Genomic DNA, 72,089 nt, shown 5'->3' with positions numbered 1-72,089 from the left:
TCGATCCAATCCATCTACCTAGTTAGAGTGGCTTAATGGTGTTGTTTCTATCTTCTCAAGGCATTATTTGACATAGAGGATCAGATATCATTGTGTCTAGATCTGTACCCAAATTAGACTTTCTCCTTGATTATTCTCTATGGGACTTCAATGCAATGGTTGAGGAGTAATTGTAGGGAGAGGACATCTTAGTTATGCGTAAACTATAAATACAAAAATTTTGTAAAATTTTGTGGGGGGTCGACCTTTCTCTCCTTTTCTTTGTTATTGCTCTATAGATTCTCAATGTAAATTCCCTTGTGCCTCTGAACTACATGATTTTCTATCTTATCTCTTTCAGCCATTGGTATGAAAGTGCAAGAACTCCTTGCCTCTTACTGGTGTTTCATAGAGATCTATGATCTATATGACTGTATCTCCTTGTCCTATGAATGATAATATGAGTGAATCTCTCTTTCCTTGTGTCATTCATCTTGGTCTTCTAATATGCATGTGATTATTAGATTAAAGCAAGTTTGAATGTGTATATCCTTAGTTTCATTCTAGTTCAATAGTGCATATATGAGTAGAGATTGGTCTGAACACTCTATTTTGGTGCAACACCTCTTTAGATTAGATTATGTAGATTTTCTTTCATGCTGTCCTTCTCGCTTTTCCTCTCCAAGAGTAGTTAGGTGCATCCTGATAGTAAGAGGAAGCCGGCCTTCTCCGGAGACTCAACCTCATAGTTCAAGTCCCATAGCTTGGAGGTTGTTTCCATGTTTCACGAGGTCATCCTTAGGTAGAAACTTTGGACAAGGGTGCAAACCTCAACGAAAACAATTTTTGGCATGCCCGGTGGGTCTCTTTTTAGAAAACTTCAAGCCTACTGGTGTCAAAAGGGAATATTTCAAGATCAATATCAAGGAGATAGTGCTAGCTTCGGTGTTTAAGCCTTCAAGAGGCTCATTCTTCAAAGTACTTGGTGACTTTGAGCTTCAAAGACATATCTGATTCCAGATCAAAGTTGTAGTGATTTATGCCCAGAGCTGAAACAAGGGCATCTTCTAGAGGTAATTTTTAGTATCAAGAGCTTTCATTTTCAAACCCTAGAAGAAGGAAGACTAGAATATCTTTATCACTGGTTACGAGTGCAATAGTAACAAATACACCCACAAGATCTATCTCTACTCCTCCTGCTGTTAGATCTTAGCCTAGACTGCCATCAATACATATCAATAGATCACTTGTCTATATGGCATTGCCTAGAGCTCATACTTTTGAACCCTTTAACAATGGGAGCCCACTCTTATTAGCCCAAAGACATGACATATCAATAACTGCACTTAAAAGTATACCAGAGTTTACTAGTGAAACTTCTATCTCTCCCTCAGAACACATTCAAGAGGTTGCAAATGTCTGCAATATCCATGGTATTACAGAGGACGATGTTGCAGTTAGGCTCCTAGCCTCATCCTTGAAAGGAAAAGAACTACAATAGTATAGAGGTTTAGCTCATGGTTCTATAACAGATTGGGATGGATTAGGAGCAGGATTGTGCAAATATTTTGAGGATAAAAGTGACTATTTGTCACTTTTAAAGAAGTTGACTACTATAAAAAGAGCCCCCCATGAATGCATGACTGATTTTAATTATAGATTTCAAAAGACATGGGATAGAATACCTACTTCAATGAAGCCTACCCCTGGTAATTCCTTCTTGCATTACCTTAGAGCTTTTAACAGTGATATTACCACTACAATCCAAACTATGGGAGGAGATACCTTGCCTAATGCTTATGACATAGCAATACAATTAGAGAATATCCTAATAAAAGGAGGTAAGTTAGCTCCAAGGCCTCCTATGCCTTTCTTCCCTGATGTCTCAAACCACCAACCAGCAATGGCCCCTCTTCCCACAACTTCCTCCTCACAGTCCCTTGCCCTAGTCCCTCAAGCTTCCACATCCTCAAATGGGATAGATGAAATCAAGGAGATGATACAATCTCTGATGCAGAACATGGACAAAAGAGAGAAGAACCTTGATAGAAGATTGCAAGATCAAGGTAAGAAGTTAGAAGATCAAGGAAAGAGGCTGGAGGATAATATCTCTATGATGCAAAAAGTGACCAACAAGGTGGTGACTTTAGAAAGATAGCAAGCTCAAGGTAGTAAGCCTCATCAATTGCAATATAAGGCTCCCAATAGTGGTAGGCCTCCAAATCCTAATCATTGGAACAATTCCCTTGATCAGAACAGGCAGAGTAGCCATGCTTCGACCTCAAATGTAAATCAAAGTAGGGCCATACTCCCTCAAAAAAATATGGCTCAAGATCAAAAATTTTGTCCCTCTTGTAACTACTCCTATGCCTATTGTATTTGTCAGAAGGCTAAATCTTTTATGGCTTTGATAGCCCAACAACCTGCAACAAAACAATCATACAAGGAGGACCAATTTAAAGATGCCTCAGATATGCAAAGACAGGGTGATTGCTCTTTTATGAATCATCAGATGGAGGAGCATTGTAATGTAAACTAGGATTCCATTGCTCAGAAAACTAGAAGAAAAAGAAGAGCTATGGAAGATGCTATCCCTCCTCCCAAGAAGGCCTCAACTTCAAATGCAATATCTCATGGGCAAGAAGCAAATAATCAATCAAGTGCCTTTCAACAACAAAGGCAAAATCATGGCAGAAAAGATACAAGTGATCTTCAGGTTACTCCATCTCAACCTCATACAATTGTAGCTCCATACGCTTCTACCAAAGTGCCCACTATGCCATTCAGTGTGGTAGAGAAAATGAAGAAGACAAATGTGAATATCTCTATGTGGGATGCTATTGCTACTATATACATGCAAAAGAGGTTGCTGCAAAAAGAATTGGAAAGTATTGAACCAAAGGATCAGCCACCTAGTATGAAAAGTACCACAAGCCTAGTACAACCATCAAAGGAGGTAGAAACAACTAAAAAGGTTAGAACTCCTCCATTTTGTGTTTCTCTAATTATAGGGGTCAAAATAGTCCATAATTGCATGATTGATTCAGGGGCTAGCAGTTCAGTGATGCCTAGGTGTGTTGCTGATGCTTTGGGAATGAAATATGAGCCCATTGTTAGGGATGTATTACAGTTGGATGGTAGTACTATCAAGATTGTAGGGATCCTTAGGAATGTGGAGATGGCCTTACATGCATGCCTTGGTTGTACTATAACCCAAGATATCTCTGTTGCTAAGGTCAAGCCATATTTTACCATCTGTCTATCAAGAGACTTTACTGCCCAAATAGGTGGTTTCATATCTTCTAATTGGTCATATATGTCTTTTAAGACAAGATATGGAGCCAATGCTTCAATCAGAGTAGAGCCTCAAGCCCTCCATCATACTAAATCTTACACCCCTAATTCCATCAACATGAATTGCCCTATCCTAGAGATGGATGAGAATGACATAGTGAATGAGCCCACCACTTCCCTAGTAGAGATACCTAATTTTTTCTTGGATGAGTGGGCTAACACATATCAATTTGATCTTATGCTAGAAACCCTTGAGAAAGGTCTCAATACATATTGTATATTGGAGAAAGATTCTCTAGTTCCCAATCTTGTGGAGACTAAAGAAGATATGAGTGGGATATGGAGTATGTACTTTGATGGATCAGGGGCTGGTGTGATGTTAATTTCTCCTACACAAGTAAGGTACTATTTCTCCTTTAGGCTCTAGTTTAGTTGTACTAATAATGTGGCCGAGTACGAATCCTTGATTCAAGGTCTCCTACTTGCTCAAAAAAGAGGAATTGAAGCTTTAAGCATTTATGGAGATAGTGAGTTGGTGGTCAATCAAGTGAGAAATCATAATATCGCCAAGAATGGTTTTCTCAAGTTTTATAAACATAGGGTATAGGATTTTTTTGAGAGTTTTAATGCATTTAATATTCAAAGCATCCCTAAAAAAGAAAACAGACATGCAGATAGACTTGCAGTAATAGGTGCATCTTATGATGTACCAAGGAATCTTGAAGAAAAGGAGCAACAAATCAGAGTGGTAGTAAGGCCTGCTATCCCTAATAAAAACATCCATTGGTAGGTGTTTGAATTTGATGAGAAAATTGTTAGCTTCTTGTAGAATGAAGCAGAATTTTCAAGTAAAAACTAGTTAAGACTATAGGATCAGTATGGTGATTAGATCGTTAATCTCAGTTCTAAAAAATTGCCTAAGGGTCTCATTACCTTAGAGAGTGTTTTCAATCCTGATGACCAAGCAAGAGGTAGAGACATGAACCTAGCTTCTCATGAAGATGATCATATTCCAATCATGGTTACTAATGGAAAATCCTTGAACATGGGTAAGGTATGTTCTGAAATTGAGCAAGAGAGTTTTATTCATCTATGTCAAGAATTTAATGATATATTTTCCTAGACATATGATGATTTAAAGGGTTTTGACCCAAGGTTATTTCAACATACTATAGATTTAGTTGATAATGGAAAACTAGTAAGACAAAAGCAGAGGCTAGTGAATCCTAAAATTGAACCCTTAATGAGAAAGGAGCTATCCAAATTGATTGAGGCCAATATAATTTTTCCCATCAAACACTCATCATGGGTAGCAAACCTTGTCCCTGTTAGGAAGAAGAACAGAGAAATTAGATTGTGTGTGGACTTTAGGGACCTTAACCAAGCTTCCCTTAAAGATCACCATCCTCTCCCTTCTATGGAGCAGATTTTGTCCAAGGTTAGTGGTTCAAAGAGATTTTCATTTCTTGATGGATTTTTTGGCTACAATCAAGTGTTGGTTAAAGAGTCTGATAGATACAAGACTACATTTACCACTAAATGGGGTACCTATGCTTATTGTAAGATGCCATTTGGGCTAACCAATGTAGGTGCTACATTTCATAAGGTAATGGAGATGGCCTTCAAAGGATTAATTGACAAGTTTGTCTTAGTTTACCTTGATGATATCACTATGTATTCAAAGGATGTAGAAGATCATTTTGATCATCTAAGATAGGTATTCTTTAGATGCAGAGAGTTTGGGGTTTCCCTTAACCCAAGTAGGTGTGTCTTTGCTACTAACCAAGGAAAATTATTAGGACATATTGTATCTCAGGATGGCTTAACCATTGATCCAGAGAGAACAAAAGCAATACTTGCCCTTCCTCTTCCTAAACACAAGAAAGGGCTGCAAAGTTTCCTAGGTAGGATAAATTTTGTGAGAAGATTTATTCCAAATCTTACTACCATGGTGAAACCTCTTACAACTATGCTCAAGAAAGGTATGGTCTTTGCATGGACCAAGGAAGGGAAGGAAAGATTTGAAGAGATCAAGGTAGCCATAGTCTTGGCCCCTACTCTCATGAATCCAAATTTTGAGAAAGATTTCATCCTTTATACCCTTGGTGGTGAGTCAAGCATTTCTGCTGTCCTAACTCAAAGAAATGATAAAGGTGATGAGTAGCCCATAGCTTTCTTCAGTGAAGGGCTTAAAGAGTATGAAGATAAGTATAGTTATGTTGAGAAACAAGCCCTTGCAGTCATTAGAGCTTTGAATAAATTTAGACACCTCCTGTCTCATAATAAAATTCATTTTTAAGTACCCCATGCCAGTGTGAAGGATTTCTTTTTGAGCAAAGATATTAGTGAGAAAAGAGCTGGCTGGATTACTAAAGTGATGGAATATGATATTGACATTCAGATTACCAAGCTGGTAAGAGGGAGGGGGTTGTGTAAATAGATGTTATCATCTCAAGAACCTAATGAGGAAGCTGCTATGATACTGACAGAGCAACATGAGGTAATAAATAGCAACCCAAGGAGTTATATAGATGATATGATGAATTTCTTATTAGGCAATGGATACCCTCAAGGATTAGATAGAATTAAAAGGAGACAGTATAGATTACAATCAATTCCTTATGTCATAGTTGATGGTGTCCTCTTTAGAGAATATTTTAATGGAGCCCTATTAATATGCCTTGATATAGACCAGGCTGAAAGAATGATCAAAGAACTTCATGATGGTCCTGATGGTGGTCATTTCTTAGCAAGGATAACTGCAACGAAGATCATGAGGGCTGGTTATTATTGGTCATCTCTATTTCATGATTGTTATAGGTATGTGAGGAAGTGTGAGAAATGTGCTTTCTTCTCTGGTAAACAAAAGCTTGCAGCTCTTCCCCTTCATCCCATTCAGCTGGAACAAATTTTTGCCCAATGGGGATTGGATTTCATAGGCCCTATCAATCCTCCTTCTAATTTAGGTCTCAAATGGATTTTAGCTACTACCGATTACTTCACTAGATGGATAGAGGCAGTTGCATTGAAGGATGCCACTAAATCTTTAGTTGTTGAGTTCCTTGATGGAATTGTGACCAGGTTTGGTGCCCCTTCAACCATTATTTCAGATAATGCAAAGTCATTTGTAGGAACTCAGATCTGTGCATGGGCAGTTGAACACAACATTTACTTTAGCACATCATCAAACTACTATCCTCAAGGTAATGGCCTAGTTGAGTCATCCAACAAGAACCTGATCAGAATCATAAAGAGATCAATTGAAGATAACCAGAGGTGTTGGCATAAAAAATTGAAGACTACATTGTGGGCTGATAGAATAATGCCTAAAAGGTCAATAGGGAATTCACCATTTGTGTTATTCTATGGCAGAGAAGTAAGGCTTCCAATTTCATTGGAGTTCCCATCCCTAGAGCTAGCTCATCAGCTGGAGTTGATTGAAGATGATGCCATGACAGTAAGAATGGCAAAGCTAATGGAGCTAGAAGAGAAGAGAAGTAAAGCCATGCAAACCCTAGAGACACACCAGCAGCAGGTAAAAAAGAGTTTTGACAGGAAGGCTAGGGTCAGAATCTTCTAAGAGGAAGATTTGGTTCTGAAATGGGATGCAAATAGGAAAAAACTAGGAAGACACTCAAAGTTTGATGCATTATGGAGTGGTCCCTATCTAATTGTCAGTTGCAAGCAGGCCAATGCTTTCCAATTAAACAAGCTTGATGGCAAGATTCTGCCTATCCTAGTCAATGGGATCTATCTCAAGCCATGTTTCTAAGGGTTTGAGATTCCATGTACATAGTTAGCTTAGTTTTGTTTCTAATTTGTTCCCTGCTTTTACAAGAAGTGCATGAGCACAGGATTGTCTCCATGAGATAGCAAGTTTTGAAATTTTGAAGGTTCCAGAAGGAGGTTTTAGTCTCTAGTTCTAATTGCAGAGAGAAGGGTTTCAGGGTTTTCCTCTTAGAGGTACGATTAGGGTTTCACAATATACACAGTATCCACATTTGTAGCCCAATGGATGTCTTAGGTCACTCATCTTATGCATAGCAGGCTAGCATCCCCTGTGAGTCACCAGAAATGTTACATATTGTGCCCCTTGTCAAATATTTGAATTTTAAATACTTTCCCACCCAATGGTCACTTCTCAGTTTAATGTTATTTTTTAAACATCCCAGGAATATCAAAAAAAATAAATGATTGAACCTTATGATATTTCTTCCCTACGCATTTTAATGTTTTTATGAGCCCGCAAGTCCCCATCATCAGATCAAAAGATATCTATGATTGGTGCTATCTCGCTATGGGAAGTTGCACATTAGTTTTCCATAGCGACATAGTGCCTTTTGGCCATGTGGCTGGTGGGTCCTCCCTTTTCCTTGATTGTTTTTCTGGCGCCAAATTTTGGCAGATCCCCAAAGGGCACTATAGGACTATAGAAAAATCTATGTTCCTCACCGTTAGCGACATAATGCCCAGATGAAAAGTGATTCTGTGGCAAAATCAGAAGGAAGGTGGGTCCCAAGTATGCCCCATCGGATATCGATGATGAAATTTGGCACACATTGATATATGGTCAATTTTTTCATTGGCTAAGGTATGACTGTGTAGAATGTGGGTCCTGCTTCATTTGGCGGGCCACAAATGAGGATTTGTCAGATAGGTTGGCATGTGGCCAGTTTCTTATTGGTTGGTATACTAATAGGTCAGATCCATCTAGCTTGCCACCAGATCTTGAAAAATTAATGGTGGGCACTATCTCGCTATGGAAAGTTGCGAGGATATTACCCATAGTGACATAGCACCATTGTGCCATGTGGATCAATGGGGCCAGGTCATAGTAGGACGAAGATGCTAGGTGTGCTAAGCGGTTTGTGGGCCCAAGTTTTCAATTTTTTTTAAAGGAGATAGCGCAGTAATATGGTGAGTCTTCATGATGGTCAGATCAGTCTGGATCCACGATGGGCACTATCTCACTATGGAAAATTGCTCAGAGGATACACATAACGGCATAGTGTTTTGATGACGCATGGTAGGGTGGGCCAAGTATTATTCAACCGTCGATTGGTGCTAGTTAGGATCACAGGGTCCAGCTAAGGTATAAACATCACTTAAGACATTAACAGTTAGTATAACGTTGCGGTTAGGATTTATTAAAGAAGATGGTGTGGTTAGTAATGAAAGAAGTGGTCAACTCGGGAAGACCTTGCAAGGTGGTAGAAAGGAAAAAAATTATTGGCCCACATGGCTCATCCTGATTGCAATTTTAGTTTGATTCATTCACTTGCTGATTCACAAACCACAATGGTGGAAAACCAAGATTATCTTGCGAATTTGATCTCTATAATCAATCCCAACCAACCCCAAATAAATGGGAGACAAGGAAGAACACTCCACCTCTGATCCAATCCATCTACCTAATGAGAGTGGCTTAATGGCACCATTTCTGTCATCTCAAGGCATTATTTGACATAGAGGATCAAATATCATTGCGTTTGGATCTATACCCAAATCAGACTTTCTCCTTGATTATTCTCTATGGGACTTCAATGCAGTGGTTGTGGAGTAATTGCAAGGAGAGGACATCTCAGTTATGCCTAAACTATAAAGCTAGATTTTGTAAAATTTTGTGGGGGGTTGACCTTTCTCTGTTTTCTTTGTTATTGCTCTACAGATTCTCAATGTAAATTCCCCTGTGCCTCTGAACTACATGATATTTTACCTTATCTCTTTTAGGCATTGGTATGAAAGTTCAAGAACTCCTTGCCTCTTATTGGTGTTTCATAGAGATCTATGATCTATATGACTATATCTCCTTGGCCTATGAATGATAATATAACTGAATCTCTCTTTCCTTGTGTCATTCATCTTGGTCTTCTGATTTGCATGTGATTATTAGATTAAAGCAAGTTTGAATGTGTATATCCTTAGTTTCATTCTAGTTCAATAGTGCATATATGGGTAGAGATTGGTCTAAACACTCTATTTTGGTGCATCACCTCTTTATTTTAGATTGGGTAGATTTGCTTTTATGCTTTCCTTCTCCCTTTTCCTCTCCAAGAGTAGTTAGGTGCATCCTAATAGTAAGAGGAAGCTAGCCTTCTCTAGAGACTCAACCTCATAGTTCAAGTCCCATAGCTTGGAGGTTGTTTCCATGTTTCACGAGGTCATCCTTAGGTAGCAACTTTGGACAAGGTTGCAAACCTCAGTGACAACAGACACCTAATTAGCTAGCAAGAGAAAATAATCATGGACATCACTACAATTGACTACAAAAGCAAGTATAGTTGTCATTACTATCAGGAATATGGACACATTCCTAAAAATTGCATAAGAACACATTTTAGTGGAAACTACAATAGATGGTTGAGTCAAACCACATGTTTTAGTTGTTTGAAGACTGGTCATATCAGCAGGAATTTCCCCACAAGGTCAAAGGCACCCAATTCAAAGTTCAACAAAGGAAAAGAGAAGATAGATTTTGAACACATCACAGGAGAAATGAATAAGATATGGAAGAAGAAATATGGAAATAGCACATCAAATCAAGGGATCACTTCACCTAAAAGGTCAAGTGGTCACACTTCATCCAACTAAGAACAAAAAGGTTTGTGGGACTTATATACAAAGATTTATCATACATCATTTCCAAGACAAGTAAGTAATGAAAAGAAGAGATCAGCATGAATAGAGATGCAACGTTAAAATTTCAAGATTTCATAAGTGTTGTTTAGTTTCCCTTAGATGTTGAGTAAAATTATAATACATGTTAAGTTGATTGCCAAAGTCATTAGAAGCCGAATGACTAGTTACAGCCGAGTTGGTAGTGAAAGTCGAGTGAAGAGAAATTTCAGTTGAAGCTAAGTGAGGGATACTTTTGTGGATGTTGAGTGGTGGAAAGACAATGGAAGCTAAGAATGCAAAAATTCTTAAGAAGCCCAGTAGATAGTTGTAAATGCACTAAGCATTAAATGCTATGAAAATAGGGTATATTATCACATTTTGAATTATTTTTCTTCATCGTGAACAAAGAGCTAAGATGAAAAAGAGTGAAAAATGATTTGAAAGTAGAGAATTCATCATTTGAGAAAGTTTGAATAGTGATTCACTACAATTTCATCAATTCAAGGTATTTATACTAGTGTTGAGCTACGCAGTTTCACATTTTCTTTGTGTTCAAACCCTAGATCACACACATGGCCTCTATTTCTAGGATACCATAGGAGAAAGAACGATTTGAGGTTCAACTTATGTCTAACAAAGTAAAATAACCTGATTTTAGGCCAATCTCTAAAGTGGCTTACAAAAATGACCCAACCAGAGCCCTATCTATTATAACCCGCTAAGGTAGTTATGGTTTCAGATGTTAGGAGATGCTACAACTACAAAATTGGAGCCATAGGAGATATGGAGATGAGGGAAGCCTATGAAAAGTTGTGTGAAAAAAAATTTTTGAAGGAAGAGTACCAAATCATTGAGAAGAAGGGTTTGACTCGTCCCCTAGAATTCCCCACTATTTTTAAAACTGAATGAATTAGAATTGTGCTTAGCAAAATTCATGATGGAAGTTTGTGGCTAGAAGATGGTCCAGTAAAAATAACAAAGAGGATTGTACACAAATTAATAGGGTATCCAACCCTACATTAGCCAAAGACCCTTAGAAGTGGCTCTAAGGAAGCAATTGAGAAGAACATAGGTGCCAAATGGAACAAGAGAGGAATGACTATAGATACTATCCAAGACCCTCTTGTTGACTTTGTTGTTAGGCTTATTTGACACAAATTTTATCAATCCAACAGACTTAACAGTGTACCCTACATTGCAATGGATGTTGCTTACAAACTAGTGAAAAAGGATCATACTTATGATCTTGCAGAACTGCAATTACAACAAATCAATGAGAATTTAGTAGCAATAAGAAGAACCAAGGGAGCACAGTGCAAATTTGGTGTAATTTTGATTTGCATATTTTTCTATGTATAGAATGAATTTCCATCCTTTGGAAAAGTAAGCAAGAAAACCAATAGGTCAATATTAGCTTAAGTAAATGAATATATAGAACAAATGGGAGCTAATTTTGAAACCCTTATGACAAGTTACTTTGGAGATTTCAAGAAGACCATGAAGTAGATATTAAGGATACCAATTTCATTGGTAGAACAACATGTAAATGATGTATTCTTTCTTGTAGATATTGATTATACTTACATACAAGCAACAATACCAAGGGTTAGATGGTTAAGACCTCTTGGATATGAAATAAACATAGATGAGGCATCTGCAGCTATAACTGCACTATTAGTAGAAGAAGTGGACAAAAGTACACCAAATTTTGGGACTTTTAATTTGGTGAGATCAAAGGTGTACATGGAATTGAAGACTGCTTCTACATTAAAGAAAAAGGACAAATTGGTTAAGAAGTTAAAGGAAAAATTTGGTGAGGGCACTACTAAAGAAGAAGAAGATGACGAAGCTGAAGGTGATGAAGATGAACAAGGTCAAGAACCATTAGCATTGACCCAAGGTATGGGTGAGGATGCAGAAGAAGAAGAAGAAGGTGCCAAGCAAGAAGCACCCAAGGCTAAACCTAAGAAGAGAAAAGCACAAAAATAACTTGTTGCACAACCCAAAGGAAAGAAGAAAGTAGCTAAGCCAAGCCCAGCCAAGCCAACTACAAGGGAAAACATTAGGGCAATGACAAAAGTGGCAAAGGAATAGGAAAGAAGCAAAAAGTCATAGAGTAAGGAAGGCCAAAAGAAAAGAAGAAAATATATTACACCCCCAAAGTCAGATGAAGAGAAGACAAAATTTGACAATGATCAATTTAGAGTGGTAAAACATTCCACCAAATCTAATTTGGAAAATGTTTGTGATAATATTAGAGATAATGCAGATTTAACTAGTTTAAAGACCATTGATTTTAATAAGTTGAGAAAAGAAGAACAAAACATAGTGGAAGAATCTATCTACACTATGATGGCCAAGTTCAAGACTACTTCACTTGAACTTGACAATTCTATGCCTAAGGAGCTAAGCTCCATTGTAGAAAATAAATGGCATTATTGCCTAAATATGGAGAAGGAAATAAGGGAGTCAACATTGGCTCATGTGATGATAGACATTATAAAAGGTCAAATAAGTAAGGCTAGTAAGAAACATGGGAGCTAATTTGCACCCAAATACAAAGCCTTTAGTATTTTGCAAAATAAGATAGAAGATGTTGTAAAGAAATCCACACAAATGTGGAAATTGATATATGGATTGACTACTATCAAAGAAGGGAAAGAAGATCCCTTTGAGGGAATAAATGATGATGAGGAAGGAGAAGAAAATGAAAAAGAGGAAGAAAAGGTAACAGTGGAGGAGAAGACACATAAAGGTGATGAGGCAATAGCAGAGGAGCAGTGGCAAGAACAGAGTGTCCAAGACACCCAATTGCCACCACCCAGTTCTCCACATATAGTACTTACATCTACAAAAATTGTAATTGTGAATGATGTTCCTAACACCTCAGGTCAAAACATCAATCCATTAACTACAGATCTTAAAAGGATCCTTCACCAAACAACATTGCAATCATAATTGTGCACAAATCCTATTTTGGTGAATGTAGAGGAGTTACAAAAAGTCGTAGAAAAAATAACCAAGGAGAAGGTGAACATACAAGAACCACCTTCACAACCTCCCACAGCTACAGATGATCAACCAAAAGAGTAAGTAGCACAAGACACAACTACTAAGGTTGATCCCATAGTGATAGTAACAACAACTATTGAGGAGTCAGCAAAAGAATAGATAGCACAAAATGTTCCTACATTACAAAGCCAAGGTGCACCTCCTCAAATTATTGTCATTGATCAAGGTAGAAGAGGAGAAGATAAGGAAGAGGAGAAAACCCCTAAGGAGAGAGAGCAAGAGGCAATATAGACATTGGTTAATTTTCCTACTATAGGAACTCCTACCAGGCAATCGAGCACTGATGTAGTACCATTATAAATCTCAGCACCAGGCTCGAGCTCCACCAAGGTAGCAAGGGTACTTCACTATGAAGGCCCTGCACTTGATGAGGAAATAGTCATACCAAGTTATGACTATAAGAAAATGAACCTAGAATAGATAAATGAAGTGCAAGAGGCACTGGAGAGAAAGAAGAAGCAAGAGATACTTAGAAATGAGTATAGACAAAAGCAAGCATTAGTAGAAATCAAATACATATTCCTTGATGCATTTAGCTTGCTAGTACCTAATGAAACAAAGCCCATCATGGAGTAATTGTCCAACATAGTGGACTGGGTACAAAATGAAGACCTTGATACTAATGTTAAATTATTAGAATGGTCTGAAAAAAAAAATTCAAATGAAGGTCAATGAGAAGATATCTAGTGAGATAGCACTATCACAAGTTGAACTGGCTAAGAAGGTAGAAAAGGTGAAAATATTACTTGAGAACATATTCTCATTGTACTCCAAACTATGTGACTCTTCATATTTCACACAAGAGACTAGCCAGAGAATACTAAGCTTTGAGAGGAACCTTAAGATATCTAGCACACAGCTACCTAAGGATCTAGCTCAAAGTGAGAAGCATTTTGCAATAACACTTCACACCTAGAAGGAGTTACTTGTATTAATAGTAGAAGAGGCTAATGTTAAGGCCAAATTAATATAGATACAGTTTGCTATTACCCCACATCTAGAAGTATTGCATAAAGAAATGGCCTATGTAGAGAATGTTTTCAAGAAAGATCCAAATATTTCTACCTTACAAGGCCTAATACATCTTGCAACAGAGACAACCATCTAGCTCAAAGCACTAGAAATGGCATTAGAAAATTGGGATGCTTCTCTGAAGATAATAATGGAGGTAAATAATTTTTTTTTGGCTAAATATTCCATTCATTCTTAGGACCCTTTGACATAAGTGTCAAAAAGGGGGAGATATTCATGTAAGGGGAAGATATTAAAGGGAGATAATACATTTTTTAATGGAGATAATAAAGAATATCCAAAGGGGGAGATATTGTATAGTCAAATTTTGAATCTTAAAAGGATAAAGCCAAATGGATGCAAAAATAGCAAGAAGATTTGTGAAAGGGGGAGTAGATATAGAGTACAAACAAAGCAGATACATATAAGGCAAAGAGTATCAGACACATCAACATGAGACAAATTCAGCTTAAGGAATTGCGGATATAGAAAATGGCACATTAGCTCAGGGGGAGTTACAAATTTTTAAGGTATATAGTCTTCTACAAAATTTTGAACAAGTTTTTGAATTTTTATACATATGCTGAATAGAATGTGTAGTATACTCATAGAGACTAGATTCATAATGCTTAGTTAAGTGTTTTTGCCACTCATGTCAAAGGAGGATATTGTTGGTCTCAGATTGGTTTTGACAAGTGAGTGTCAACACACTTAACCAGTTCTCAAGTTGATGCCGAGTATAATATAGATGCCAAGCTATATTATGTGTCAAGCCAGAGATTCAATAGGTGCTGAGCAAGTATCAAGTGTCAAGTGATGAGTGATGCCAATTCACTATAGGTGTTGAGCAAAGTATAGATGTGAAGCAAAATAGAATTACTATAGGAGCTGAGTGAGTCAAAATTCTTGTATGTGCCAAGCATCAACAACTAGTAAGTGTCAAGTAACAAAGAATCAATATATGAGTTTGTGTCTTCACAAACTCAGATGTAAACTATTTTTGAGCCAACTCGGGATGAATCTCAAAGGATCTTGAAGATAAGATCAAATCTTTTACATTCCCTATGTAATCAGCATGCAACCAATAAGAAAAATGGAGAAAGCATGCAACCAATAGGAAAAGTGAAAGAATTGAACATGAAAAGAAGAATGAATATTGATTGTAGATTCATACCTAACCCTAAGTCTTTGAAACCTTTAAAAGGAGGATGAAACCCCATTATTTGAATATGTGTGAGAGTTTATGGGAGAATGCTAGTGAAGTGAAGAGGGATATAAAGACTTAGAAAAAGAAGAACAACATTGTAAAATTCAGTTGATCAAAACAAAGTATTAGAAACTCAAGGAGAGACATATCAGATCAAAGAAGGATCAGAATAGACAAGAGCAGAACAAGGATTTGGAATTAGTAATTGAAGATTGCAAGTCATGAGGTCAAGACTTTCTAATACTCTTTAGCCATTCTATTAGGAATGAAAATCCTATGATGATAGGTTGGTCTAACAGCCATGTTGTAAGCCTTTTAACAAGGTGCAAAATCCTTTAATAGGGTGACATTCTAAGAGAGTTTTTGTAAATCCTCTAACTAGGTCACTTTTAACAAGGTGTAAAGTATTTAAAAGGACAGGCCTTTCATAGGACAGACCATTGGAAGTGGTCAAACTTTGTAACCTTGAATAGTTACATATTGTTGTAGTGATAATTTGTGGGTGTCATCCGCACCCTAGTTTTACCTTCTTATTTTTGGAGGGTTTTTGGGTTACCAAAATCTTTTGTTATCTATTTTCATGCATGTCTTTATTATTAATGTTGAATAGATATGTTAGATGCATGTGAATGATCTCAGCTAAAAGTTTGAAAAGGTTAAAGTTAGGTACTTCTGATTCACCCCCCCCCCCCCCCTCGACCTTCTCAAAAATAAACCTTCCAACTTGTAAATTCCAACATCATCACCTCAATCTCACGATTATAAGCATGAAGTTTGTTAATCAATTCTTACTTTTCCTCATCAAATTCTCCTACTTCTTCTTCAGTACCAGCTCACTTTGTTTGATCTTGTAGAGGAAGCTCTTGAACTTAGTAGACTTGATCAATTCATCATCTTCAAAAAATGTTGATCTTAGATGATCCTATCATCCAATGTTATTGCTGACAGCTCTAAATCAGTCAGAGTGTTCTCTACTACATTTATTTTATCATGTATATAACTTTTCCTTAAATCAGCAAAATATTGATTCTTACTAGGCAGGATCTGCAAAGTTCTTTGTTTCACGTTTTCTGATATGTGAACTACCTTTTTCCTTTTGTTATCCTTGGTAACCCATGATGCCTTTAAATGTTCATCTTCTTCAATTTCTAGGTCACATATGGTTCTGCGCTATTAGGGTTTACCCTTTCTTCTTCTTTGATTGGCCCCTCTAGCATTTGTGCCATGATCTCAACATGATTAACAACCATCTACCTTATCCTTCGTGGGTAAGGGACATCCATGTAAAACCCCTTGAAATTTGGAGTTTCTCTCTTCAATTCCCTCTCCACCCTCAGAACATCATCAAAAATTTTAAGTTTATCACTAGCCTCCCCCTCAACTACTATGTTAGGAATGAGGTCATCATGAGGTAACTCTTTTGTCTTCGGCAACACATAATTTCTAATTTCTTTGAGGGTATTCCTCATCCAATTATCTAGATCATACATCCTATATGGGTTAGTTGATAAATTAAAATAGTGGAGGAAAGAATATATATGATTCAAGGATTCTTTTCCAATTGAAAAGTCCCCTATTCTAAAGCACCTAGACAAAAATGTGCCTCTATGCACTTTAGGCCCTAAGTATTCTTTGATTACCATCATCAACTACCACATGAATTTAATGATGGCTAGTCTAAGAGGGATAAATTTTGGCAATATATGACGAGGCTAAGGGAAACCACATACTCTCATGAGGGAAAATGTTGGGAATAAGAATATGCCCCCCCCAATTGTGATCTAATCCTTTATTTTTAGGTAGAAGGTCCAGCTTTAATAGGTTTTTCAAAATCTTAGGTGCCCTAAAGTAATTAGGGTTTAACATTTCATGATAATATTACTAAAATTATTGAAAAAGGAAACAAAGTTAGAGTAGTGATAGGAACTATCCCATACCCATATCCATAGCTAAACTGGTAGCTCTCCATCAGAGGTGTGATCAATAAAATCTGAGCTAATATACCCCATGTTCTTGTACAAGATCAAATGCATCAGTAGTGAGTAATGATGGAATTTGAAATTTGTCATTTCCCCACTTTGTTCTAGCCCAATGCTATCCTTCATCTTCTCTAGAATATACTCCACATAATCATACTCTCTACCACGGTATGAATCTTGTACATCTTTGGCAATAATGAACTCTGCCCCAGATACCATATTAGTTCCATCTATACTAACCACTTTGTGGAGACCTTACATTATCTTTACAAATAGTTTTTGAATTTGTCCAAAGGCATCTCCTTATCCACTTTCTTAGGATAATCACATGCCTGCTTGAGGTCCATGGGGATGTGTTGTAGCATAGAATTCCTTGTGTAAGCCTTGGTATTCCTTTCAAATTTTTTTATTGAAGGCCAATTAAATCCACGGGCTTGCTCATTGCACCCTCCAATCCAAAAGCTTCAATGAAAGAAGCATGATCTAATATACATAGAATGGTCCCATCTCATGTGTGGAATGATTTGGTAGCTAGATTGTATGATTTAATAAGGGCCTTCAACAAATCAACATCCACAAATACTTCTAGAAAGATTAGCTTTGCTAGATTTTTCTTCCATGGGTTGCAAAAAGGAATTTTGTCTGTTTAATTGTGGTAAAAGTACCTGAATAGTTCATAACCCACAGACACTAGGGCAGATAGAATCCTTATCGAAAGCATAAGGGTCACATAAGTCATGGTCATTTATAGAGATGGTATTTGAAGATTTAGTGAATAACTTAATCCATTTATCTGCAAACTAGTTTGGCTTCCTCTACCTCTTTCCTTCTTCTGCAATAGACGTCTTTGAAACTTCCATTTCTATAGCTTGAATCTGCTCAACCTCATTGTCAAAAATCTTGATTGTAGACTGAGAACACTGGGAAACTCTATAGTTAGTACTAAAAACAATAATCCTTCACACTGAAATGTCTACAACTACTAGAAATCTCTTCTCTTTGCAAATGGTAACCTATTACTGGCTTAGAGAATGTTTTTATGCTATGCATACTTTACCAAAGTTCCTTATGCATTGATTTCCTACTTGCTCAAACCTTAAATTTAGTGTTCTCTATCACTTCCATGGAGTGCTAACATAACTCATCCAACTCTATAATCATTGTACTTTACTCAAATCTCATTGGTTAACAACATGCATCATTGTTCTAACTTAGACAAAAAGAAAAAAGTGCTTTCATGTCTTATTTAGGGTTTACAATCTTATGATCATCCTTGAATTGTAAACCCTTCACATCGTTTTAGGCGGGGAACATGGCTTTTATGATCTTATGATCACTTTGAATTCAACCCTTATCACATTCTTATAAGCCTAAAAAATAGCCTTTACAATCTTATGATATGTCATTTATCATATCTTCAAAGAGGCCCCTCAAGTTTCTCATAATCTTACAAGACACAACACACCATAAGATTGGAACACTGGAAAAAAAATCACTTTCAATGGTTTTGAACGTATGCATCTTACCTCACCTTTACTTGCTTTACGATCTTACGATCATTGTTAACTGAACCTTTTTGCAACTTTAGAAGTTATCCCATAAACCCTTACAATCTCATGATCACATCTTAGCATAAAATCAGGCTTCAACTTTTCTTACCCTACGATCTCTTGATTGCAGTCAATTAACTAACTTCAAAAGTTAACTTTAACTGTTGCCTCTGACTCCCAACCATACATTGGTCATCACCTTTCTATATCATAGCCTTAGAAACCTTTACAATCTCACGATCATATCTTGGCATAACATCAAGCTTCAACTTTTCTTACCCTACAATCTCTCGATCTTAGTCAATTAACTAACTTTAGGAGTTACCTTTAATTTTTCCCTCTAACTCCTAACCATATGTTGCTCATCACCTTTCTTCATCGTAGCCTTGAAAGTTTCAACTTCTATCATTACAATTTTGTGATCTAGCATTGCCTAGTAGCTTCGAAAAGCTCATGATTTTCCTTCTCAATCATATAATCTAATGTTCTTCATAGCATTATAAGATACCAATTGCCATGTGTCTCAAAAAAATTTATACTCATACGCCTGGCCCCACCTTGCATCATATCACTTACCACTTCCTTTCTTATGATCTTACAAATGCCTCCTTATCATAACTTCAAAAATCTCTTTAGGAACCTTTATGATCTCATGATCCTCTATTTATTGTAGGATCGAAACTCTTCACAAACCTTTGCACTTTACATCTTTGCAATCTTACGATCCTATTGTTATTGTATGGTCTCAAGTCTCCCTTTTTGCCTTTATAATTACACAATTGTTAGCTTTTCATATCATCTTATAACTTAATTACAAACTCTTCCCATGAGACAATTAAGATGACATGACAAAAGGGTGATCGTAAGATTAGAAACTTCATTTTAAACACTTGCAATGCTATGACTATATGATACATCATGAGATCGGGAGACTCAACACTTTACCCTTACGATCCTCCACTAGCATACATTTCATAACATCAAGAGAGGGAAATCTTAAGCTCACAAAAAAATGCCTAAAACCCTGATCATAAGATCGTATCACATGATAAAAAAAATTTGAAAATGACATATGATCTCCCACTTGAAATAAAATCTAGGATAAAGTTTAAAATTGATTGCCAATTTAAGAAATTTCTCCATGAAAGGGTAAAGACATAAATCTTAGGATATCAAATTATCCCTCTAGGACAAGATTTTCAACACTAGGCTAGGGCAAAATAATTAGGTTAGGGTTATTTTCTAGCAAAATGATAAAAAATAAAGAAAAAATCCTAACAATACAACACATTTCAAAATATTTTCACAATAAACTCCAATGTTTTGGCATAGTGAAAATAGGGGCTATCAGGTTCCAACCATTTCTATGAACCTCTTGTCAGTCTACAAGATTTTTCATTCTAGCTCTAGTAATATAGTTGAGTTCTGACCACATGATGTGGTTATTTGAGACCTCCACAATCCTGATTTGGTTGTTACTACTAGGAATATTGATTTACAATCTCTCTTATATCAGTTTGATGGCTTCGACAGATCTAATTCTATAGATTTTTCTCTTGTTTCTCATGTAGACATAGTGAGAAAAATTTTGCATGAACATTTTGGCCATGTCAACTACATATATCTACAATAGATGAGCACACAAGAGCTAGTGATTGGGCTACCTTAGATCTCTTGTACTAGTAGTGTTTTTTGAGGTTGTGCACTTGGAAAATATCATAGAGATCCTTTTCTAGCAGGTAGATCCACACATACTAAGGCACCATTGGAGTTGATATACAATGATCTTATGTCATTCCCCACTCGATCTTTTTCAAGTGCCCAATATGTGCTTATGCTTATAGATGACTTCTCTAGATGTATATGGGTGTACCTTTTGAAGTACAAGTCTAATGTCTTTGGTTCATTTGGAATCTTTAAAACATTTGTAGAGAAGTGATCTAGTCTTTTTGTTAGTCATATATGCACTCACAAAGGTGGGGAATATGTGAATTAGTCTTTTAGAGATTTTTTCATTGAGCATGATTTATATCATCAGGTCACAGTTCCTCATACCCCTTAGCAGAATGGGGTTGCTGAGAGAAAGAACAAAACATTATGGGAGATGGCTAATTGTATGATACAGTCTTGAGATATGAGTCCTTTTTGGGATGAGGCTATCAATAGTACCAACTATATTTAGAATCAGATGTCTTAGAAGGCATTATGACATTTGACTCTTGAAGAGGCTTGAACTCATGTCAAGTCCAATATTTCTACATACCATATTTTTGGTAGTGAGGCTTAGGCATTTATTCCAAATTGCTTAGAGGAAATCCATACAAAGGAAGAGTTGACCAATCATATTTGTTAGCTACTATGAGGATGTGGCAGAATACAGGTTGTTTGATCCCAATTCTAGAGAGGTCTTATTTTAGTGAGATGTTTAGTTTAATGAGTGTTATCCTTAGATGGAACCTCCATCACCAGCTTCTCCCTCACTTCCCAATACTTCTTCTTCTTCTCTACATGATTATTTATCCTTTGAGGAAGATATTGATGATTATGCACCTTATCCTCTTCCCCCCAATGTTCTACAAGTGCCCACATGGGCTCATGGTACTATTCATGCAAATAGACCTATGGTAAGAGATCCTTCAAATTATTACCATGCTCATGCTCAAACCTCTAGTACTGGACTATTGAGTCATGTCATTTCAAATGATTTCCAAAGTTTTTCACAAGCAACAAGACACTCAAATTGGGATATGGTTATGGATGAGGAGTACTCTTCTTTGACAAAGAACCACACTTGGGATCTTTGTCTTGTTTCAAAAGGAATAAAGTTGGTTTGGTGCAGGTGGGTGTATCATACCAAGTATTCTATAGATAGTTTTATTGATAGGTACAAGGCACATCTTGTTGCAAATGGATTTTCACAAGTGCACCGAGAGATTTGCTCTAATCTCCATGATGAATTCTATTTTCCTTGTCCTCTCTCTTGCAGCTTCTCAAGGATGGAAAGTATTTTAGATGGATATCAAATCTTCGGCTACTTAGGAATAAACTAACCCAACTCAAATGAGATATTATGGCTTCCTTATGCTCCAACATTCTCGCCAATGCATTATCCTTATTTTGTTCTGGATTATAATCTCTAATGAGAAATATAGCTCCATGAGAAAATGTCCCCATCATACTGAATCTGGCATCAATACAGGGGATTGCCATAACATCTTCTCTAGCAAAGCCTTGATTGTCAATATGCAATCCTTGAGACATACCAGATTTGTCTGAGGTGTACTCAGGTGGAGCACCCCATGTCTTGGTCATACCTAGGAAAAGGCTTGATGTGAATCTAGATCCCTAAATGGTCAAAAACAAAAATAAATAAAATTCAATAAAAATAATTTAAAGCAGCCAAAACAAACAAAAAAGAAACCTTTAACTTAATGATAAAACCATGGAATTATCAATATATTATTAGTTTTTTGTGGGTTCTTTTGTTTATTCTATGTACATTATGTTAAACATATATATTGGCAAGCAGTATTATATTTTTAGTATTTAGTCTCTTATAATTTTCGTATTTCACATGTTTTGGTACAGACATACTGTACCAATGTAAACAAATTAGTGCGGAGTCGTACCAGAGAACCATACCACAACTAGCAACTTGCTTGAAAAGGAAGATGATGTCCTAAAAAAAGAATTCAATTTCTTTCATTTTTATTTCACAGCCCCGCCAAGAAATTCATCGGGTTGTAACTTAACAGATAGGTTAATAATTGAGTTAAGCATAAGTCTGTGAGGTGATAATGGCAATGAAATTCTAGTTCCATTAAAAAATCTGAATATGATGAGAATGGTGGTAGACAAAGATTTTGATTATAAGGTGAGTTTTTACTCAAAGCTATGCTTGGGCAGCTGCTATAGAAATCTATAGGGCCGATGTTCTCATTTGAGCACATGTGGGTAATTGTCACAAATGTCCCTTTAGATTTTGAAATGTTCTCCCATAACTCTTCAAAGCCATGAAAGTTTTTGTATTAAAGATAGATTCTACCAACACACCCTTTCCCCATATGAATGCTTGACTTTTACCCTCACCACATCTTGAAGATCATGTGCCAGATTGTGCAAATGAGAATATCTTGTAGTTGCATTTTACTTGGTTTGGGAGAGTTAGCTAGCTATTTTATTTTTTGGTTGAAATTATTGTGCAAGATGGTTAAACATAAGAAATCAAAAATTATATTACGAATAATTAATAACTATTTAATTTCTTTGTTCAATATAAAATAAGAATTGTACCATGGATAATGATAATCTAACCCTTTCGAAACTATCTCTGAGAGGTTCATGAGTTGTGTCCATTATATCAACTCTGCGATCCAATTCATAGAACTGTTAATACACAGGAGTACCTCTATATACAACTTTAAGACCAATTCAATAGGAACTTCAAAACTTTCTAAATTCTTGATGTACGATTAGATGGCATCTCTTGCAAGCATTCATACAGTTCACACACTATCTAAGTTTCCAAATTTTTCATAAATTTACTCCTTTCCTTATACTTCGTCGGTGGTCGAATTTTTTTATAGAATTTCCATTTATAGGCAGACATATAAGGAAATGTTAGTTAAGTGGGGAGCTACCTTTGCATGAAAGTTTCTAAGATCCTTTCAAAAGATCCATTTCATCAAATATCGTACAACCACAATGAATCCAATTTGAGGGACTTCATGTGTAGTATGTACGATGCTGGCATAAACCATGGAGATTATTTGTATCATCTACCAGCTTCATTTGCTTGAAGGTTTAAGCCTATTCAACAAGTTGATTCCACACATAGCCTCCATGTGTTATAGCTACTTCATTGAAATGACACCCTTTGAAGCATTTTATCAAACAGTTCATGCATGTTGTCTACGAGCACAATCAGATTTGGTCAAATTCCTGATCTACTCTAATCTTCTCAAAGGTATTTCTTTTTGTTGCTTTTCAATTGCATCCTGCATTATACAAGTACAAACTATTCTTACTAACTGTCCTTTGAAGAAATAAACTACAAAAGAAACATAAAAAGCCTACTAACAACAAAATAAAGTAGGAAGGGCAGGGATCTTGGGTGGTTAGAGATGATCTCTTTCACATGGAATACTCCCCTCCCCCAAGATCAGTAGCACTTTCCACTTATAAGGGAAGATTGGCATAATGTGACATACTTTATACAGAGCACAATCTGATGCTTTTGGGTTCTATATCTAATCCAATCTTCTCATAGGCATTTCTTTGAGCTTCTTTTTATCTACATACTGAAATGCAAGCACAAACTATTGTTAGAAATGGTCCTTTTGAGGGAAACCAACTAGAAAGTAAAAATAGCAAGACTGAGTATACAAGAAAACATTATAGGAAGGGCAAAGATAATGGGTGGTTAAAGAATATCCTTTTCATCATGGAATGCTTCCCTGAAAGTACAGGAGCACTTCCACTAAAAAGGGAACACATTCATGCCCATTGTCCAGGAAGGTTGATGTGACAATAGCATACTTCCTTATACAGAATACAATCAAATTTTGGTGGGTTGCATACCCAATCTGATCTTCTCACAGGCATTAGCTTTTGCAGCTCTTTATGTTTATCCTGCATTATATAAACACACACTTTTCTTAGAAATGTTCCTTGAAGAAAATCACATTAAAATAGCTAAGACTGGGTACACAGAAAACTACTGTAGGAAGGACAAGGACACTGAGTAATTAAAGAAGATATTATTCATTGTGGAATGCTCCCCGCAAGACCAGTAGCATTTTTCTCTTAAAAGGGGGAATACATGCATCCCCACCGTGCGAAAAGATTAACATGACATACTAATTTAGACAAAACATAATCAGATAGACCACAAAATGCTATCCCTTCTGGAAAGAGGACTACTGTTAAGAAAATCCTTACATAGCAAACCGAAATGATGTTGAACTCTTATCATAATAAAAAATTGAACCACAGAAACAGACTTAGCTCATGTTGAATGTCACACTCTTTATGGATACATTTCCTTAAGAACTCTCATGACTCCTCTTTATCCCCAAAATAATCGATTCCTGCTCTCCTTTCTACTAGGACTAATCCTCTTGTATCACAATTGAACTCGTTCTTTATAAACTAAACTTGCTCTCTAAATGGAACTAACAGCACTGGATGCTAAACAAATGTAAGTAGCATTCTAGACAACAAAACTAACCCTCTGAAAAGAACTGAGCAGATCTAGTTGATCCATAACCTATAGATCAAAGGAAGCTCATTGAAAGGGTGCATATTTGCATGGCACTCGCATCTAGGGATATAAAGATGTGAATCATTGCCCACTGAGCATGGAAAGAAAATAGAACATCAGCAACAGGGTTCTTAATAATTAAAAGTAATGTTTGAGATGAACACAATATGATACTTGACATGGATAACAAAAACAATGGAGATGTATATGACACCTTGAGCATTAGTAAAATAAGTTACATTATACCATATGCAGAATCAATGGAGGAAGAACTCTTATGAGAAAATACTTCAAAATCATTGGAATGTTTCATTACCAAGAGCAATAAAGATAATAATATGAAGATAAAGCAGCTCATTAGATTCTACTGCATTAGAAAGGGAAACAGTATTAAATGTAAAATCACCTTATTTATCATCATTGTGAGACTTCCATAAAATGAGTTTTCCATATATATTTCTCCAGCTGCCATGTTTTCTTTCTTTGTGGTAGAAGAATCGCCCTTCCTCCAAACTTCCTGGTTGGGAATGTAAAATGAACTTCTTCCAATATTTGAATCGTTCTACATGATATCTTTCTTTTTGCCGGAAGAGCTGACGGTCTGTACTAGAGAATACTCATTTAGAAGCTGCACACTAGGCACGCAATTCGCCTGCAATTTCATCTGCTTTAAAGGACCTTGTTGAGCATGAGTGTTCTTTGTCTGAATTTCTTTAACATCTAGGGAAGTCCTAGGACAGGCATATGTTGTCCTTTTCTTGTACCAATTAAGCACTATTGCAGCTGCACAAAAGAACGCACCTGTAACTCCATAAAGCAGGGAACTTCTTACAGATTTAACTGGAATACTAGATGGCACTGCTCCCAAATGTTTGCTATCTTATGTAACAAGAACATTCAATACCCTCAAGTGTTTGGAATCTTCTGAAACAAGGACATCCAACATGTCCAAATGTTTGGAGTTTTCTGCAACAAGAACATCCAATACCCAATCCTTGGCTTTTTTCCCCTCTAATATCATATTTTCTATCTGTTTGGGGCTCTCCAATGCTAGAGTTTTAGACTGGCATGATTCTAGTGTGCCAAACTGCTTAAGCACTGCTAGACCATGGGTTTCATCTTTGTCAATCACCATGCTGAACTTCTCTATATTTTCATTGATTGGCGGGCTATGTTCAACTAAATCCTTGTTAATGAAAAAGCCCAATTCATTGCCATATTTATTCATTGACAGGTCCAAGTCCTCTTCTACTATTTCACTCATTGGCAGACTGAATCCATCTGCATATTCATTGAAAGCTTGCAAATTAAGACCAGCATAATACTTGCTGGAATGCCATGCAGATATACAGAAAATAAACACAAAGAGGACCACCACTAAAATCAGAATCTTATTTTTGAAACAAGAAGATCTATGACTTCTTTCAATTCCTTCGTATGTATCCTCGAGGCCTTCATCATCGTCCATTCTGCTTGGCCGATAGCGCAAGAATTGTGGCCTAGGAAACATATACGTAGATTTATCCAGCGGGTCATAACGTCGGAGGTCTCGGTCTCCTCCCAAACTGCCAAAATCATTAACATCTTTATTATTATCTATGGATAACATGTTTGTTATTTTTTCTAATCTCCTCTGCAACTCCTCCAAAGAAAGAGGTTCCAACGTTGCCAATGTATCCGCATCCTTAGTGATTAGTAATGGATTTGATCGAAAGACCGGCTGTCAACAATCAAGTCAGTGATGATGGAGTTAAGGGCCACCTCATTTCTCAATCGCATGCCATTCATAATCTTGTAAGATCATTTCACCTTAGCTTCTCATATTTGGGGTTTTAGGTTTTTCCTCCCTTTTCTTTCCACTTTATTAATCTCATAATAAATATGCTCATGTAAGATCATGGCCTTAGCCTCTCAGATTTGGTGTTTTTGGGTATTTCAGTTTTAATGTTCTAGAATTTCACAATTTTGGTTGTATGGATTTGGAGTTATTTTCCCTATTTGCGAGATTTTTGAAGATGCAGACAGAACAGAAGAATGAATGTGTCAGTTCTATTTTTGAGAGATCAATTGAGTGAGGATCTTCTAAATTTTTAGATTACATATTCTCTGTCAGAGATGGTTTGTGGGAATCTTGTGGATTCAGATAGAGTACCAACTTTGTTTTTGAGAGATTATTTGAAGGAGGACTTTTTAAATTTTCAAATACATATTTTCTGTCAGGTGGGTTGTGTGGAATTTTTTAGGATTGAGACAGACTCTCAATATTTCAGGACAGGAATGAATGAGTCAACTTTATGAGAATAATGAATTTGTCAACTGTATTGGGTTTTCAAGACAGCGATGAATGAGTCAAAATGAATTTGTCAACTGTATGGGATTTTTGAGGATTGAGATAGATGAAGGATTTATCAACTTCATTTTTTAGAGGGGAATGAATTTGTCAATTTTTTTTATTCAGGGGAATGAATTTGTTCACTTTTACAAAAATGAAATTGTCAACTTTATTTTTGGGAGATCAATTGAATAAGGTTATGTTTGCTCCAGATACATCTAATCTATCAAGAATGCTTGTGAGATTATTGAGAATTGAGACAGACTATCATATTTTAAGATAGTAAAAAAATTTCAACTCTGTTATCCCGAGGACAACTGAATAAGGATTGTTGTTATTTGCAGATGCACATTCTCAATTTTTGCAAACTAATTGTTTATGTTAGGATCAAAAGGACTAGACATTATAAATATGTTTAGACACAATATCAAAATAATCAAGCTTGGTATTTCTACCTATCTTCTCCTTCTCCATTCCACTGGTTGAAAAATCTAGGAGGCCGAGGCATGCAGGAAAGTATATGCCCATAGAAAAACGCGTATTACAGATCTTTCTCACACTTGATTGAGATTTTTTTATATTGATTTTGTCTTTTTATTTTTGTTTTATATAGACAGCCAGAAAGTTCAAAGGACTATTGGCTTATTGCAGATTTCTTGATAACTAATTGAATTTGTCTTTTTATTTCTGTTTTATTTAGAAAACCAGTAAGTACTATGGCTTATTGTATAGACTTGATAGTCCTATTATCTTTTGGGTTAATTGTAGACAGCATTAATAAGTTCTATTCGGCTCAGTAAGTTGGGAAATATTGAATTTATAGTTTTCTATTGATCTCTCTTGCTTTCTCATTGTAGTTGGGTGTTGCTGAATTTCTTTCTTTCTTACAGTCGGATAATGCTAAATTTGCTTTTAATTGTTGTGGAAGATAACTTTTCCCTTTTCAATTTTTTTTATTTTTTCCTTCTCAATATGGTTGGATAATGTTGAATTTCTTGATTTCTGTTGATTGATGTTGAATTTTCTGTTTTCCATTGCAGAAGAGGACTTGGCTGGATAAATACTTGAGCTGCTGCATAAGTGCTGCCTGAGGGCAGTATATTTCTTGATCATTCAAGTATTCATCTATTGGGGATCAAGGTTGAAAATCATCAGCCTGATTATATGACACTGTAAAATTCCAAATCTGGGGCTTGCAGGGTATTCCATATGGGAAATTTTATTTTTGGGTGATGAAGAATGGATTGAACTTATTTGTAAAATTTTGGAGTTCTCCACACACTACGCTGTGCTTTAAAAAGAAAATTTCTGTTTGGGTTTTGTGCTTTGTACCAGATGCATTTTCTAACATTACATAATTCCATAAAAGGAACTCTTCTCTGTTATAAAATCCATTCTTTGTTTTCAAGATCAAGTAAGATAATTTACTTTGCACTCGAAGACAAACCAATTGAAATCTATATATCTAGGAACTTGTATGTGGTATAAACTTCATTCTTTCTTTTCAAGATCAAGCAAGATAATTTACCTTGCACTCGACACAAAACAAATGAGATCTTATTGTTCCAAGAAGACTTTTTTTGAAAGTGTGAGTAGAGGATAAAAAGAATAGGAAAACCATTAAATACTGAATGGATCATAAACCACATTTCAAAGATCTAATATTGTTAAAGCATAACATTCGCTTCTGTATGGAAAACAAGGAAAATGGATTCTTTCAAGAAATATGATAGGAGGAATTTGATAGGGTAAGCTGCAGAAGACTAAACAAAAATTACTCACACGGTGACATAATAAAGAAAAAGACCAACGTAATCAACTTTCAGCCTTAATCATGATCATATAACTAGCTAATATATACTCTATATGTAAAATACGCCGAGATGCATCGAGGCGTTGAATTTTTTTAAAAGGTTGGACGACCATCAAAGAAATCTCAGTCATTCAACTATCATAAAGAAAATGCAAAAATTTATTCACGTCTTGGGCCCGGGTGAGAGATGTCCACGTCATAGCAGCTTCCATCGAAGTGTTTCGTCGGTTCCCCATTCCATGAAGAGCAAGTTTGCTCCTGCTTCTACTCCATTCTTTCTTAGGCATCAGTTTTTTCTCACTCACAGTGCTCTGTAAAACCCTCCATCTTTTGCTGAAGCTGATCTCAATCTGAGGCCCTACCATTGGCAAAGATGGCTATGAAGAATTAACCCTACCAGAGTCAAATGTGGAGAGCATGAAAAGAAAGATCGCGAAGAGAAAGATTGGAGCACAAATTGAGATTGTGGATTTCACACTCTTGGAGAGGCTGCATCTGGATGCTTTCTCATCAAAGAAGAACAAGAGCCTCAAAACATCTCTAGTTCCAATGCTGCTTGATCTCTCTAACATGGCATAAGAAGATCTCTTTCTTGTAGCCCAACTCATTGCACAAGGATGAATTATTTGGGCAAAAAGAAAAAGAATGGAAAGAAAGCCGATTTCGATCACATAATGAGAACTCTATTGCAAAGATGTGATGAGAGGAGTAGAGGAAGAAGAGTAAATGGCCACTAATTAAGTGGGAACATAGCTATAGAGAGTCACAATTAGTCTAACAAATCAATATTTTTTGAGGCTTGAAGCATGAAACTGTAACACGTGATCTAGGATAGAATTTTGTGCTCAACTCAAATTTTTGTGCTCAACTCAAATGTGGTAGGTGAAAAGATGTATGATTGTGTGTAGAAAACTCCATATGAAACTCCACTCTTGATTCTCCTGTTTCCACTCTCATTCAAAACTTCAATCTTCTATTATTCCATGAGACCTTCATAGTTCATGGCCTGCATCGAGATTTTGTTGATTGCTTTGTTCATTCTGCTAGAATGTTCAAAATAAGTTTCTTTTCCAAGGCCTTCCATCCCAACAAAACTTTGTATCGATGAAGTTAGTGAATCCAATTGAGTGAACCTACCAGAGATGCTTTTGCTTGAGTTGAAAAGCCTCATTTACATAAACAGAAACAATCACAACATCAAATAGTGCTTGTAGCATTTTAGATTCAAATCTCCAAGAAAGCCCTGATTCCAATTGCTAGATTAATCTTTTGTTGTTGAGGATCATAGACGTGAATGCAAGTTAAAGATGAAATCCATGTCTCTTCATTATTATTCTCCACAAATATAAATTCTTATTCGATACAAATTTCATAATATAGATGAGCATCCATCAATGTCGTCTTCTCTACCCCGCTCTCCCCCATCAAACATGTCAGCACACCTAGCCTGAATGTCCTCATGCTCACATCACGTAGTGACTAAAGTTAGTTTCATGTGAATCCTTGCTGTTCCAATTCCTACACAATTTCAATTACCATTACTAGGATGTCCTGAAAAAAAGAATCACTCAAGTATTGATAATGGTTAATGGTTATTTTCGCATAAAGAATTGGGTGGGAGTGGGCATGTGAGCATACCTCGGGCATGTTGACGAAGTAATCGACTTTGTGGAAGGCCATGGAGAGAGGTTGGAGGGGAAAAACCATTTCTTTCTTGCTAGCCTCATGGGCACTCCTTTCATTTTCACATTAATGTAAATCCTTTGAATTATTAGGTCCTCCCGAGATTCTCTTGTTCACAACCACCCGCACAAGTATATTGGGTGAGAGATTAGGAAGCCTGGATTTCATGTTTATTAGCTTTGAACAACTCTCAAAAGAGAATTGATGAGAGCATAAAGTTCCTATATTTTAGGCGTTTGATTGAATCGATTCTGCTGGCTGTGAAGATCTCCACTATGCAAATCTTTTGAACATCTCTCAGATCGAAGACTCTGCTGCATTAGTTTGAGGTGAATTTTAATTAGATTTTATAGGTAGTTGTATGAATATTTATATTTAACATAACCGCCCAAATCAGACAATGACTCGGTGTTTTTAGAAATTATAAAACAATCTCACTCTGTGTTTGATTGCATTTATAAACCTGCATGCTTTGAACTTTAAGATTGAGAGACTGAAATATAGAATGGAGAAGCTCAATGTAAGACAACTACCATTAATTTTTGTTTACTTTAAACTTTGAACTCAGCCAAATCTACGCATAAAATTGTCTTGTGAAATGTATATTCTAAAAAATGTTTAAATTCAGCTGGAAGATGAAGAATATTTGAATAAATTTAGCCATGAAATGAGGAATATTTGACTATTTCAGATTTGGAAATCCACTTGTTCTAAAATTTAAGGTAGATAGTGGATCCGAGAGTTTAATAAATATCATCAATTTCTATTACCATATGCTTTTTCAATACTTTGAAAAGAGATAGAGGAAGGGCAGACTTAGAAAATAGTTAGGAATCCTACATGTATATGGTAGAAAATAATTTTGTTTTGTTTTTATTGATCTTAGATTTTTGAACTTTGTGGTAAGAGATAGAAAAGGATAGATACATAAAGGGAGAAACTAAAGGTACTAGGATAGAGATGGAGAGATAGAAATGGAGTGAAGTGGGAAGGGAGAGAGGGAAGATAGGAGAGATACTGAATGCGACTGATACTAATATAGAGATAAAGAGAGAAATAGACGGAGATGAGAAGACCAAGAGATATTTCAAAGAAGAGAGAGAGGTGGAGAGAAAGGGAGAGATATGTCGAGATAGGGAGAGGCGTAGAGGGAAGAAAAAGAGAGAGACGTATATGTAATTGGAGATTGAGAAGCAAATGGATATAAAGAGGAGAAGGAAATATAGAGGGAGAGAATGGAGATGGAAGATATTAACATATAAAGAAGAGAAAATGAGTAAGCAATCTATATAAAGATAAAGATAGAGGCCCAAAAATATATTTAGAGACCGAGGTAGAGATGGGGAAATATATAGGGATAGAGAGTCATGGAAAGATAATAAGGTAAACATATACATATCTAGATAGATATAGAGATAGAGGGAGGATATAGAGAGAGATGGGGGAAGAAATATGGAGATGTGAATATTTAAAGGTATATGAAGGGGGTGATGGAGAGATGAACATAGAGTGAGAGGATGAGAGAAAAATAGATAGAGAGATAAAGATCGATCAAAAGGTACAGATAGAAAGAAATCAGAAGAGATAATGTCAAAGAGCGTATAGAAAGAGATATAAATGGTGAGATAGACTAATAGAGAAATGAATAGATAAAAAGAGGATGAGGGGGAGAGAAAAACAATAAGACAAATACTTAGATAACCTTCCATAATTCTGCGGCGTACCTATTGCACACCAAGGTGCGATTGCTAGTTTACATAACAAAGACTATTAAAATCTTAAGATTCATGTTATTCATGAGTGACTCTTTTTCCTTTGAAAACTAAATCTACTACGGTTCCGAAAGTAAACTTATTAAAACTTTATATTGTTGGGCAGATGGGGGTAGCCAAATTATATAAAGCGGATTGAAAAACAAAACTGCCCCTCGCCCCTGGTAAGCTATGGGTTTTAGTTTGATGTTTATTAGATGGTGATGCACTCATCATCTCCTATCGTATTTTGCACATGTAAAATCATAATTGACTTCAAAGCCTCCACCAAATCAATACATAAGAAAATCCCAATTTTTCTATTTTCTATTTTCTATTCTACCGTCACATGCTAATTACTGAGTCAGATCTGGCCTACTTACAATTCAAATCTATGCGCGTTTACGTGTTCTTTTCCGTGAAAGTTAAGTCGATGTCAAATTAAAGTCATTATCGACGTATAGAAATATGGACTTTATTCTATTGTTTTTATGAGCCACTTCAATTACATCATCAACCCAAGTTATTCCGACATTTGCCAAATACCCGAAGTAAGATAAGCGAAGAGGAGATGCAGTGGAATCTATGACGTGTTCAGTGGATGTGATGTTATTAAAGGCATCCCTTCATTGATGATTTCCGTAACTTTTTGATTTCAGATTGATAACTAGAAGGTGAAGGACACTTCTTTTCTAGTTAGGGTAATGAATTAACTAGATAAATAAATCACTTCTGGAGCTAATATGGATTTGAGCTAATTTTATTTATTCATCAATATGATCTTGTGGATAGTGGGTCATTAGAATTGTCATATCATATAACAAATAGATATATGTATGTAGAAGAGTGATTAAAATTTTATATACACTCTGAAAAATCTTTTAGATTACAAGAGTTGAACATTATATTTCTAAGTTTGAAAGATTTTAACACAATAGGAAGCACACAACATATGTCTACGACGATAGACTCTAGAATTATCCCCTAATTCATATCTTACAATTGTTCTAATAAATGTTAATCTTAGATTTTGATTGTTCATATTTGCAGGGTCAAAAAGTAATATTATACATCTACAATTATGTATTTAAAGACATTATCTTAAAGCATTAATGTACAATCATCACAATTGATTGATAAATAATATTATTCAAGAAATAATCGAAATGCTTTATCGGTATCTCAACTATTCTCTATTTAAATCAAGAAATAAAACTATCAGTTAGAAATCAAATAATGTGTTGTTAAAAGAATACCCTAAGTACGTTCTTTAATAATCAAATATCAAGTTGCTTATGCACAGGCAACTTAGCAACACTTATTCACATATTACATTCACCTAGTTTAACATATTTTCTTTTATTGTCAATTCAATCTTAAGGTAGCTTGATAACATCGCATAATGCATTAAACTTTGAATATTTCATTAAAAAATCTGGAGAATGGTGGTAGACAAAGATTTTGATTATAAGGTAAGATTTTATTCAAAGCTATGCTTGGGCAGCTACTATAGAAATCAATAGGGTCGATGTTCTCATTTGAGCAAATGTGGGTAATTGTCACAAATGTCCCTCTAGATTCTACCAGCACACCTTTTCCCCATTATGAATGCTTGACTATTACCCTCACCACATCTTGAAGATCATGTGCCAGATTGTGCAAATGAGAATATCTTGTAGTTGCATTTTACTTGGTTTGGGAGAGTTATCTAGCTGTTTTATTTTTCGGTTGAAATTATTGTGCAAGATGGTTAAACATAAGAAATGAAAAAATATATTAGGAATTATTAATAACTATTTAATTGCTTTGTTCAATATAAAATAAGAATTGTACCACGGATAATGATAATCTACCCCTTTCAAAAGTATCTCTGAGAGGTTCATGAGTTGTGTCCATTATATCAACTCTGTGATCCAATTCATAGAACTGTTAATACACAGGAGTACCTCTATATACAACTTTAATACCAATTCGATAGGAACTTCAAAACTTTCTAAATTCTTGATGTGTGATTAGATGACATCTCTTGCAAGCATTCATATAGTTCACAAGCTATCTAAGTTTCCAATTTTTTCATAAATTTACACCATTCCTTATACTTTGTCGGTTGTTGAATTTTTTTTATAGAATTTCCATTTATAGGCAGACATATAAGGAAATGTTAGTTAAGTGGGGAACTACCTTCGCATGAAAGTTTGTAAGATCCATTTCATCAAATATCGTACAACCACAATGAATCCAATTTGAGGGACTTCATGTGTAGTACGTACGATGCTGGCATAAACCATGGAGATTATTTGTATTGTCTACCAACTTCATTTGCTTGAAGGTTTAAGCCTATTCAACAAATTAGTTCTGCACATAACCTACAAGTGTTATAGCTACTTTATTGAAATGACACCCTTTGAGGCATTATATCAAACAGTTCATGCATGTTGTCTACGAGCACAATCAGCTTTGGTCAAATTCCTGATCCGCTCTGATCTTCTCAAAGGTTTTTCTTTTTGTTGCTTTTTATCTGCATCCTGCATTATACAAATACAAACTATTCTTACTAAATGTCCTTTGAAGAAATAAACTATCAAAGAAACATAGAAAGCCTAGTAACAACAAAATAGAGCAGGAAGGGCAAGGATCCTAAGTCGTTAGAGATGATCTCGTTCACATGGAATACTCCCCTCCCCCAAGATCAGTAGCACTTTCCACTTATAAGGGAATATGCTTATTGTGTAGGAAGATTGACATACTTTATAGAGAGCACAATCTGACACTTTTGGGTTTTGTATCCGATCCAATCTTCTCACAGGCATTTCTTTGAGCTTCTTTTTATCTACATCCTGAAATGTGCAACCACAATCTATTGTTAGAAATTGTCCTTTTGAGGGAAATCAACTAGAAAGTAAAAATAGCAAGACTGAGTATACAAGAAAACATTGTAGGAAGGGCAAAGATCATGGGTGGTTAGAGAAGATCCTTTTCATCATGGAATGCTTCCCTGAAAGTATAGGAGCACTTCCACTAAAAAGGGAACACATTCATGCCCATTGTGCAAGAAGGATGATGTGACAATGGCATACTTCCTTATACAGAATACAATCAGATTTTGGTGGGTTGCATACCCAATCTGATCTTCTCACAGGTATTAGCTTTTGCTGCTCTTTATGTTTATCCTGCATTATACAAACACACACTTTTCTTAGAAATGTTCCTTGAAGAAAATTACATGAAAATAGATAAGACTGGGTACACAGAAAACTAATGTAGGAAGGACGAGGATACTGAGTAGTTAAAGAAGATATTATTCATTGTGGAATGCTCCCCGCAAGATCAGTAGCATTTTATTCTTAAAAGGGGGAAAATGTTGACATGACATACTAATTTAGACAAAACATAATCAGATAGACAACAAAATGCTATCCCTTCTGGAAAGAGGACTACTGTTAACAAAATCCTTACACAGCAAACCAGAAATGATGTAGAAATCTTATCATAATAAAAATCTGAACCATAGAAATAGACTTAGCTCATGTAGAATGTCAGACTCTTTATGGATCATACATTTCCTTAAGAACTCTCATGACTCCTCTTTATCCCCAAAAAAATCAGTTCCTGCTCTCCTTTCTACTAGGACTAATCCTCTTGTATCGCAATTGAACTCATTCTCTATAAACTGAACTTGCTCTCTAAATGGAACTAACAGCACTGGATGCTAGTTAAATGTAACTATCGTTCTAGATAACAAAACTAACCCTCTGAAAAGAACTGAATCGGTAACAACTGAATCACTTGGTTGTCACTGTATGGCATACTATCATTGCCCATTGAGCATGGAAAGAAAATAGAACATCGGCAACAGGATTCTTAATAATTAAAAGTAATGTTTGAGATGACAACAATATGATACTTGACAAGGATAACAAAAATAATGGAGATGTATATGACACCTTGAGCATTAGTAAAATAAGTTACATTATACCATATGCAGAATCAGTGGAGGAAGAACTCTTATGAGAAAATACTTCAAAATCATTGAAATGTTTCATTGCCAAGAGCAATAAAGATAATAATATGAAGATAAAGCAGCTCATTAGATTCTACTGCATTAGAAAGGGAAACAGTATTAATGTAAAATCACCTTATTTATCATCATTGTGAGACTTCCATAAAACGAATTTTCCAAATAAATTTCTCCAGCTGCCATGTTTTCTTGGTTTGTGGTTGAAGTTGAATCGCCCTTCCTCCGAACTTCCTGGTTGGGAATGTAAAATGAACTTCTTCCAATATTTGAATCGTTCCACATGATATCTTTCTTTTTGCCGGAAGAGCTGACCGTCTGTGGAGAATACTCATTTAGAAGCTGCACATTAGGCACACAAGAATCCTTCGCCTGCAATGACAACATCTGCTTTAAAGGACCTTGTTGAGCACGAGTGTTCTTTGTCTGAATTTCTTTAACAACTTCTAGGGAAGTCCTAGGACAGGCATATGTTGTCTTTTTCTTGTACCAATTAAGCACTATTGCAGCTGCACAAATGAATGCACCTGTAACTCCACAAAGCAGGGGACTTCTTACAGATTTCACTGGAATACTAGATAACACTGCTCCCAAATGTTTGCAATCTTCTGTAACAAGAACATCCAATACCCTCAAGTGTTTGGAATCTTCTGAAACAAGGACATCCAACATGTCCAAATGTTTGTAGTTTTCTGCAACAAAAACATCCAATACCCAATCCTTGGCCTTTTTTCCCTCTAACATCATAGTTTCTATCTGTTTGGGGCTCTCCAACGCTAGAGTTTTAGACTGGCATGATTCTAGTGTGCCAAACTGCTTAAGCACTGCTAGACCATGGGTTTCATCTTCGTCAATCGCCATGCTGAACTTCTCTATATTTTCATTGATTGGCAGACTATGTTCAACTAAATCCTTGTTAATGAAAAAGCCCAATTCATTGCCATATTTATTCATTGACAGGTCCAAGTCCTCTTCTACTATTTCACTCATTGGCAGACCGAATCCATCTGCATATTCATTGAAAGCTTGCAAATTAAGACCAGCATAATACTTGCTGGAATGCCATGCAGATATACAGAAAATAAGCACAAAGAGCACCGCCACTAAAATCAGAATCTTATTTTTGAAACAAGAAGACCTATGACTTCTTTCCATTCCTCCGTATGTATTCTCGAGGCCTTCATCATCGTCCATTCTGCCTGGCCGATAGCGCAAGAATTGTGGCCTAGGAAACGTATACGTAGATTTATCCAGTGGGTCATAACATCGGAGGTCTTGGTCTCCTCCCAAACTCCCAAAATCAGAAACATCTTTATTATTATCTATGGATAACATGTTTATTATTTTTTCTAATCTCCTCTGCAACTCCTCCGAAGACAGGGGTTCCAACGTTGCCAATGTATCCGCGTCCTCCTTTGAATTGGGTGTTGAGAAGCTCTCCTTAGCCATTCTTCCCAGTTGGACAACGATGCAAAGAAGCAGGAACGCACACAGAGAGGGAAAAAAAAGAGCAGCAATGCAAATACAACAACAATGCACAAACAGAGCAACCATGCACGGAGACAAAAACAAAAAACAGAACAACTATATAACAATGCGAAATGACAAGAGGCAGTTGAACGGTCATATTTCGAAATACCTGAAACTGCGCGCGTATGAGATCCGTCAGTCTGTCACACGGCGACATCAACGGCAACCCTCCCAATTATTCTGCCTAAAAACAATTTTAGGTCACCATTGAAAACGATTTTATAGAAGATTTGTAAATCTTCTCCGAACATTCTATAGAAATGATTTTTCCTAAATTTTTCATTTAGTAAATCTGCCTCCAAAATCTTCCGGTTAAGAAGTCGTCTGTAAGTCTTATCTAAATCTTTCATTTAGAAATTGCCTGAAAATCTTCCATTAAAAGTCGCCGAAAATCTTTGATGAATTGTCTGAAAATCTTTCATTTAGTAATTTCCTGAAAATGTTCCATTTGAAAGTCATCTATAAATCTTCTTCTGAGCTGTCCAAAAATCTATCATTCAGAAAATGTCTGAAGATCTTCCAGTTAACAAGGGTCATTTAAGGGTTGTCCAAAATTTCAGTTGGAAATTGATTGAAAATAATCGTCTTTAAATACAAGTAATGTCATTTGTCGTCAATGCTCTTTAGTCAGGGTAGAGCGCATTTATTCTTCATTGGCCTCTGCGCCATTATTGCTAGCTGCACAGTTTCCCATGTTTTAAAAATATTTTCCCCAATTGTCCATGAAAGACCACATTATAAGACCATGCCTGACAACGTTATAAATTTGAGTGATTGTATGTAATCCCACTGTAATTTATTTTTCACTATTTTTGATGATAATAACATCTGTGGCCCAAAAAATGAGAAGGATAATCGAAACAGATTTTGAGAGCCCATGGATATTCCACTGCTAGTCATAGAAGCGTTGGAATGGTAGATGACAATGTGATAGTGACTCATGGGCTGGATATAATAATGGACGGTTTAATATGGATAACAAATCTTTTTTTCCCAAAAGCTATGAAAATTTATACCACAGAGAAATTTATTCTTAAACACGTTTGATGGGCAAGCAAGTGACAAATACAAGTAATGTCATTTTTTATGGTTTCCCGCGATTGTCTATTGTAGCTTTTATTCAACTAACAATCTCTAAATCATTGATTACATTTGTGATCTAAGATATTAGTGTACATATGTGCGTATAAATACAAGATACATAAGGGCTTTGAAGTTTGATTTATATTCTCAAGTTGTTTTTATTTACATGTGTAGGCAGTTGGCAGATGAAGCATCCAAGCCAGTGGCAGGGGAGAGGCAAGTCCATTTTATTTACTTATGTCATCTATTTCTTCCATAGAAGCATGAACAATACAACCATATGACTTTCTTCCCCTTTTGTCAGGTATTCATAGAGGACCTTTCAATGATATGCCGCTATTGTATTTCTACGATGCAAGATTTTTCACTCCTTTCCTATTTGTTTTTGGTTTCCATGAAGTTCTCTCCCAAAACTATCTTTTCTTTTTCCATTGGCTCAAGCGATTTTTCCGGGCAGTCTTTTTAACTTCTGCTCAAAAAAATTGACAAGAAATTGGGCTTAGGATTGTGGCAAGTGGTTTTATATGTCTTCCATGCAACTCTTACAAGGTAGTTGTTATAGGTGTCATCCATTGTTCCTACTACAAGGCAGCTCCTCTAGAAGATAAATGTTCAACAAAATGTTACAAATAGCTCCTTAAAGAACTAAGTGTCGTCCATGTTCCACTTCTTCTAGAGAACATTCTAATCTTTCAACTTTTTCAGCATATTAAAAAGTCCATCTGAATTGGAAAAGAATTTCTCCAGAGAACACTTTTACCATTGTAGAACGAGTAATTGAATCCTTAATTTTTTTCATATAGTTCTTTTCATGCAAAAATAGGTGAGCTCTCTTTTTAAAAGTTTTAAACTCAATCATTATTAGAGTGAAACTTTTGTTCTTTAAAAAAATGTGAACCTCATTTCCTCGTGCAATATTAAAATTTAAAACCTCACTTTCTAAACAAAAATTTAAAACATTCACTAGAGTGAACCTTCTATTTTCAAACAAAATTTTAAATCTCAATATCACATTCAAAATGTTTAAACTCAAACATTATTAGACCTCACTTTCAAAAGGTTTAAACTCAATCATTATTAGAGTGAAACTTTTGTTCTTTAACAAAATGTGAACCTCATTTCCTCATGCAATATTAAAATTTTAAACCTCACTTTCTAAATAAAAATTTAAACCTCACTTTCTAAGGGTTTAAACTCAAACATTATCAGAATGAAACTTCCATTTGCAAATAAAATTCTAAATAGTTTAACCTAAAACATTCACTAGAGTGAAACTTCTATTTTTAGACAAAATTGTAAATCTCAATCTCACATTCAATATGTTTAAAATACAAACCATTAGACCTCACTTTCGAAAGGTTTAAACTCGAACATTATACTTTTGTTTATTAACAAAATGTGAACCTCATTTCCTCATGCAATATTCAAATTTTAAACCTTAGTTTCTAAAGGTTTAAACTCAAAGATTATTTCACACTTTCTAAAAGGTTTTAACTCAAACAAATTATTAGATTCAAACTTTAGTTCATGAACAAAATGTGAACCTCATTTCCTTATGCAATTTTTTCAATGTTGATAGTTGTTCTATGCAAAACTAAGCCGAACCATGTGCTTCCTCCTACTCCCTCATCTACCCAAGGTAGGGACTCTAGTTGCATGCAACTCTTGTTATTTAAATAATAATTATAATAGACATAATTCTAATCTTAATTATGATCATATTATGATATAAAATTAAATATTGTTCTAATTTTAATCTTAGTAAAGATCTTAATTTGGGTCATAAAACTAAAATTTGATATTTATAAATGTAACTTCCATCATAATCTTAATCCTGAGTTTAATCTTAATTTTAATCAAAATTCTAATTTCATGATGTAACCCCTTACTTTAGTCATAATTGTAAACCTAAAGTCTATTCACAACCCTAACCTAAATCCTAATTTTGACCTTATCTTAACCCAAACGTTAAATTCTAATCATGACATAAGGATTAGAGAGGGGGAGATATAAAGGAAAAAACCTAGAGATATATAGGAAGATATAGGTTAAGAGAGAGATGGTATGATAGGGAGATATGGAAAGATAGAAAGATAAATATAGTTGCATTTAAATTTTATATATATATATATATATATATATATATATATATATATATATATATATAGTTTATTCATCTTTAACAATTAAAATATATTTGTGAGAGAGCTAAGTGATATTAAATAAAACTTCTTAATTAATATTAATCATTTAAATTTTATTGTTAACAAGGATTTTTTGAAGAATTTGAAGACTATATACCTTACCCAAGATTTTAAGTAGCTAAAATAATTTATTGAATTTAATTGTTGAGATGCTTCATAGACTTTCTTTTGAAATCATAACAAAATTGGTGAGCAATTGTTAGGGACAAAAGATAGAATTCACTATTTTTTATTAAAAAAGAAAGAATGAAACCCTCTGTAACAACCCTTAGATTTTGTGACTTAAATTGATTAAGAAACCTATTTTATACTAGAAACTAATTACAAAGTCAAAAAAAGAATGTAGAAAGAAAAGCATAAAACAATATAGTACAATAGACATATTTCAAATTATTGAAACTTTAACATTTTTTATATTATGATTTTAAATATGAATCTTTTCCATTAACATTTGGATCATAGTATGATTCGTCAACCATATTACATTAGAGTTTCTTTGAGCTGATCTTAATATCCTATAGATAAAAAAGAAATCTACAAAAAAAAATTAGAAATATTTCAAAATCATTGTCTAAATTCAATTGAAGTTTCCTGATGTAATCTAATCTCGTCAATGAATAAATCAGAGATTGACACAAGACAATTGTTTCAAAATACCATAATTCTTCATTAAAACTTTTTTTACAACTCTACTTTGGCTCTACAATGAAATAGAACACCTATTTATTACATTTTTTAAAATCACCATATTTGGCAGGTTTTTGGGAAAAAAAGTTTTTTCCATTTTAATTTTTTTTTAAAACTCATCCTAAAAATTCTATTTTTTCCCAAGAAAAGAATGACTAGGAGCGGTTGTGGAAATCCATAGCTAGAAGCTTTGTTTGTAGCTTGTATTTTCATCTTAATTCACAAAATAGTTAAATTGTTCTTACTTTTCGGAGTCTTTGTGCTGTAATTGTAAAGCTTTTACCATATAGAAGTATGATCGGACTTAGAGCCAAACCGGTATATTTTCGGCTAGCCTTTGAGTTAGTGAAGGTTTATTGATATCACTGTTTCCAACTCTTGATAGAAGTTTAGTTAGAGATTCATCCTACCCATTAGTCACTCCACGAGTAAGTGGATTCTTTCTTGAAAGTTAAGAATAAAGGATATTGGTAACACCCTTTTTACAAAATCTCTCAACTTCCTTCTTACCTTGAGTTGATCCAAGGAATGGGTAGAAGTGGTAGCCTTCCCTTTAAGGTAGGAGAGACTTTATCCAAGGAATGGGTAGAAGTGGTAGCCTTCCCTTTAAGATAGGAGAGACTTTGTCTCACATGTTGTGGCTGGTCATCCTATTTTGTGACTGGATTTTTCCCCAAAATTGTTTGTTGCAAAATATCCACCCAACAATCATCTATTTTACTAGTAGCACCTTTTATTGCACTAACAACTTCTTTTATTCGAGTAACATATTGAGCAATGTTTTCACCTTCTTCCATTCTCATGTCATCAAACTTACCTCTTAGGCTTTCTGACTTGGCTCTTTGAACATTTTTGTCTCCACCATAGATAGTGGCTAGGACATCCCACATCTACTTTGCACTTTTAAGTTCTTTGATATCATCAAACTTAGCATAGCTTAGGGCAGAGGCAATCTCCAACATCGCCTGATTATATTCTTTCTTTTCTTTAGGTCTTCAACAGTTAGAGCGCCTGTTGGATCAACATGTTATGTTATAATGTATGTTTTTGCATAATCTCCAAGTCCTCCAAGGTGTAGCTTCATCAAACTTTCCATGTAGAAAAGTTATCTCTATTCCGCTTGGGTACCACTCTTTTTGACATCTTGATCTTTATGCTTTTAGTACCTTAAAACTAATCCTCTTAAGAAACTATGCTCTGATACCAATTGTTGGAATTATTTTTAGATTAACTATGAGTAGGGGCGTGAATCAGTTAATCATGGTCCAAATGTCTAAATAATTTTTTTTCTCAATTTAGTGAACCCATATAACATTCTTAACCATCCATGCATTCATTATGTGTTAGCCAAAACTGATATGTCACTATTAAACTAATATGCAAAAATATAAAGCATAAAAGACAACACATCCATCAATAGAATTGACATAATGATTTAACATTGAAACCCAATTTGGGAAAAACTACCAGTAACATGCTACTCCTTTTTCACTCTTCTAAAGTGATGCCTCTATTATAGGCCAACCTTGTTAAAGGTTACAACACACACTATTAAATGTGACTTGGTTAAGGGATTTCAATCGCCCTGTCAAAAGTGAGCCTTGTTAGAGGACTTTAGGTCATTCACTTGGAATGCCACCCTGTTAAATGATTTTCTAATGACTATTAAGTCAACCTTTCTCTAAAGAATTTACCCTAATATGATATAATTGTTAGAGAATAACAATAGAGTTTGATTTGATACAACTTACAACCTTACTTGCAGATTACAAATCTCTATTCAGTCCTCAACTCTTCTTGGCTTCTTATCTTTGTAGTTCTAAAGAAAAATTTAAAACATTCACTAGAGTGAACCTTCTATTTTCAAACAAAATTTTAAATCTTAATATCACATTCAAAATGTTTAAACTCAAACATTATTAGACCTCACTTTCAAAAGGTTTAAACTCAATCATTATTAGAGTGAAATTTTTATTCTTTAACAAAATGTGAACCTCATTTCCTCATGCAATATTATAATTTTAAACCTCACTTTCTAAATAAAAATTAAAACCTCACTTTATAAGGGTTTAAACTCAAACATTATTAGAATGAAACTTCCATTTGCAAATAAAATTCTAAATAGTTTAACCTAAAACATTCACTAGAGTGAAACTTCTATTTTTAGACAAAATTGTAAATCTCAATCTCACTTTCAATATGTTTAAACTCAAAACATCATTAGACCTCACTTTCGAAAGGTTTAAACTCAAACATTATTGGAGCGAAACTTTTGTTTATTAACAAAATGTGAACCTCATTTCCTCGTGCAATATTCAAATTTTAAACCTTAGTTTCTAAAGGTTTAAACTCAAAGATTGTTTCACACTTTCTAAAAGGTTTTAACTCAAACAAATTATTAGATTCAAACTTTAGTTCGTGAACAAAATGTGAACCTCATTTCCTTATGCAATTTTTTCAATGTTGATAGTTGTTCTATGTAAAACTAAGCCAAACCATGTGCTTCCTCCTACTCCCTCATCTACCCAAGGCAGGGACTCTAGTTGCATGCAACTCTTGTTATTTAAATAATAATTATAATAGACATAATTCTAATCTTAAGTATGATCATATTATGATATAAACTTAAATATTGTTCTAATTTTAATCTTAGTAAAGATCTTAATTTGGGTCATAAAGCTAAAATTTGATATTTATAAATGTAACTTCCATCATAATCTTAATCCTAACTTTAATCTTAATTTTAATCAAAATTCTTAATTTTAATCAAAATTCTAATTTCATGATGTAACCCCTTACTTTAATCATAATTGTAAACCTAAAGTCTATTCACAATCCTAACCTAAATCCTAATTTTGACCTTATCCTAACCCAAACATTAAATTCTAATCGTGACATAAGGATTAGAGAGGGGAAGATATAAAGGAAAAAAACCTAGAGATATATAGGAAGATATAGGTTAAGAGAGAGATGGTATGATAGGGAGATATGGAAAGATAGAAAGATAAATATAGTTGCATTTGAACTATATATATATATATATATATATATATATATATATATATATATATATATATATATAGATGGTATGATAGGGAGATATGGAAAGATAAAAAGATAAATATAGTTGCATTTGAACTATATATATATATATATATATATATATATATATATATATAGTTTATTCATCTTTAACAATTAAATTATATTTGTGAGAGAGCTAAGTGATATTAAATAAAACTTCTTAATTAATATTAATCATTTAAATTTTATTGTTAACAAGAATTTTTTGAAGAATTTGAAGACTATATACCTTACCCAAGATTTTAAGTAGCTAAAATAATTTGTTGAATTTAATTGTTGAGATGCTTCATAGACTTTCTTTTGAAATCATAACAAAATTGGTGAGCAATTGTAAGGGACAAAAGACAGAATTCACTATTTTTTATTAAATAAGCAAGGACGAAACCCTCTGTAACAACCCTTAGATTTTGTGACTTAAATTGATTAAGAAACCTATTTTATACTAGAAACTAATTACAAAGCCAAATAAGGAATGTAGACAGAAAAGTGTAAAACAATATAGTACAATAGACATATTTCAAATTATCAAAACTCTAACATTTTTTATAGTATGATTTTAAATATGAATCTTTTCCATTAACATTTGGATCATAGTATGATCCGTCAACCATATAACATTAGAGTTTCTTTGAGCTGATCTTAATATCCTATAGATAAAAAAGAAATCTGCAAAAAAAATTAGAAATATTTCAAAATCATTGTCTAAATTCAATTGAAGTATCCTAATGTAATCTAATCTCGTCAATGAATAAATCATAGATTGACACAAGTTAAATGTTTCAAAATACAATAATTCTTCATTAATTTTTTTTTTACAACTCTACTTTGCCTCTAAAATGAAATAGAACACCTATTTATTACATTTTTTAAAATCACCATATTTGGCAGATTTTTGGGAAAAAGAGTTTTTTCCATTTTTAAAATTTTTTAAAACTCATCCTACGAATCCTAATTTTTCCCAAGAAAAGAATGACTGGGAGCGGTTGTGGAAATCCATAGCTAGAAGCTTTGTCTGTAGCTTGTATTTTCATCTTAATTCACAAAATAGTTAAATTGTTCTTACTTTTAGGACTCTTTGTGCCCTAATTGTAAAGCTTTTACCATATAGAAGTATGATCGGACTTAGAGCCAAACCGGTATATTTTTGGCTAGCCTTTTTGTTAGTGAAGGTTTATTGATATCACTGTTTCCAACTCTTGATAGAAGTTTAGTTAGAGATTCACCCTGCCCATTAGTCGCTCCATGAATAAGTGGATTATTTCTTGAAAGTTAAGAATAAAGGATATTGGTAACACCCTTTTTAAAAAATCTCTCAACTTCCTTCTTACCTTGAGTTGATCCAAGGAATGGGTAGAAGTGGTAGCCTTCCCTTTAAGGTAGGAGAGACTTTATCCAAGGAATGGGTAGAAGTGGCAACCTTCCCTTTTTAAGGTAGGAGAGACTTTGTCTCACATGTTGTGGCTGGTCATCCTATTTTGTGATTGGATTTTTCCCCAAAATTGTTTGTTGCAAAATATCCACCCAACAATCATCTATTTTACCAGTAGCACCTTTTATTGCACTAACAACTTCTTTTATTCGAGTAACATATTGAGCAATGTTTTCACCTTCTTCCATTCTCATGTCATCAAACTTACCTCTTAGGCTTTCTAACTTGGCTCTTTGAACATTTTTGTCTCCACCATAGATAGTGGCTAGGACATCCCACATCTACTTTGCAATTTTAAGCTCTTTGATATCGTCAAACTTAGCATAGCTTAGGGCAGAGGCAATCTCCAACATCGCCTGATTATATTCTTTCTTTTCTTTAGGTCTTCAATAGTTAGGGGGCTTGCTGGATCAACATGTTATGTTGTAATGTATGTTTTTGCATAATCTCCAAGTCCTCCAAGGTATAGCTTCATCAAACTTTTCCATGCATAAAATTTATCTCTATTTAGCTTGGGTACCTCTCTTTTTGACATCTTGATCTTTATGCTTTTAGTACCTTAAAACTAATCCTCTTAAGAAACTATTCTCTGATACCAATTGTTGGAATTATTTTTAGATTAACTAAGAGCAGGGGGTGAATCAATTAATCAAGGTCCAGATGTCTAAATAAAACTTTTTCTCAATTTAGTGAATCCATATAATATTCTTAACCATGCATGCATTCATTATGTGTTAGCCAAAACTGATATGTCACTATTAAACTAATATGCAAAAATGTAAAGCATAAAAGACAAATCATCCATCAATAGAATTGACACAATGATTTAACATTGAAACCCAATTTGGGAAAAACTACCAGAAATGTGCTACTCCTTTTTCACTCTTCTAAAGTGATGCCTCTATTAAAGGCCAACCTTGTTAAAGGTTACAACACACACTGTTAAATGTGACTTGGTTAAGAGATTTCAATCGCACTGTCAAAAGTGAGCCTTGTTAGAGGACTTTAGGTCATTCACTTGGAATGTCACCCTGTTAAATGATTGTGTAATGACTAATAAGTCAACCTTTCTCTAAAGAATTTTCCCTAATCTGATATAATTGTTAGAGAATAACAATAGAGTTTGATTTGATACAACTTATAACCTTACTTGTAGATTACAAATCTCTATTCAGTCCTCAACTCTTCTTGGCTTCTTATCTTTGTAGTTCTGGCACCTTGTTCACCCTTCAAGCATTCATACTTCTCTAGCCTTCTTTCTTAGCTCGCCATTGTAGACTTCTCCTCTTTGGTCACTTGATGAAGCAAACCCTCTTTCTTCACCTTGTTAGATTTTCACATTCGAAAAACTTTATGACCTGTAACTAACTTTGCTTCATGACTAGACATCCCTAGATATAGGGAATTAGAACTCTTTTTCCCACTCATTATCCATCTCAAGAATTAGGGCTTTTGATGGCTTAGGTAGGATACAATGTATCTACCCCATATCTTGTCTTCTCTAGAAACTTCTCCTAGAATCTATTTGAATTTTCCTCTAGAATGGTTTACAAAAGATTCCGTGCCTCTAGCTCATCAATCTTATCTTTCTCCTAATTTACAAGTTCCAAGAAAAAAAACTTGTTAGCTTTTATTTGATGAATCTTCAATCATTTTCATAATGCAAGAGCTCGATATTATCAATTTATCAATGCTCAATACATACTTTGTTACTCAGCATCTACTGTAAAAACACTCAGCATTAACTAGATTTTATTGGTGCTCAACATCTATTGAAAATCACTCGACATCTACTAACTTGCTCGACACCTATTAGTTTGCTCTGCATCCACTAGAAATTGCTTTCACTTAGCTCCAACTAACTTTTTACTCAGCTAGCACCTTCTATCAACTTGGTAAAGCTTAGCAAATGAAGCAAATGAACTTTGTCCAAACCTTTTCTTCTAAACTTTGTAAGTGTAGCCAATCATATTTATAACCACAAGTAGATCATCAATATATTATGTTATCACTATCTTAACTAATTCTTGCACTTCAATACATAATCATAACTCAACCTTTCCTTTAGGTTCTTTTGTTTCATCTTGTTGATCAAATTCTCTTCATCAATCAACTAAGTAATAGTGCTTGAAACATATAAGCAATTATCTTACCAACATATAGCAGGTTTGACATTAGTGACAAAACAATGATTGAAAACACTTCTTCAACAATAACAATCTTTCTACTCAAATGATCTTTTCAATCATATACCAACATTCGTATCCACTCAGTTTTAAATACATTTGGAAAATCTAGGGCTCGTGTTAAACCCTTTTTTTCAACAATTATGTATTCCTATTTCAAAACACCATTTTCACACAATCTATTATACACACCTCTTATCCCCATGTCACCAATACTTCCTATCTTGCAATTGTATCATTTATTCACATCTTGCACCATTCTCTAGTACATTTGAGACCATTTTTTGACCATTATTGGTTGAAATTTTGACCCAAATTTTGACCAAACTTCGACCAAATTCGACCAAACCATTGTCAGAATTTTTCCGATCGAAATTTTGACCAACCTTCTGGTTGGTCAAAATTTTGACCAATACGTTGGTCGAAAAACCTCCATAGCCATGGTGCAAGTTCTGTCAGGAATTGGTCGAAATTTCGACCAATGAAGGTAGAAAATTTCGACCAATAAAGGAAAAAATTTCGACCAATGAAGAAAAAAATTTTGACCAATAAAGGTAGAAATTTCGACCAATGAAAGTCAAAAATTTCGACCAATAAAAGTAGAAATTTTGACTAATGAAGGTCAAAAATTTTGACCAATGAAGGTAGAAATTTCGACCAATGAAGGTAGAAATTTTGACCAATGAAGGTCAAAAATTTTGACCAATGAAGGTAGAAATTTCTACCAACAGGTAGGTGTAAATTTTTTTTCAGGCATTCTATAAAACAGTCACATGCCTTGCATATGATATGACATTTTGCATGCATCTTGCACTCTCATCCGGCTGATGATGGATTACAGAGAGTGATCTAAAACCATGATGCTAAAAAATACACAATCAAATCCAAAATGAACTTGCATTACAAATGGATTGTGGAAATCTGATATTGTTAATTTTGTATGCATGTCTACCAGGACAAATATATGTTTAAGTTGTGATTGCCCTGGTAGACATGCATGCAATTTTACCAATATCAGATTTCTACAATCCATTTGTAGTGCAACTTCATTTTGGATTTGATTGTGTGTTTTTTAGCATCATGGTTTCAGATCACTCTACATAATCCATCATTAGCTAGATGAGAGAGAGTGCAGGATGCATGCAAAATGTCATATCATATGTAAGGCATGTGAACTGTTTTATAGAATGCCTGAAAAACACTAACAGTAACTAATATGAAAAATATATAATTAGTTATATGATTGAGACAAATCATGTACCAGTGAGTTGGTCAAAATTTTGACCAATGGGTTGGTCAAAATTGGTCAAAAATTGGGTCAAAAATTTGATCAATGAAGGTCGAAAAATGAACCCAAATGCACTAGTGCAAGTATGCTCGCCAAGTTGACTCTTTGGGTTCGATTATCCAATCACCCCACCAAAGTGCCTCATCAAGGTCAGTCTTTAGGTCCGCTCATTGAGCTTGCTCACCAAGTCAGCTCGCCATGTCATGTCTCTAAGTGGCCTCGCTAAGTCGGCTCACCAACTTGCCCCACCAAGTTGCCACTTTAAGCCCACTCACCATGTTAGATCGCCAGGCTGACTCCCCAAGTTAGCTCGCCAAGCTGACAATTGAAGTATGCTCACCAAATTGACTCTCTAAGTTCGCTCGCCAAGTTTGCCCCCTAGGCCAACTCTCCAGGTCAGTTCACCAAGTCACCCCCACCTAGTCACCTCAACAAGTTGACTCATTAAGTCAACTCATGAAGTTGACTCACCTAGTGGTTTTACCACCTTGCCCCAACAAGTGGGCTCACTCAGTGTGCTTATGAAGTTGCCCCATAGAGTTGCTTCTCTAAGCTCGCTCACCATGTAAACTCACTTGGTCGGCACGCCAAGTTGACACTTTAAGTTTTCTCATCAAGTCACCCAACCAAAGCGCCTCATCAGGGTTAGTCTTTAAGTACACTTAGTAGGTCAGCTCACCAAGTTGCTTCACGAAGTCGCCTCACCAAGTGGCCTCGATAAGTTAGCTCACCAACTTGCACCACCAAGTTGCCACTTTAAGTCGACTAGCCATATCAGCTTGCCAGGCCGACTCCCATAGCCAGCTCGCCAAGCTGAAAATTCAAGTATGCTCACCAAGTCAACTCTTTAAGTTCACTCACCAAGTCTGCCCCCTAGGTCAACTCTCCAGGTCAGCCCGCCAAGTCACACCCACCAATTCACCTCAACGAGTTGACTCTTTAAATCAACTCACCAAGTCTACTGTTCAAGTACACATGCCAGGTCGGCTCGGCAAGCCCACCAAGTCATGTCACCAAGTCAATTGTTCGAGTACACTCACAAAGTTGACTCTTTAAGGTCGGCTCGCCAAGCCAGCCCACCAATTCATGTCACCAAGTCGCCTCACCAAGTCGGCTCGCCCACATATCCCACCAAGTCCTCAAGTCTGCTCACCAAGCCGACAATTCAAGTGCGCTCACCAAGTCGACTCTAAGTTTTCTCACCAAGCCCATCCCCTAGGTCAACTCTCCAGGTCAGCTTGCCAAGTCACTCCCACCCAGTCACCTCAATGAGTTGACTCTTTTAGTTAGCTCACCAAGTCTACTATTCAAGTACGCATGCTAGGTCGGCTCACCAAGCCAACCCACCAAGTCATGTCACCAAGTTGATTGTTCGAGTACGCTCACAAAGTTGACTCTTTAAGTTTGCTCATCAAGTCACCCCACCAAAGCACCTCATCGAGGTCAGTCTTTAAGTCTGCTCACCAAGTTAGCTCGCCAAGTCGTCGCACCAAGTTGACTCACCTCTTGCCTCACCAAGTGGACTCACTAAGTCAGCTCGCCAAGTCGCCGCACCAAGTTGACTCACCTCTTGCCTCACCAAGTGGACTCACTAAGTCAGCTCGCCAACTTGCCCCACCAAGTTGACTGTTCAAGTATGCTCGCTAAGTTGACTCTTTGAGTTCGGTCATCAAGTCACCCCACCAAAGTGCCTCATCAAGGTCAGTCCTTAGGTCCACTCATCGAGCTTGCTCACCAAGTCAGCTCGCTATGTCATGTCTCTAAGTGGCCTCACTAAGTCAGCTCACCAACTTGCCCCACCAAGTTGCCACTTTAAGCCCACTCACCATGTTAGATCGCCAGGCCGGCTCCCCAAGTTAGCTCGCCAAGCTGACAATTGAAGTATGCTCACCAAGTCGACTCTCTAAGTTCACTCACCAAGTCCGCCCCCTAGGCCAACTCTCCAGGTCAGCTCACCAAGTCACCCCCACTTGCCCCACCAACTCGCCACTTTAAGTCGACTTGCCATGTTAGCTCACCAGGTTGACCGCTAGGCTGACTCCCCTAGTCAGCTCACCAAGCCGACAATTCAAGTATGCTCACCAACTAGACTCTTTATGTTTTCTCACCAAGTCCACCCCCTAGGTCAGCTCACCAAGTCACCCCCACCCAGTGCTTATTGTGAACAAACCAATCTGGATCATAAGAGAAGTGATTATAGATTATTATGAAAGGGTGCGACTAAAAAGAGAGATAACTCACGTCATTTATGACATGACTAATCATTTCTAAAGAAAGCTATAAAAAGGTAGTTCTATCATTCAACTCAGGATGATTGGAAGAACTTATTATATTTTGTATCTCACAATGATCGCTCTGTAAGAGAGCATATTGCCTTTGGCACCCATTCAGTGCAGGCATATAAAGTCTACCATCAGAAATGGCATCATCTTTGAGTATATTTATATTGTCATATTAGACAACTTATCACATTATTTAGAGCATAAATATAAAGTTATATCAGAGACGGCCTGCATATTTGCAAATTCTTACTTGTATATTAGACACAATGAACAGTACAAGGTACTGAGAATTTCCTCAGTCATTGCATGTAATTTCCTGTATATCAGAAATAGAAAATATATATCATCTTGATTGTTATGCAATCATAATTATTTTGATCTGAACCATACTGTATATGCATTTGGAATTAAGAATCAGTCAAATATTACTTTAATACAGGAAACTATTTCTATATTCATTGAATTGTGAAGAATTCAAGTAGTATCTCATAATCATAAACATAAGGAAATTACAACCACCAAATTATGTGACTAAGAAGTGAGTCTGCAGAGTCTGTAGTTGCTCATTTTACTATAGGCAACATTTTCCTAAGAAGCTTTACCCCAGTCAGGAATTGATACTCCAATGACACATACTCACAACCACTAGTTTTCTGTCCACCAGGGTCCCTGCCAATATTTGAAGGTTGCATATGATGCATGACTACTAGTAGGATTTTCTCCACAAAAAGAAATTCATGTTGTCATAAAAGCTATTTTCAAGTAACATCCTGGCAAATCTCGTGCCTCTAAATTTCTAATGATGTCTGTATATTTCGGATCCCAATTGTGACAGTCACAAATAACACATTACATATCTTCCTAGAATGTTCTTGACAAGAAGAGATCCCCTATTTTAAAATAAGACAAATCAGAGTCAGTCCATTTAAAAGTCAGATATACAAATATAGGTGGCACATAGTCTATTAGAAACTTAAGCTTCCACTCTACTTACCAAACATGAGAGTCACAGTTGTTGTTCTGGTTATTTCCCATCACAAAAACATAGCCATGAGGTACATGCTGCAAATGGATATAACATGAAATGTAGAGATTTTAGTTAACTTTATTGATCCTGTAATCAATGAATAACAAAAGGATATGTGATGTGTGAAACCTCTATCTTTATGGATATTGTAACTTTAATTCCCATATGAGTATTGTTTCCAGTGTATCAAATTATGTTAATTTATCAGGATTCAACTGCGAGGAGGGTTTGAGTCAAAACTTATACATTTAGCATATTTTGTAGCGGGACCATTGTCTTCTACACCCAATATAAGATGTCAACAAGCTCTACACCATATGCAACAAATTTTTTTGGATTCAATCAACACTAAAGAAAAATTGCATATTTAATTGAAACTACTTTGAAGCCTCTATGATAAACTTGTAAATCTTTAAATGGCACTACAATTTATTACTGAGAGACTTGGTCCAGAAAGACAAGATGGATGACTGAATAGATTTTCCCCAACTAACAATTTGCTTTTCTGAGACTTCAGGAAATGCTATCAAGATCCTTTACAAATCAAAATTGGGGCAATTATATTATTTGATGAGAACCTGACTTTGCCCTCAATAATTAGACATTTTTCCCTTCACAAACTCTTTACATTCTCAATTTTGACTCCTTAAACATAGACATAGCTCTGATTTTCATTGTTTCCCACATCAAGGTAACATCAATGGCCATAAGCAGTGATGTTCAAATTAAATTTAAAAAGGAACAATAATTATGGCAAGGTAGTTAACTAAGTCCAACCCCAAGCCTTCCTCCAACAAAACCTAATATGACATCCATAACTTGATTTTGGAGTAAAAATAATGACTATTACAACACTATATATTTCTTTCACAAAAAAAATACCAACAAGATAGGTATCAAATGATAGTGGTCATGAATCAATTTGTCAAGATGCCAAATGCATCTAGTCACCATATACTCTAAAAGCTTAATTGCCCTGAGACAAGATTCGTGGGCAGGAAAATAGCCAGTATACAAATTGAGAAGAACTGAAATATTAGGTAGAATCTGCAAAATAACATATCTGAGTACCCCATGAAAAGTAAACTAGATTTCAAAAAGTTTGCTATCAATATGTATGGCATGTGCCATATAGCAAGCAACGTAGCAGCATCCCCAACACAAGTGGTAATTCTGTGGGAAGGAACACTGATATCAAATATAAAATTTGATAAGAAAGAGACAAAACTCATTTTGATATTTCTTATGAAGGCTTGACCATGAAATTGTAATAGGGGAACCCATATCAATTGGACCATCAAATTGTGAGAATACTTGCTCAAATACCCAACAAATCAAAAACTTTCCAACAAACTCAAACTCTTTGCAAAAATAAGGTTGGGGACTTATCTAGGCATGTGTGCAATTGTGTTAACTAATCAAATATTGTTATACAAGAATACATTGCAATTTTGGCTTGTAGAAGAATATTAAATGGGTTGGTGGTAAGAAACTCTTTCAAGTTACTCCTGATTACATGTATGCTTGACTACCCTCTGCGGATTGGTGCAATTAATTGAACCTCCTATGAGGTCTTCATGATTCTAGGAATGTTTGGGCTAAGAGACAAGAATTTGGTCTAATTATCTACCTAAAAAGTTCTGTCCAGATGGGGACTCCTATTCTTTATGCTAAGTGTCAGAGAAGTCTTTCAAAAGGTGCAAGTAAATGTTAGAGGTATTATCTTTGAGACAAAGTCTATTCAAACAATTTGATGCACCTTAGGCATATAGCTTGTGCCAACCCTTGCAAAGAAATGGTTATTTAAAAATTTTGAGCCAATGATACTATTGTAGGCTTAGAAAGTATATGTTGGTTTTCTTAGATCATATCTGTACAAAATATTCCTTTGCTTCAACTATTTTTAGTTGCAGAATGTAGCTAGGAGTAGAGAAAAATGACATCACTAACAAACAAAATAATCTCAATATATTTTTCTCTACATGGATGGTTCCTCAAATGTGATGATCCCTCTCAATATCTGCTATAATTTTTCTTATCATTTTGGTTTTGAGTTATTGTGATTGAATACTCATTAAAAACATATATTAAAATGCAAGTGCAATTCTGTTTGACAACAAAAATGAACAACATATATCTTCACAATAAAATACTATTATAAAGAACATTAAGAAAATATGAAGCTTCTAAATATAATGGAGGTTATAGATCTACTATAACAATTCTCCTTTATATGAAGCTGTATATAGATATAAACATTATAAGAAATTAAATATATTATTCAATTATTATGAAAACAAACATTTCACTTAACAAAAACTAATATATCAAGTACCTCCATTTGAAGAAAAATTATCACTTGTTGCTCGAACATCATGGATACTTAATTGATGAGTAAGTCTTGACAATAAAGATGCCTATTTTTTGAACCTCTCACGTTTCTTTTTTGCATTCTGATCTTCTTGGAGAAGTTCTTCAATCTTTGCTATACTCTGAGAGCTGTTTGAAGTAGAATTGAAAAATAATATATGAGGAACATAGAAAACAAATATAACTAGTACCATGGCCATATTAGCTACATGTAATTAACCGTCACCTGACAGAGCTATAAAGTTGAGTCAGCATTTCCTCTTTGGCTTTCTCAACTTGGCAGAGCACCACAACCTATCAATCATTGAAGGACAAGTTAATACTCATGAGAACCATACAGAAGAACACCTATTTCTGTAGTGCTTTAATGCAAGGATGTTCTAAGGTTCTTACTTTGGGTACATTTGCTGCAAGACTATTCAGAACAGCTTCCACATAACCACATACTTCCTGAGACATCAACCTCAAATCCTCCTCTGGATCAACTAGTCACCTGGCCATTGTATCCTAATTACAAAGAACATGAATAAACTAAACATTAGCTTTGCCTCAGTATTTAATTTGTGTCTTGTTAGATAAATTAAGACGCATCATGATCAATCAACCTTACAGAAGGAAAAAACCATTCCTAGCATTTTCATTAAATAATTAATAGAAAACTAGCACAAATGTTTTTTACCACATTATATAAGTTTGTTTTAAGAATGCAGACTGTAAAACGTAGAGCTACTACAATTTTATTGTAAAGAAACTATGAGAAATAAATTGGCACATTGTTGAAAAGTCATCTAAGCTCCATATGAATGGATATTCCTAATAGTACATGAGTCTGTGTCTCATCTCACATTCAAACTCAGTGACCTTCATTACCTAAATTGAATTCCTTCTAAAAGGTAGCAACTAAGAGATAAAAAGATTTGTATGGTTGATAATTGACAATAGTTCCATAGGGCAGACTAAAGGGGAATCTGTTTGTCCATCTCACATTCAAATTAAGGTTTTGCATATCATCTCCACAGTTTCTGTTTATCACTTCGGCTAAGATATATTATAATATTAATGAATTTGCGTAGACCATAGTCAAGGTACCTGGTCCATTAAGAAATTTATCAAATTAACTAAAACATTTACAAGGTAGTTATCTTGAACTAAGATACATGGCATGTACATAGGCAGAGATTTACAAGGTACATATCTTGAACTAAATTATCCTTGAACCTGAGGAGAAGCATCTTGGCAGTCTCTTTGCCCCTCAAAAGGCAGGCTGCTTCATCCTTTGCAGTGTCAAAGGTGCCCAACAAACTGATCTTTTGAATGTTGTCTTCTATCTCTGCAACCCATCTCCTTGATGGCCTTTGTCTAATAGTAAGACCATTAGTTCTGATAGAAGAACCATTTCCTATAAGCAATATGTGTTGACACCAATAATATCATATCTGATTCTCATCACACTAAATATACATGGTTTAATCTTCAAAACATTTGCGGAGTTCAAGGATTGCTTCTTCTGTCAGTTTAATGTTTCCTTGTTTAGCTTCTTCTTAATCAGAATACTAGCAATCTGTTGAAGTCAGTTTCTCAGTGAGATATTAGATGAACAAATTTTATTATCCTTGTCTTTTTGGCCCACTACCAAGAAATCTCTCTTCCAATTGTGGTAAAACTTGAATTTATTCATCTTCTGAATGCAGCTTGTAATTTGCCATCTGTACCTGAATAATTTTTTATAAAAAGTATCAATTTTTCTGACTAGAAAACTACAATTTCTATGAAATAAGGAGTGTTTACAGAATAAACAAGAATGAGGCAATGATAGTAAAAGACCATTAAATAGGATTGTACAATTTAGGACCATGGATTTTATATTCATATCTTAAATTATAATTAATATGAACAATAAACATATCCTGTCACTATGAGACAAAATAATACAACTACAATTTTACTGATCCTAGTCTTAATGAATGAATTAAAAAGCTAAAAATTAAGTAGTTTCCATGCTATTTCTTCCTAGAGAAAGTACCCATTAAGTAGTTATTCAAATGAAATTCGATAAATACAAATAATTCAAACATACCAAATCTGAAGTTGTATCCAGACATAAGTTGTTTATCAACCATTATGATCCCCACAGAGCTAATTACCTTATTGCCCAAACCCCGACATTTGATAAGGATGCTTTTTTCTCTGAAGCCATACTAAAAACCAAAGAAACAAGATTGAATCCTTGTTCTTCTACTCCCAGCTTAGATCTACACTCTTCTGACGTTGAATAATAGGACAAGAAAACACCTGCTTATGATAAGTCTTTATTGATGTTGTTTCTCATGATTATTTGACCTGAAAGTGAAGATTACTAAAAAAGTCGATGCATATGGAGTTGCAGGAGGAGCCGGCATGAAACACTCCTACACGTCTTCATCTTTCTATTTGTCCTTTTCCAAAATAAAAGGATCATGTGAGCTTGCGATTGTATTTGACATTAAACAACAACCCTACCCTTTGCAAAAAACTTTATTGCTGCTGCTTCTCATGATTATTTGACCTGAAAGTGAAGATTACTAAAAAAGCCGATGCATATGGAGTTGTAGGAGGAGCCGACGTGACTTAGGCGTGAAACACTCCTGCACATCTTCATATTTCTATTCATCCTTTTCTACTTTTATAAAAGCACACAGTATTTTTAGCCACTTGAAGCATGTCAACAGACACAGACCAAGTGAGTTCCAGTGCCAAGAATTAACTGAAAATGGGAACAACAAACATTGCAAGATGCTTTTTAGGCAGTGAGAAAATATCTTTGGAAAAGCCAGATAATTAGAATAGCCATAATAGGTATACAGATAAATAAAAATAGCCACAACTTGTACAAACTATCAAATGTAGAATCTGCATATGATCTTTGTAATGGAACTTTTCCAATTTCGAAAAAAAAACACATAAGACATTTTCCATATGCTACTCCTCTTTGCTAGACATCAATGTAAATAGACAATAGATAATGTATTCAATAGTAAAAAGTGAGGTATGCAAATCTAAAGTAGAAATACTTATAAAATTAGACAATAGATAATATATTCAATAGGTACAAAACAAGGTATGAAAATTTAAAATAGAAATACTTATAGAATTTGAAAAATGACTCGTGAGTTCATGAAAAATGTATTTATATTGAAGTTTTTAAAATTCTATTGTGTCCTTATCTAATGACTCACATCGCCAGTGAGATTGAGAAGGGGGTGAATTTTATTTAGTTTTTAAAATTTAGTTTACGTTGAATTGTAGATACTTTTTTACAGATTTTTCATAAAGACCACATGTCAGTTGTCCAACCTGTCTGTATAATGCTAAAAGAATACATCATTGGTTGTAGTAGCATGTGTGGTTGCTTCTATATAGGTGTCTAAGAATAGATAGAAGTTGAGGTTCAATCCAGTCACTTCAAAACTATGGTAGAAATTGACATTTCTTCTATTTATAGAATAATAGCCCTTCCATTCATGACACTAAAAGTTCATTTTTTATGTAGCAGAATTCTTTTAAAAATGAAGCTCCTCAAATACACATCTCTTGCTAGGCACATTGTTTTTTGTTTATGGATTAATAGTTTTAATACCAACAACAAGGATTGAATAAAAAAATTAGTGGAAAATTAGTGTAAAATGAGGAGTTTTGTGTCAAGATTTTTTTATCCATTACAATTTTTTATTTAATGTAATCCTTAGATTATGCGGGCAAGAACGCATACATGTCAAAAAAAAAATTCAGGTTAGATGCTTTCCTAAGCCATCTAAACCTTGGAGAATATGTTCTCAAAGGTGTCATTCCATGAATTGGCTCTTTATTTGTCTCAAATTATTATTGTTACCATTACTAGGGTATAATTCATACCATTACTAGGCTATAATTTGTACCTAATTGTAATCTATTTGTATAATTGAAAGCTTATTTCTTGTAATCAATGGAGTATTGATACATATGCAGTTTGATAGAGTTGTCTCAAGTTTTAGTTGAAATTTTAAAGCAAAGGGTAGCTTGACATTTTCTCTTTTTAGCTACTAATTTATTGAGGTCATTATTTATTAACCTATTGAAATGCATCATCAAGCAATTAAGCATTATGCTTCTACAACTAAAGGCTTGTAAGTTTCAGTGATATTAATCAATGAGGTTTCCAATGTTGTTAATTTAAGTTCATCATAAACTAATACTCCTTTGAAGTGAAATGCAATAGAATAATAGAGCACATTTCAATTTTAATTATGTATGTTTAGTGAGGTTGATTGTACAAAATGATGAGGTATTAGAGAGAAAAGTAAGTATGTTGATTCTATCAATAGGAGGCTAACAAAGATAAGTAGTTCTAATTTTAGCTTTTGTCCTTTGTGAAGCTATTGTCAAGTAGACTACACATTTTTTTTTCTTTTGTCACATTAATGTCTTATATGGTTATAGTGTTGATTTTATCAATAGGAGGCTAACAAGGGTAATTAGTTCTAATTTTAGCTTTTGTCCTTTGTGATGCTATTGTCAAGTAGAGTGTTTTATGTATTATTTGAGTCAATCTTTGAATTGCTACAATCTTTTTTCTTTTGTCACGTTAATGCCTTACATGGTTATAGTCATGTGTCATATGATATTGTAACTTATAATAAGGATTGGGTATCTTGGATGAAGTGGTTTGTAGGCACTATTAAGGTTTTTCTTTAAAAGATATTAAAAGATATTGGCAAGTATTTGATTTCTGATTTTATTAAATCTTACTCCAAGGGGCAAGTATTGGTTTCAGAAATTATTATTAAATCTCACTCCAATTGGTGCATCTTTTCTTAATCAAATTTGATGTCATTGATTGTTGTTGCTTCCTCTAACATGGATGATGTATCCATCATAGAATTGATATTGTCCTTATAGCTACCAGTACCCATGGATTGGAGCACTTTAACCTAAGCCTTGAGAAACTTGAGATAGTTAGCTACTTCCTCTAACATGGATGCTGTATCCATTTTAGTAGCACCTAGAACAAGCTTCTGAAGTACTCTTATCTTGTCACTAATTCTTTCTCTTCTCTCACGAGCTGTAACTGTTTGTGGTATACTTGAAATCTTGATATTTCTACGCTTCATGGGCTTCTCTAAGACTTCAGTTCCTATATTCACAGGCCTCAAAGCTACGGCCCTGTAGATCATTTCTGGCTTCTGCATCTGGTTCTACTTCTACTAGAGCTTCTTGCCCAAAATTAAGACATGAAGATCATGTAGAGGAAGGATAGTTGTAGTGCATTCCAAGCTGAGGATTAACTTCATGTGCTTTTCCCTTACTTTTTCCTTTGGTTTTGGGTTTAGATTTGGGTTTTCACTTCATGTCCTTACATTTCATGGTGGAATGAGAATTGGACTGATACTTCTCAATACCATAACAGCTCTTTGTACTGAATAAGTCATAAGACTATCGATACTCTTTTGTGGTGGCTTTTGAGCAGACAATACCATGGGTTTCATATTGTACTCTGTGGTACTAGTTGCTGAGATCCCATCATTATCAGAGGAAAGTACATAGTCCAATGATTCCATGGAGGACTGCAGGGTTATCACCTAGTTAAGGTTGGCATCATAAGTATAACACATCTGCATTAAGTCATTGCATGAAGAAGAACCAGCTTGATCAAAAGAGCCACAACAATTTTGGTTCATTTCATGCTTGGATATAATGAATATATCAGTGGTAGCAGTGGATGAATCTGGGATTTCTGTGGGTGAAGCATAGCTCCAGTCTGTTATAGATCTAAAGCTTGTAAGTGATGAATCTGCTCCAGCTTTGTCCATGGAGCTTGGAATCACTAGTTGGCCTACCATTTGCTCTGGTTTCACTTTTATTCTATAAATAAGGATATTATGAACTACATATATTTAAATACAATTTCTCATATAAAATTTCTCATATAATTAATAAATAAATTGCTGTATTGTTTGTAATAGTTAGAAAGATTATTAATGTTTCAAGGATATTATTATTGTAATCTTATCATCATTTTTCTCAAAATTCATTCTATTATTTATCAATAGAATAAAATCTAAAATTTAATCATTACCATTCAAAAAACTTTGAAATGAACTTGTCCATCTATAAATGATAAAATTAATTTCTACGAATATCAACAACTATTGTTATCTATGGAAGAAAACTACATTTCTTTTTGCTTTACCCAAACTTATTAAATATGGAAATTATTTTTTATTGCTTTACCCAAACTTATTAAATATGAAAATTAATTTTTAGAAACTATAAACATTATATATCACCTAAAACTACCTTGTAATTTGTAAAAAGTAATGAATAAAGATAAAATGAAGCCTATGTTACCTAAGGATGTGTCTGTGGGCATTAATTCCCTACCCCTATCATGGGGATGTAGGCCATCCGTAATTGGCCCTATTGCAGATGGAAACATCCCCATCTGAGTTTTCAAATACATTTTAGATTTTGATAGCATCCCTACAATTCTTGATCACCCACCTACCTTGATCATAATTACTTGATTCATATTTTTCACTGCTACTCTCTACTATTATCTTATTGTGATCCTTAGATGGCATACTAATGTAAAGGGATGAGCAAATAAATTGAAGTAAATATCCCACACAACAAGGTACCTAAAGTACCTTGATCATAATTACTTGATTAATATGTTTCACTCCTACCCTCTACTATTATCTTTTTGTGATCCTTAGATAGCATACTAATGCAAAGGGATGAGATAATAAATTGAAGTAAATATTCCACACAACAAGGAACTCTAAAGCACCTTGATCATAATTACTTCATTAATATGTTTCATTACTACTCTATACTATTATCTAATGCAAAGAGATGAGCAAATAAATTGAAGTAAATATCTCACACAACAAGGAACCTGAAGTGACACCACTCACTATTGGCATTCTTATGTTTCATTCTAATCTTTCTTTACCATTTGGAGCTCTTCCATTTGGGGGTTTTCATGGAACCATTGGTGTAGAAAAATTGAAATTCCAGTTATTCTTTTCTTAGTAATACCCCAACGGAAGTCTCGTAAAACTTTTGTAGCTATTGAGGCCAAAAGATGTATTGTGTCACAAAATATTCCTTCATATGAGTTGGAAATCTTCTAGAAAATAAGCATTATTAAATTGACAATTGTATTTGTTTTTAAAAGATGAAAATGTATTATATAGTCCTCATATGAAGATATCATTCTCTAAAGTACTCGAGATATTGAAGTAGTTTCATTGAATAAAAGTAAGCAAGCAAGTGTATCTACACATAAAACAAAGATAGACACAACTTATAAGGGCTTAGCCGACTAACGTTGATGTAGAATAAGTTTAGAATAGTGAATGATGTGCTTTGTTGTCTCCGCTATAATGAAGTAGTTTCATTGAATGAAAATAGTCAAATCTATCTACATATAAAACAAAGATAGACACAAGTTAACCCTGATGTAGGATGATTTTAGAATACTGAATGATGTACTTTCTTGTCTCCGCTATCCTCTTGAGGATCATGCCACTCTATATGAGTTTTCAAATGCATTGTAGATCACCTTTGGCAATACTATAAAGCATTTCTCATTGCCTTTGAATTACTTTTAGTGCATATTTGTGATCCTTAGATGGTATTTATGAGTAGATAAGTTGAGGAAGTGATACCAAACAACAGGGAACCTGAAGTGGCAATGTTTTGTACTATTATTCTTATTTTTGGTTTGAAGCTGACAAAACTGCCATGGAGTTCAAGATACAATTATCGTGGCATATACACAACCACTAAGGTGTTATGTGAAATACAAAAATCTTCTAAATTAGGATAATGGTGGGTGTTATGTGAAATACAAAAATATTCTAAATTAGGATAATGGATATAGATTATCAAGTAGAGGGAATTTCAGTCAGAACATTTGTGATTGGCTATCATAGCTTGTATACCTGTATTTTGGCCTATGTCTATTGTATGCTGAGGCTGACCCTCACTGGCTTTGTAATTGTAATTTGAAGATTTTTAAAATTTTAGTAGTCTTTGGGTCAATTTTTTTATTTGAATTGTTTCGAGCTTCTTCCATGAAACTTTAGTCTATGCTGCTTAAAGTCTCTTAATATTTTAATTGACCCACTCCAGTTCCTTTACCAAGTGGTAAATGAGCTGACTAAAATGCATGGGAGTTGAGGAACGTCCATAGAAACAAAGAAATAGATGTACTTATTTTCTGTGGAAGAGGCCCTAATAGACATGTGGAATTATCAGAAGCCATTAAAGGCTTGTTGACTTGAATGTAAAACTAGTGGTAGAAGCGAGTGATCTAGAGGAAAATGAAGAGGGAGAAGAATGAGAGTAAAGGGGATAATTTGAAGAAAGGGTAATTTTTTCTTCACTAAACTGAACGATGATGCATTACTATGGGCCCGTTTGGTTGATGGAATAGGAATAGAAAAATTGGAATATGATTTTTATTTTCTGTTTGCTTGATGGAATAGGAATAGAAAAATTTGGAATACGATTTTTGTATTCCCATTTTGCCTCTAAAATGAGCTTATACCCATTCTAAAAAATAGCTATTATTGGAATAGCCATTCCTATTCCCAATATTACATGCCTATTCTCCATTCCTATGCCCATGGCCAAACGGGCCCTATAATTATAGTATGGAAGTAAGATGAAACATAAATTATTGCCTTCTAACTATTCTCTAAGGATTGGTATGGCAACTCAAACCCTATTCAAATAAACCCTTAACAAAGCTCAAATTTGTGCCTGTAATTTCAGTTTTACAGATTAATACTTGAGCATTGAAAAGAGTATTGAAGTTAACTAGATCAGCATATTAGCTGAATAGTAGATGAGTTGCCCCGGTTCCCAAACACATTCGATCTGAACTGATATCTGAAACATATAAAATGGATCACTCATTTAAGAATGGGATTCCTAATTCATGTCTCAATAGCATATGAACAAATCACATATGAAAATAATAATAAACCTATTTTGCAAAAAATGAACATAATCTATTGCAGAAAGTGGGTATTGCTTAGTTGACTATTCTTGAAAAAGCAATGCCAAAAAGAGAAAATATTGCATGATTTTTCGTCTCTTGAAGCTCGCCCCTCTGCCTTGGTAAGAAATGTTTGAGAGCTAATCACATAAAATAGATTTTTATAATGAAGATTATATTAACCTTATTTCTATGGCTTAAACGTCGCATTTCTATGTCCTGAACAATGCAATTATGTTTCAATGAGAAAGGAGAAATTGAAACATTTTCTTTGAACTCCCTTTGTTGAGAAACTTGCATAGGAATAATTTACAAAGTCAGCTTCAACCTCTTTCTGATTCCTACCTGTTTCAAAAATAGCTCTTCTATTAAGATGGTGAATTATTTGGACGACAAGTTGCCATGGGAGTTTGAAGACATGCTTCCTCTTCAAACGTTAAAATTGGGTGAAAATGGATGAGAACGGGATTTTCTCTTCCACGGCATGCAAAAGAAAATGGTTGGGTGGAGCATCGATAATGATTTCCTGCAGAAAGGTGAGAGACACTTTGGTTCCGCTCACCAAGTATTTTTCCAGCAGAAGCATGCACAACAATGACTCTCTCTGCATTTCCCTTGCATCATTCTACTCTAATCCCGCATCCCACTGTTTCAATGATGCTACAATGCTTTAATCTTGCCCAGCGCTGGCCTTCATTCCTCTTAAGTTGTTCACATCCCAACAAACCTCAGATGAGATAAGTTCTGACAGAGTCTGTGAAATGGCTGTCATGAGTTGTGGCACTGCATGTTGAGATTCATGCATCACCAGTAACAAGGGACACATTAAAAGAAGGCAGAGGATTTTGGAATAAAATCAAAGTTTGTAATCTAAGTGTGGTGATCACCCTGTTAAGACAATTCACTGCTGTGTGGCTGCAGATTTGGATGGCACCATGCTTGGATCGAGCAACTCTTTTTGTTGCTTCATGCTTGTGGCTATGGAGGGCAGGAGCTTGTTTTGCAGCTTGATTTGATTTGGTTTGTGTATGCTGAGGCAGCTGGAAATCAAATGTTGGTATTCATTTACTTTGTCGGGCTCAAGATCCCGAACATTGAATTGGCATCCAGCGCTTTTTTGCCTAAATTTTATGCAGAGGGTGTGCATCCGGAGACCTCGAGGGAGTTTAGCTTGTCTGGGAAAAGGTATATTGTGACTGTGAGTACAAGGATCATGGTGGAGCCCTTTTATGAGGAATGATTTGGGGCAGACAAGGTTCTTGGGATAGAGCTTGAGGTTCCCAGGTTGGGGTGGGCTATTTTGTGTAGTTTTTGAAATTGGATGTTCAAGTGTACTTCAAGTTGTAATGTAAATCCTGAAGTTTTGAGACTGACAGTACTGCAAAGGGTCAACCATTGTTATTTTGGTCTGGAACACATTTTTTTAATGAAGTCAGTGAATAGATATCTTCTATTAAAAACTTAGTAACACAACAAAGCTCTTAGTTTTAATATGGTATCCATACTAATCTGGCTTCTTAATGACAATTCTTTCAAACTGAAACTATTCTTTTTTAACTAGCACGAAGATATGTAAACTTTTTTCTGCCACTAAAATTGTGCCAAATACTAAAGCCTAAATACTAAATAGTAAGTCTTTCTTCCTACATGTAAGTTCTGTTCTACAAGATATACATCAAATTTTACTTTAATCACACCAAATTGTTACCGATTATTTTTTAAGAACATCAAACTAATTTATACCATTGTTGGATTGTAACATGAACAAGCTACAATGTAGGTTCTGTATAAATGTTTCAGTGGCTACAAAGCTGTGAAACATAAGATGTGTGGATGAACTCTTGTACACAAAGAATGTAATGACAATAATATGTGGGCATTCATGGCTAATCTATTTATGAAGGACAAATAGGCCCTTTGGAAGTCAATTACAATATTTTCAGTTTGAATAAATACTTGAAGATAATATAGATATTGGTTCTAATTGTGCTTCTCATGAATATTAAGGAAGGTATTGGATAATCAAGTTGGCTATTTGGAATTAAAAAATTTCCTTACAATTTACGATAGAGGTTCCATCTTGCAAGTGGATTATTGCCCTATTCACAAGTTGAGTTGAGGTTGCACCAGTTTTATTCTATGCTACACCAACATTTTAGGGTGGGGAAGGCAGGGGATATACTTTTGGATCAGATTTTTTTCGGGGCCATTTTTCAAAAGCAGTAATGGATAGCTATCAGAAAAAGGGCAAATTTAAAGGCATTGAGAATTTAAAATATTCATATGATAATATTGATAAGGCTTTAAACATCATATAACAAAATTGAATTGCTTTCAAATGAGAGTTGACTAACAAATTAACAAAAAAAAATTTACTTATATTGTCAGTGTGCATATATATTATACACAAATTACAAAAAAATGCTCTAAAGCTACAAGTTATAATTAAAGTGATAAAAATGTAGAAAATTTGTATGCCCTTAACAACATTGCATCAAAAGTTTGAATTTGAGGTCATTGCCATTATAGGTGGCTACCCCATCTACTAGAACCTCAACCTAACCCTCTTTTGCCTCTACATCTACTTTTGGGATCAACATATCAAATTGCAATTGTAGTGTGATGATACTCAAGCCAATTAGGCCTTCATTGATCATTAAGTTGCAAATCACGATGCATGACCACCAATTTCTTGCTTTTTGAGAGGTAAACCTAATACATTTGATTGAATGGATTAAGCTAAATGTGAATTTATTTGTCTCTACAATGAAGGAACTAATAACTTATGAGAGTAAGAAGGTGACAAGTGTCTTCAATTTTGGTGCATTTTTTTTGTGCCACATTGATTAGCCAAATAGTTAGTTTGAGCTAATGTAGTTCCTTTTGCAAAATGTTGGATTGTGAAGATTGAAATAGTCTAGGCATGTTTTCAAATTAAATTGGAGTCCTATTTAGTAAATATCTTTTGGAGAGTCTTAATGAACTCTTTTTTCACATCTTAGGGCCCTAGAATAGTAGGGAGCGAACTCAAGCTTCAATCCATTTAGAGTTTGATAGATCTGAAATGTTGATGAAAAAAATTGCTACATAATCATATCCAGAAACTATCAGAATAGTTTGAAAACTTGCTGATATGAGCTAGTAGAGATTGGCAAGAGGTAGAAACTTGTTGATATGAGCTTGTGGGGATTGGCAAGAGGTAGAAACTTCCTTTGTGTTGCTAAAGAAACCAGGAAATTTATTACTAATTTGTATCATGAATAGCACTATTAGCTAATGACATTAATACACTCAGAGCAGCAGAAAGAAGGACCACTTTTCTTGGAAAGGGAGGAAGAAAATGAAGATTGTGTTAGGAAGGAGAGATCAAGTGCATGATAAGCTGAAGGAAAGCGTGTGAAGAAGAGGTTGAACTTCCAATGAATGGGTGAAGGATTAGAAATGCCTAGAAAGACAAAATAGCAGCATTTCCAATGGAAATTGGGATGGAAATTTGAAAATAGGAAGTCCCACCAGAGTGACCATTTTATCAATTAGCAAAAGGAAGAAATGGTGCATGGCTCAAATGAAGCATTACCTAGAACAAAACAAGTGTAAATTGCAGCACTTCTCGGATATTTTTGGCTTCAAATATAGGGGAAAGATTTAGATTTTGGATGGATTAAACCCACATCGAAAATAGTGCAAACCTAGGTCAGTAGGAAATTTACTATGTTCTTCACTCTTTGACTATCTAAAATCTCGACATTGACAAGATTAATACATGATCTAAAACCCAATTTCAATACCCACCAAGAAAAAACTTGATAGATAGATTGCCGAATAATTCTCCAAATGATCCCAATCAAAATCTGAGAATGGAGGGTTCAAATTACAATAAATGCCCAAAAACAAAGATGACTTCAATGTTCTCCATCTAAAAATGGGTGAGACAAGGCTAAGAGAGGAGACGGGAAAAAAGAATAGAATGAAAGGAAATAGTACTAAAATGCAAAGAATAGATGATGTGTTACCCTATGAAGCCAACAATTATCAGATCCAAAAAATGAACATTTTATGTTTTGCATCTTGTTTCCTGATCTGAGCTTAATGAAAAAATTTCACATAACACTGACTCTTGAAATCTAATAGATAAAAGTCGTCTACACCTAAATAACCTAACAAAAAAAGATCAGAGCCAACCTGCTACAGTGCTGAATGGGTGCAACATAAGATCAATAGCCTGTTGAATTCAATAAACTTCTAAACCCTTCCAATTCCTGAAAACAAAGAATTCACATTAGAAAGGGGATCAACACAATAGATAAACTGACAAAATCACCATAACCATCAAATTCATGGTAACCACAACAAAACTAGGGCACAACAAACCTATTTCAATGCATCTCAATATCTGTCTGATCTCACCGCAACCACTCCAAGGAACCAATTTATACTACCACAACAACACTGATTGAAATAGTGATCGCCCAACCCACATTAAGCCCGCTGTCTCCATGGTGAAAGCATGTATCGCATGGGTGAAAGCAGTAAAAATCCTAACACCACAGCAACAACAGTAATAATCCCAGCATCTCGGTGGCTTCTGGTGGCTGAAACAATAGGCAAAAAGGCAAGCATTCAAATCTTGGGTTGAACCATTTGCCAGGCTGAACAGGGCACTTCCCGACAAAGGCCCCCAAAGAAGTAGCCTATTGGCTAAAAATGAAATTTTTTGTGCGCGCGAAAGAGAAAGTTCATTTTTTTGATGTATAAGGCCCGTGTTGGTCAAAATTTTGACCAACACGGGCCTTACATGTAAAAAAAAAGAAATTTTTTGCTTAACATTTCGACTAACCTAAATTTATTTAGTTAATGGTCGAAATTTTTGGTCAAAAAATGAGGTTAAATGTAGTAGTGATTATCGCATTTGGCAAAATCATTGACAATGTGCCAGAAGGGTCTTGTTTATAGGCGATGTTAGGAATGGATTTAAATATAGGTTGCTTAACTTCATCACTAACTAGCTAAACATTTAAGACTTCTTTCCCTTCAACATTTTTTGAACTTGATGCCATTGTGACAATCTAGGATTTATGAAAATTTAAACTATGTAGCTCAACTCTTGATAAATACCTTGGAAATCTGATGAATTAGTGATGAATCTCTACACAAATCTTCTGTAATCACTTTTGACAAATTTTAGGTCACTTCTAGCTCTTCTCACTATTTCTTGATTTTGAAATGATGAAAAATGAGCTCAAATCGATCATATACCCTTCAAAAACATTGCATTTAATGCTAAGTTCTTATACAATTGTAAGCTCGGCAATAACCAATTTCAAGTTCATTTGACATCCATTGATATTTCCATCACTCAACAATTGCTACAAGATTGGCATCAACTATCTAGTCTGATAGCTCGGCATCAACTAACATTCCACTCAACACATACAGTAAACCATTCATACTCAACAACAACATGAAAAAATTTAAAGATTTCTCCTAAATTTCTAATAACATATCACATCTTTACTTATGCTAATGCATTATTTTTGGTACTATCTTCTTTTGAATCTAATGCTTGATATAACCTTTAAATATCAGTCCCACATACCTCTTGTTTGCCTAGTTTGATGAGGTGTGATCACTTGACCTATTGGGTGATGTGATCCCTTCTCCATTGGATGTGTTGCAAACACCTTTCTTCTTGCATGTCTTGTTCATCTCACTTTTTATGTGCTCAACATCTGCCTTTCCTTTACCCTTATCAAATTCACAACTTGGTGCCTTTGACCTAGTTGGATGGTATTTAATGATGTGACCAATCTTACAAAAGGTAAAACATGTAGTTTGACTTAACCATCTTTTTTTTTAATTGCACCTGAAGTGTGTCCTAATAGAATTCTTAGGAACATGCCCATATTCTTGACAATAATGACAGCTATATCTTGTGTTATAATCCCAATTGTAAGAGTTTCCATTGTTTCTTACCTTTGTTGGCTTGTTTGCTAACCACATGGATTTGGATCTACATTCAAAAGCTCTATATCCATACTTTTGACAATTGTAGCAATATCCTTCAAATCTTTGTGTATGCATGGTCCTAGTTCTACATTCATGTGCCTGATGACCTTGCTTGTTGCACTTATGGCAATGAGTCATGTTCTTAGGCTTGGCATTCTGATTTATATTCTTGCTCTTGCACATGTTAGCAGTATGTCCTTTCTTACCACAATTATGGGGTAAAAGCACACACTTGTGTCACCCTTTTGTAAAGGAAAAGGCTAACAAAAGTATAACTATTCACTTTCAATGACATAAAACTAATATTATTATTTAAAATTTGACAATGAAATAAACTAATGAAATGCGTAGAAATGGATGAAGTTTAGGATAATAATTTTAAAAAATTATTTGGAATAAGAATTGATATATTTGTCTATTTTTTTATAAATAATTTTTTAGTTGTTGTAAAACACTGAAAATTATGGGTTTAGTTCCCATCACAAAACTATATGAAAATAATATTATTTTCATTTGAACTCAGACTATGTTATAAATAACATATATATCTAGAACAATAAAAAAAAAAGACTTTAGACCTATATTTTCTCTTTTATAATGACTTAGATTTCAACTCGCGTGAAATCGATAGGTTTCATCTCCCACCACATTTTTCAAAACAAATCTATTCTAACCAGAAGAAAAATTATACATTCTGAAAGAGGACTCTCTCCTCTAGAACATCATATAATTTTTAATTTTTTTTTATATGATTTAATATTTTTTTCTTTCTCAAAATTGACATATTTTTGAGTATTATAATATGTGCTTGTAGTATTTTTTAATTACAATATATTATATCTAATTAAAATAGTATAAATTATTTATGAGAATATTCTTGACTTTCAACTCTATAAAATGGTGTTTATATGTTACTAAAAAATAATCATAAAAAATAGTAAGAGTTATTGAAACACTAGCTTTTTGAAATAATTTTATTTCTTTAGTAATTAGATGCAAACTAGTTTAAAACATACATTTAATAGACATTTGAAATTGAAAAATTGTGAGACCATATATAACTTAGCTAGAATGAATTTATCTAGATCATATGTTTAAGAAAAAATGATTTTTTGAAAGAAATACTCAAATTTAGTCATTCTAGTAAGTCATCCTAAAAGGTGACACAACTTTGTGCTTTTACCCTATGAAAAATAGGTTTGGAGTTCTTACCTTTGATGTTCCTTTCTTCTACAACTTTGGATGATTCTCTTGCGCTGCTTGTATAGCCTAGTTATAGTGTATTATTAGTGTATTATTGTTGGATCTTAGTATTAGTGTAT

General features: G+C 34.8%; 1 protein-coding gene and 1 long non-coding RNA gene across 3 annotated transcripts; one reads left to right on the top strand and one right to left on the bottom strand.

Moving 5' to 3' along the window:
- Positions 1-26,665: 26,665 nt before the first annotated feature.
- Positions 26,666-39,977, top strand: LOC149557249 (uncharacterized). Its single transcript, XR_016364858.1, has 2 exons — positions 26,666-26,766; positions 39,354-39,977. It is a non-coding gene; the product is annotated as an uncharacterized LOC149557249 (long non-coding RNA).
- Positions 34,659-38,162, bottom strand: LOC149557250 (uncharacterized). 2 transcript variants are annotated; one of them, XM_089831960.1, is made up of 4 exons: positions 36,687-38,162; positions 35,629-35,721; positions 35,299-35,388; positions 34,659-35,076 (listed from the first exon to the last, which is right to left on the bottom strand). In XM_089831960.1, the coding sequence occupies exons 1-4, from the start codon at positions 38,118-38,120 to the stop codon at positions 34,978-34,980; spliced, it is 1,716 nt and encodes a 571-aa protein (XP_089688086.1). In that variant the 5' UTR covers positions 38,121-38,162; the 3' UTR covers positions 34,659-34,977. The 2 variants fall into 2 exon arrangements, with proteins under 2 accessions (XP_089688086.1, XP_089688087.1); XM_089831961.1 differs by having other exon boundaries at positions 35,671-35,721.
- Positions 39,978-72,089: the final 32,112 nt, after the last annotated feature.

The sequence above is a fragment of the Cupressus sempervirens genome, chromosome 5, assembly GCF_028749045.1.
Source record: "Cupressus sempervirens isolate cs-2001-9-10 chromosome 5, ASM2874904v1, whole genome shotgun sequence".
NCBI lineage: Eukaryota > Viridiplantae > Streptophyta > Pinopsida > Cupressales > Cupressaceae > Cupressus > Cupressus sempervirens.
This window is presented reverse-complemented; position numbering and strand designations above follow the sequence as displayed.

Bases quoted from the DNA above. Each gene is read 5' to 3' on its own strand.
- LOC149557250 (XM_089831960.1), bottom strand. From the start codon at position 38,120: ATGGTTGCTCTGTTTGTGCATTGTTGTTGTATTTGCATTGCTGCTCTT. The intron at 35,389-35,628 runs GTATGCCATTGT...TGCACATTTCAG, and splicing joins ATTGTATTCTGTATAAGGAA to GATGTAGATAAAAAGAAGCT. The intron at 35,077-35,298 runs GTATGTCAATCT...TGTATAATGCAG, and splicing joins CAGATTGTGCTCTCTATAAA to GATGCAGATAAAAAGCAACA.